Here is a 72,089-nt window from a genome sequence, read left to right on the forward strand (position 1 = left end):
TTCATTGCGTCCATACAATACCAATTCACAAAAAGTTTCATTCATTTAGCAATACTTAAGACTACAGCGATTTTTGGCCAGCTTTTTTCGATTTCAGCCCACTGTGCGCTGGGAGAGGAGATAAAGTATTTTCTTCGATCGCTTCTCAGAACGACTTCAATCGCGTTTTGGTAATCTATTGAAGTAAATACAACAGGCTACATACACTGCTACCGGGAAAACCCACAACAGCCTTCCCTTTTATTTCAATTCGAAGGGGCAAGAGACCCGTTACCCGAACACGTGTCGGACTTCAGAGAAGTGGGAATGGGTCTTCAGTCGGGACATTTTGCCATCTTTTGTCATTTTGCTATTTTGCCACTTGGCGCACCACCCAACTTGAGTTTCTTGCTTTCCTAGGGGCGGTCTGACCTGTAAGTGAAGCTGCACGTGTTAATAGATGAGGTCTTTACCCTCCACCCGCTTCCTTTAAGATGGGTTTTATTGCAGGTCCGCCGCTAGCATGCATTTTCGCACAAAATCCAAACATTTCACATTTTTTTACGGGGTCCAACCCTACCCCAACAAGTTATCCAGGGGAATACCCACATTTCCATGGGTGAAGATTACTCCTCTTTTCAACCCCATCCAAATTTCGGTCGAAACATTTTGGTACCCTTCAGTTTCAACTTTTCTGTCGATGTGAAAACATACCCATCACTAATTGCGAAGTCCTGTTTTGGCTACAGTTTTTGTGACTTACAGTGATCTTAGAAGAAGATTAGAAGAAGGAAGTTATAGTGTTGTGATAACTAAAAAAATTGTGATTAAGTGATTTATTAGTTCCTGACAACCACATAAATAAGGATTATTGAGCATGTATACTATGTTTCATTTATTTCCGTTTCTTGTTTCAGTTTTTTTAAATTGGTCTGAGACGAGGCACCGCTCTAATGTTTCATATTTTACCTTCTATTTTATATTTAAACTTTTTAGAAAGAAAGCTGTAGGGTAGCTTTTTGCAGCCCTGTGTTTTATATTGTTAACTGTCAACAATGTCATGGGCATTTACGCGGCGAAAACTGCACGAAAAAATGCTGAAGAAAAAAGAGAAAACCATGGATGCTCGAAAAAGGAATTTGAATGCATTATATCTAGAGGGTTGTTTCAGATTACTCGGAGATGAGGTGGCAAAACTTGAGCTTAATAATTTTTTAAACATGAAATTTTTTTATTCCTACGAGAGAGGATGGCGAGCTAGTTCGCGATCAAATTCTTCTTTTTTGAAGAGGAATTGCACTTGGTTGGACAAAATTGTCGATTTCCCGGATGTTGTTTTTCGCAACCTTCAAAGCACCTCAGGTTCGTATTTTCCTTGTATTCTAATGGTGTTACGGGATCCCCTGTGATATTGTTCTAGTAGTCTTATTTTTTTATAGGTACCCCCGTTATAAGAAAGGGTAGGCCAAGTAAACAATTCACTGACGTCACTACGCGCTCCAAAATGAGGAACAGCTTCGGGAAAGCCATTCCACTGCAGAGTTATCTTTTGCCACAGCAATGAAGCTAAGAGAGGAAGGACATGGTGCAGAAGCGTCTCTTGTTAAAGAAGCCACAATGGCTACCCCTACTCGGGCAAGACGAGTACTTATACTAACATAAGTGGAAGATAGGAGAGAAGCCCATCACGGCAATGTCACCTGACGAGACTTTAGCGCTAGTGGTTAATTCTAGTTTGACATAAAAAAGTACTTGAACATGAGAAATGCTGCTAGACATCATGGGCATGAGTTATTTCCAAAGTATCATTCCATTCTGAGCGCCAAAAAGAATGTTTACCCTGATGGCATTGAATTCTCGGAGCAGAAATGTGAAATTAAACTTCAAAATTTATTGCACCACCCATGCTCGAGGCTATTTCGTTTTTTACCGATATTTTCAGGTATGATTGGAAATAGTTTTAGTTTTTAAATAGACTTAAAATTTTGTTTTTGAATTTTATCGTTATTTTTATTAGATGAATACTCTGTCATTTGTAAATGGGGATTTGATGGCACTTCTGGTCATTCAGCATACAAGCAAAAGTGGGAAAAAGTGATATGGATGACCAAAACCCTATTGTCACATCGTTAGTTCCCCTACGTCTAATGCGGAAAGGGGTGAGAGAACCGTAGCTTGGAAGAACATGCGTCCTTCTTCAGTTCGGTTCTGCCGCCCCATAAGGCTACAATGGGTGCATGAGTCAACTGAAAATCAAGAGAAGAAGATTATGCTAACTCCCAAATTGAAGCATTACAGCCATACACTCAGGATTTCTTTAATGTTGAGTTCGTTATGCTGTTGACAATGATCGATGGAAAGGTTAGTTAACCTTAAGATCCTTGAAATTAATTTTATTAGATTCTATGGATTTTAATAAGTATTACTATCTCAGGTATGTTCAGCATTAACAAAACCATCCGGAATGGTGTGCCATATATGCAAAATATCCGAGATGAATAATCTGAGTGAAATCGGAAAAAAAACCAGTGGAACCAAATACATATCGCTTTGGGTTCTCTGCCCCCCATTGCTATATTATTTAAAAAAATGTGTTCTGCATATAGCATACCGCTTACCATTTAAAATATGGAGGGTAAGTTTAAGTAATTTGATGAAAAATATTCGATTGCAGATTGATAATTAGTCCTGCCTCCTCATTAATTTTCGTATTATATTTTCAGGTTTTAATGAAACTGACAAAATAATTGTAGCGGAAAGGAAACAAAATATTCCAAAGGAATTTAAAAAGAGAATGGGCCTTTTAGTTGATGTGCCGAAGCCAAAATGTGGTACATCCATTGATGGAAACACAGCTATAAGTTCACAAATATATTCATTATTAAGCATTTACATATTTCTACAGAACAAAACATGGAAGCTACCCAATAAAACTTCAATATTATTTATCACTTATAAAGTTTTATTAGTTGAAAAAATTTTCAAGTGTATTTGCTACGTGTATAAGTACGCGATGGTTATTAAGTATCTTATAGGACATCCTTTTTGAAATTAAACCGGGCCGGGTTCCGGTAAATGGCCAGCATTTCTTTCACGATTAATTCCAGTGAAGCTCTCACCCTCAGATGGCGTGGTGTCTTCAGTGTTAGCTTCATATTCAGAATGCCTAGTTTGAAACCCTAGAGATTTTTTCTGATCCCTGCTTTATTGCTACATGGGTGGCAATACGAGCAGGGCTTGCTCGGATAGGATCGTAATTTATGGTCTCCTACGGGCCTTCTACTCACAGCTGAGTAGCTCTTGCGCCAGATTTCGCTTCACTCATTTTTCTTTCCCCTAATGGCACAAATAGTCTCGGCTCTCGGACATCTTCAATTAACAATGCCATTTCTTCAATGAGCACCCTTTCCTTGAGCACCTCAGAGCCTGCTAGTAAAGGATACTTGCAATTAGGTTCCTAGTTTTCTTTTTATTAAATCGGAGTCTCTGGGAAACATATCACTCGTTCTTCGGCGTGCTTTCTCATAAACACTGAAGTGAGGTGCATCCATGAGTTTCCTCTACTATCATCATATCCAATGAAGCTGAATGGACTCTCTCATTCGACTCCAATGAACCTGAGGAATCTCGTTGGAACTCGAGCGAAATGCTTTCTAGGGAAAATACATGCGAGAAGAGAAATAATTGGGAACTCCACCCCATCCGCTAGCCTTCATGACTTTACACTTTCTTCACTCGCTGCAGGGAGTGTAGAAAGTGGGAAGATGACGCAATTTGCGCTGTCTTCGCTGATTGCAATTATTCGCTCAGCAACTCGCTCGTCGTCTTCGGGCGCCCTTACCGCGTCTCTCCCCTGCATCCTAACTCCCCCTCCCCAGCAACCTGCTGCTGCTGTCCATCTCCCACCCCCTCCCAATCCCCCAACACACCTCCCGCTGTCCTCCTCTCATTATATAGTCGAGAGTGGAAAGCCTTTCGTCTCTTCGTTTTGATTTTCAAATACTCGTTTCCCTTCTCTTTTGTTTTTTAGCAGCTGCAAGTTGCTTTATTCCGCTCTCCCCTTCCCCCTCCTCCTCCTCTCTCACCGTCATTTCGTCGTTGGTCTCATGGTCGATTATCCAAGACGCTCTCTGGCCTCTCTCTCTCTATCTCTCTCTCTCTCAGCATCCCGCTCCATTTTTCTGAGTCAATGATTCATCTCTTATCTCCTCTCTTCTCTCCCCCCAAGTCCCGATGAGAATATAAGTCATTACTCATTTCCTTTAACTATTAACAATGCGGACAATTAAGCGGCTAAGGCAAGTTTTTTTTTCCATTTTCCACCAGTTTTTCTCTGTCTTGAGTACCGCCTTTGCTCTCAAAGTTAAATTTGTATTGTAACATCACCATACTGAGTTTATATTATTTTTCCTTTTTTTGCTAATGGATGTCCATATGAATTTGTCCTTACTCTTCTGCCTTGGCAAAGTAATTCATTAATTTAAATAAAATTATCGTAGTGTGTAATTTGAATGTATCTAACTTCTTTTGTGGTCATGTTCATGTGAAAGATGGTTCCTTTACATGGCTCTAGTGAGGGATTTATGAGAGGACAATTTTAATCACTTTAAGTTACATTTATTTTCGATTTTTATATTTCAGTTTTTTTATTAGATATTTTGATTGATTTGACTGTATGGTGGTAAAATGGTACACGTATGCCACGTAATCACTTATTGTAAAAAAAAATTTCGTTCTTTTTTCAAGCGTTCATCTCCCTCGTTGTTTTGTGAAATCTATGTGCTTCGGGTGTGTGTATCGTTCTGTCTATGATCATGGAATGTCACTCATGGTCTAATTACTGAGATGGAATACCTTAACCTTTTTTTTGGCATACGTATGCATGAATCGACTCAATGCATCCTCCTCTACCAGTTTCTTTTTTGCGAGCAGCTACTTCTCTCGAGAGCTTTTTTAGTGTCGCCCTGTATCGGCGTTCTCTCTCAAATTACATTTTTTTCTGTCTTCTGGCTAGATAACACTCTTTCAGTCTCGTCGGATCCTCTGCATGATCTTAAATATTTGTGAGCCTTTTAAAAATGTCCTTTTCGTGAGATTCCCTTCGAAGTGGCTCTAACTGGGGTATCAGCCTTTAGGGACTGTGTCTCTCTGCTCTCATGGCTGAGAATTGTGTGCGCAGTCCTTGCCTTTTTTTATTGTGTGAACGTAAATCATGCGGAGGGCGCTTTTCACCGTTGAGGGAAAGGAAAGGGGAGTGGGAGAGGAGGTTGAGTTGGAAATCTTTGTTTTCCTACTCACACTAATTACTTATTGGAATTGCAAAATTGTTAGCATGCAAATAAAGTTTGCTCCCTCCCATTTATTCCCCAAAAGATTGTAAAAGATCTTAGCAGTTACAACAGATCTGCTTAAGAGAACTTGAAGGTATCAAATTTTTATACTGTGACATACGGCTTGGATGCAAAAACAGAATAATAGTTGTGATTATGAAGAGATGCACTTTAAGCCTTTTAAGACTTCTCCACAAACAATTGACGGAAATGCGATTTTGAAAACCATAGCCTTTTTATTCACCGAGTATGGGTGAGGTGAACTGGTAGAGAGAGGAGGATATTGAGTTGGAAATCTAAGTTGACGGTGTTCGATCCTTCGAGTGCGTGTGAGGGCTCGACGTATGTTCGCAATAGTCGATAACTCTGGTCAGCATTGGTGCTACGTGACGTTGAAATAATACTGGCATATTATAATGGATGATGAGAAAAGTTAGCAAATCATGAATTCCTTAACTTTTCGTCCATGCAGAAAAATTAGGTTTTTTACATGGACGAAAATTTTCCCATTTATTTTGAAATCGATCGGGTATTCAACGCAGCAATGCCTCCATTTAGGTTTATATTCTACTGTGTTGGAATTTGGGTCATGTTAGAGGAAGTATGGATGTAAACCATTCTTTTCTATTGTGAATGTGACAAAATTCATCAAAATTGAATCTGTAACTATTGCTTCTATTTTATAAATTAAATTTATTATGGTTGATTAACCCATGAGGGTGTTGGTATACAGGGCTGGACGGCTCTTTCTTAGACTTAACGTTATCTCTCTCAGTTCTGGCAGTACTGATACCCTTGAGGAACCTAAATAGCTCCAGGCGACACTTCAATCTATGCAATATCTTGACATTGAATCGCTTTCTCGCCGCTTGTGATTACAGCACATTTCAATTTTTATGTGTAGAATGACCAAACCAGAATTGGCTTGGGTGCATTGCGAATTATTTTTTAAAAATCAATTGTGCTATTGTTTTAAATGTATAGCAGTTGTAAAGTAAAACAGTCGTTGCTTGATTTTATTACCAAAATATTTTCCCTTTACTTATTGCTTTTTCTGGGTTAGTGACTAAGCAATTGGTACCTCATATTCACCCTAAATTATTTCACCTGAACGTTCCTCCCTCCCTTCATGCCATCTCTCCCTCTTCTCGAAAAACCTCAACTCCCTTCATAATCCGGTCTGTGGGAGATATTAAGTTAGGACACATCGTACAATCGCCTATTTCCACGCTGAAGAAAATAATCCTAGATAGAGCACGCATCGGCAAATGAAACGTACGGTTTCTCCCTGTTTATTTTAAGGGTACTTTTATCCCACGCGCAAATGAAAGAGAATCTTGCATCAAACGTATTATAATTAATTTGCTCTTGCGCTGATACATAAATCAATAATGGCTCCAATTATTCAGAGAAAACCTGATTAACTTGTTCCTGAATTATTAAAATATCGAGGCAAAAGTATTCCTTGAGAATATTTTTTTTTAACCGACCATTTTGCATAAGGCTCAATATTACGTGAAAAGCTGATAAATATTTTTAAATAAGATTTTGTGAAAAGTAATGGGTACAATTTTAGTCGCTAACTGAAGAATTTTGAAAATAGTAACGTAATTTAACGTTTGCATTGCTGGAATGTACTTAGGAAATGAAACCAGCTACACCGTAAGATAAAAAATTAGGGGAATGAATATTTCAGTCTTTCCATGCATGCAAAGTGATCATCCAATTTTCATCACGGAATTTTTTTTTTGCATGAATGTAAAACTATGTGTCCTCTATGGCGGCAAATTCCTTGTTTTATTCAAAATTCTTTGTAACTCCTTTTCTTCTCCTTCCTCGAGATATTTCTTTGCCATCAGGGAGTGTGCTTTGTCATCACCACGCGTCGCTTGCCTGTCCACTACCTGATCTTGGGCGGGAAATCCCATCCAATGCCATCCCTTCTCACTTCTTCATCGCCGCGACACAAATCTAATCACTCACGCATCCCTCCAACACGCCCTCCTCCGTCCCCGTTCTCACCCTCCTCTTTCTCACAGCACAACCCCGGAGAATTTCTTGTATTTCAGCTCTCTTACCTCGGGAATCAACGCTGCTTTAATCCTGAAATACGTACATCCAATTTTAATAACTTCCATCACATCGTGCCAAATATCACGCAAGATGGCAGTATAATGCATGCATGGCATTCGAGGCTGAACTTTAAACTTGGCTGCACATGATGCACTTGAAAATTTTGTTCTAACAAGGAAACGCCATACCATATGGGAAGATAGAGGGTAGGATAAGAGGGGTAGTGAGGATATGTGTAATTCTCACCCTTTCCCTCTTGCTCCTTCGCTTGCTTCCTCTATTCTCAATCCAAACTCGAAGATTAAAGGATGAACATGCAGAAGAAGAAAACATTAGAGGAAGTGTTGGAGAAAGGGATGGAGAGAAAGGAGTGCAGTACACGTAAATGGCTTGGAAAAGGACGGAAGAGGTCGAGGCTCAAAGAGAAAACGGAAAGAGACTGTTCGTCGGCCCAGAATCCTCTTCGCGTATCCAAGCAAGGTGTGGACGTCCATTTGAACGGTTTCGAGGCAAGGAAGAGGAAAGGTATGGCTCACCCCTACGTGGAAAGGAGAGAGAAAAGTATACAAAGGAACAGGTTGGAAAAGAATGCAACTCATGTTTAACTTTTTTAAACATGAGTCGTCATCATCATGTAGAAACCAGAATTTGCAACGAAATACTATTTAAAATGAAAGGTAAGCGCAAATATATCTTATTGTTTCCTAAAATGTGCTGAAAGCTGACGAATATCATAAGGGAAGAGAAACAGTGGGAATACGGAAGTAGTGAGGATGGAGTAGTGCATGTTCTCACTCACACCCCTGTAAATCAGCATTCACTGAACTTCTAAGGTGTACTAAGGATTTCGCGATCTGTGTGAGGAAAAATATAGAATATTTGTGTGCGCGCACAGCTTCCCCCTCCAACAACGCTTCCTTCCCTACTTCCAGTCTTGAGAGAACTACTTGTCACTGATTCCCACGGTACCCTTTGCAAAAAAATCAAACAAGAGAGATGTGTAACTATACTCAGACATTGTAATATGATATTTTTTCTCGATTAATGAATTGGGGCATCGACTACCCACAAACACCTGCGGGTATATCGAGTTTCGCTACGGATCTGGTGTCTTTGGGAAGAGCGGACTAGGGGAAAAAAATGGAATGTCACATGATCCGTAGTTGCCCCCAAAATATACTGACATATGCACTTGAGTTTGCCGCCGTGGTCTCATCTCACGAGGGAGATTCACACGTATTCGTCGTCGTATTTGGACTAAGCGTGGGACAGGAGAGGGAGAAGAGACGCAATCTGCGCCCAACGTCTCGCAAGCAGAATAGGCAGCAGTTTTCAACATAGTACAGTTGAAGAGAGAAGTTGATTTTTAAGACAAAATTCGTCAATTTGCTGGTTTAGAACGAAATATCATTGAAACATCGAAAAAAATCTGAAGGCTATCTACTATCTAGAAGGATAATCACTATGATTATTTTATTGGAATGAAATGAAATAATCTTCCAAAAGCAGAGTAATTAGTAGCTTGGCCGCAAATTGAGGGATCTTAGTTCAAATCCCGGTCAGGGCGAATGATTTTCATCTCAAAAATTTTGCTCAAATGTGCTAATAGATTTTTCTAGAAGTTTCTGGCTCCTTTTAGAATGGACTGCATGCTGCTGAAATAAGATTTCCCTCCGCTAACTGGTGTTTGTGGAGAAAATATGATGAATGGAGTTAGAATGAATGGCAGATGAATGAATGCCGATCGAATGATTAAGAATTGACTGTTTGATTAAATGGAATTTTGGCTAGCAAAATAAGCCAAAGGAAAGTCAGTTGTATTTATACTTCTTAATAGTAACATCCTCAACACAATTTAGCGACATTATGCAACATATCATCTCTAAACTCGGAAGATATATCATATAGGAAGAGGTACATAGTTATTTCAACTATTATCCGCCTTTCTGCCGAGGTAATGTGCTCTGCGCAATTCGAAATGGGCCATCATTTTCCCCTAGCAAGCAAACTATAAGAAGAATTGCAAGTGCCGCTCAGCGATGCTTTACACCTATGCGAGTATTATCCAAGATATTTTTGTCGTAGGAGTAAGCACTGAAAGTTTCCTTTTTAGAAAATAATTCAATATCTGCAGGATAAATTTTTCAAGGTTATTATCGCGGGAAACAAGGAAAAGTAGTCAGCCATTAGCACTCCCTAACAGGGCTCAGAAGTCCCGCTCATGCATATTCAGAAATTGATCTTTCTGCAAAAATTCTTTTACATAGTTAAATAATTTATCGAAAAGTTATTGCTAAATTATATTTCAAATTAAATGCTAAATGGAAACGTTCCTTTCCCTTGGGCTACAACCTTGTCGCGGTGGTAAGGCTTGCGCGTTCCTATGACCCATAGAGCTGCACTAGCACCACCACTGCAGCATCAAGCAGACGCCAGATTATAATGCCGCCAGCCGTAGCGGTGATGTCAACTCCATAGATACGTCGCTCTGCGCATGCTCGGACGGCGTCCCATGTGGTCCCATGACTTCCACACTGCGCAAGCTTACACGCGTCAATGCTCCAGCAGCCCTCGCCACTACCACTCTTCATGTAACTGCATTTTAATATGCATTAGGACGTCCTGGCCAGCGCCCCGCGACTACGAATGCGAACTTCTCGCGCTATTTTTGCGTGTTTTTCCCACATTTTCGATGTATACGATTGAAAAAACACTTTGGTTTAATAGATGCATAATTATAATTGAATATGTGTTTATTTTATTTTCCTTTTGCAAACCTTTGGGAGGGGCGGTGTCCGAGAATCCTTATGGGCAGGCCGCCACTGCGATAGAGAGGAGGGCGAGGCAGTCGAGGAAAGTAAACAAGCCGATAACAAGTGGTGTCACATTTCGGGGGAAGAGAGATGTTCCGTGCTGCGAAGAGGTGTTTTTTCCTCAGACCGCCTTTCTTTCCTCGGTCTTTTCCGACCCACACGACATGCCAGAAAATGAAAAGTGGTGTGAACCGTGTGTACTCCATGAACGATGCTGCATATTCCTTGGAAGTTGACACGGTATTATCTATTGGAACAGCGATTTTTTTTTCGTCTTTTGATGGCTTAAATTCACGATTATTGGGCGAAGTACCGGAGCAAATATTGCCAGCACAATTAAATCGTTCTTAGTTTGTTTATTTATTCTCATAGTGGAGAATCTTATACAGTCATCGATCGACATACATGCCGCTAGATCGAAATAAAACACTGAAAATAATACGAGGTATGCCCAGTCTATTGAGGGCGAATGCCACACACTGAAAGCCTAAATACCAAAGAAAGTTTGCCCGCGGCATATTTTCATTACCCGAGGTCCTTAAAAGCCCCAAATTTTATTTTCAAAGTCAAATACATGGTAACACGTACATATAGTTTGGAAATATCTTCTATTTTCAGAAATAAATTTTTCCTCGAAAGGCGACATCAACACATGTCATTGCCGGGCACAATATTGGAAGCATAGATTAGGACTCGAGACAGAAGTCATAATGTAGACCCTTGAATGCAAACAGCATATTCATGGTTTTTTAGGTTATTTTTTCGTGTTACTGACTGAAATATACAAACTTAAGCACACTGAAACGAGGGTAAAAAAATGTGGGTATTTTGAAAAAAAACTGCCGAAACTTAAGAATTTATGCTGCATAGAAATATCGACCGTTTAAATTTATTCCTTTTCGCTTCCGTTCTTTCTATGACAGTTTCTTTCTTCTTTCTTCTTTCACTGGGGATGTTTTATATTCCAGGAACGGTCCCCGAATTTCACTGATTCCCTCCTGTTTATTTTTCTATCATTTGCCCTCAGGGTTTATTCCGGCCGCCGAACGGGCCGCTATTTTTTCATTCTTATTCAACGCGGAACGAATTCAAAGTGTTTTAGCTGTAGTAGGACTGAATCATCGCTGTGGAGAACACGAACTGGAATAACCATCGTGAAAGATTTGGATTCGACGACGGTCAACATTCGGCCTTGACCTCTAATCAGTTCCCCGCTATAACAGTTCCCCGCGGCGGGAAAGACTCAGGAAAGGGATTTTGTTTGGCGTGACAAAAGTCGATGTACACGTTGGTGTAATTTACATGAGAGAATTGGCGGGGTCATTCATTTATATATGCATGAGAAAGTTCTCTCCGGCGAATGAAATTGATTCATCGAAATTTGACCTTGTATATCAAAATCACCTTTTGGGGCAAAATGCTTATAAGTACCATTATAATTGATGGCCAACATTTTCGGCAGAGATGGTTATGATTCACACCTTTGACCGGTAGTATTAAATGTCGCCCATGAAAAATCATGTCACATTTGAACGTATCACCATATCCCGGTTTTTAAATATGTATATTCTATTTTAAATTTAAGAGGTATATTTAGTTCTTAAATCTTACGAGTCCTTCTGATTGTTTTTATTATTTCTCATCAGCTAATAGACCTGAAGTTATTTTGATACTCTTGGTGTCCATAATACAGACACCATATCTTAATACGAGTATGCCCTCCTTCCATCTGAAAGAAAAGACAGTAGTCATATGTGTGGAGTTGATATTCATATTTAATACTTAAATCACTCCTCGAAGCAGACTGAAGTAAAGGCTTTTAGAAGGCGGATGAAAATCCTTGTGTGGCTAATGCATCCTTCTGGCAAACTCTAATCAATTAATTTGGAAATACTGATACCGCATTCAGAATCTGACTAGATCTAACGTTATTTATATAACTACATATTAAACTCGGTGAATTATCGTAGGTCACCATTTTTTAAGTGAGATAACTTTGATTATAACTTAAGTAGTTTATTATGCAGTCTTTTCAATTTCAGCTGCAATTTTAACCAAGGGAGATGAACTTATGAGAATGATATCATAAAAGTTCATAACATTCAATCGCAAAAAGGTTATCTATTTCTTCATTATTTTTTTTACTTGTCTTTAAAAAATAACGAGTGAGACTCACTCCGCATTCGTTTGTCAGTTTTAGAAATGTGCTTCATGAGGAAGTTGTTAATCCGGCAAAAACATCAATCCCACTTCATTTCGCCGTCCGAAATTTTGAACCCTCAAGAGGTTTATTGATTTGAAGGTAGTGTTTCATGGTTGAAATTTTTATCAATGTTTTCCAGAGGAGAGTTTTTCTTCTTTGATAAATAAACTTTTCTTCAGGCTCTTTGGTGGAATAATAATGAATTCTCTTGCATGAATGTTGGAGTGGTCGTTTTGTGTGTTTTAATGCTGATCGGCCTTTATCAGTTTTAGAATTCACTTTGATAGAGCATGATAATGGGGAATTCAACCTGGAGCATTGATATACCGAGTGTTAACACGCAAAAAACACGAGTACTCGTCGATTTTGATCCTAAATTATAACTTCGGTGATTAGGATTCCGTCTAAAGCACAGGGGGACTCAAAGACAATAATCATATTTAATAACAGAGTTAGAACGCGTGCAAAGAAGAGCTGCCAGTTATGTGAAAGGTCGTTACGATAGTATTGTTAGTGTAACTGACCTCTTAGATAAACTCGGATGGGAATCTCTGTCGGACCGTAAATCGAAAAATAGACTAAACCTTTTAGCTAAATTCAAAAGCAGTATCTTTTCTGATGAAGTTGACTATATCTTACGGACGCCAACATACTACGGAAGATCTCATCATATAAATAAAATAAGAGTGATAGATTGTAGAACAGACAGATTCAGAAAGTCAATTTTTCCCCGATCGATAAGAGATTATAACGACAGCAATAGAACTCATAGATGGATTGCATGACTTGTGGTGTAGCCAACTAAGCTATGTAAAACTTAATGCATGTTTCTTAATTTCATTATTATTTCTAACAGCGTATAGTAGTATAATTTGCTAGTATGCGTGACGTTTTGTGGACCGTGTGGTGTGCATGTTGGAGTCCAATTGCATGCTGCATGCTGGTGATTGATCACCCCCTGCCAAACACCCTGGAAGTGGCTCGCAGGGTATTATGTACATGCAGATGCATGAATATACACTTTTCGCTATTCCATATGATCATATTTTTTCATGAGACCTTACATTTCCGTGACACTTGCGGTGTGCATGTGGCGAGGATGTGTGTGGTGGGACATATAATAATTTATAAACCGACAAGCCCTCCAAAATATGAGAATTGCATTTTTAAATTGTAGGCTATTGGGCCCCAGAGGTTCCCAAGGGTTGAAGAATGGAAAACTAGGAATTTCCCAGACGTCCAGTGGCGTGGGCTTCCCCGATCACGATCCCTTTCACTCAGTTCCCACCCCATCGCCCAACCGCACTGCGACCGTCAGAGACCTTCACCCGAACGAAGGAAGGGTCAACACCAGGGGCGCTTCTCTGCTTACAAAAAAGACCCGCCCCTATAGCCATGCACACCCCTTACCCCCCAAATGGGTACACTTTCCATTTATTTGCATTCTCGGAAAATGGTAGACGACGTCCCATGGGGGCAGTAAACAAAAACGCCCTCTCGTATTCTTCATTCTGCATTTCTTAGAAGATTAAGAGGGATAAGCAGACATAATTTTTAACGCCATCAGCGGTTTATCCCAAACTGTAACAACAGTATTGATGTGGAGGGGGGAGTCGCAAAAATATTTCCCAATACTTGAAGGAATTCGCATTCCCACGTTCTGAGAATAAGAGTAAAGTGCGTTCATCAAAATCCGTTGCAATGAAAGTTCCCAACGCTCACTAAAAATAATCACTACTAAAGTACTCCATTCAATTCCATATAATAATATGTGTACAACAATTTCCATGGATATAGGAACAGCTCAAAATGTCCTATAAGCGAAGTGGTGTGATTAAAGTAATGGTATGTACCCTACCTTCAAAACATGGTATGTTTTCACATTGAAATTCCCCTTGTGATATTCGAACTTTCAACTTAATAATACATAACCGAAGATATCATAATCGTACTTATGTTCATATACAACTATATCATTCTTCTTATGCACTTACGTTGTCGTTTTTTTATTTTCATCCCTCGGTTGAACATGTTTTCTTCCTAAATAATGCGTTATCACAGCTGTAAGTCGGGCTCAGTCTTCGGGAAAAAATATTTTCCAATAGGGTGGTTTCCTATTATTTTTTATTGCCTAAATCGAAAGATTATTACTCCTGGGGTACTTATTTCACGCTTTTAGATTTTTTAATGACGATATCTATTTTTCGCGATTAAATGAAAAGTGAAAATTTTCAAGCGCGCGAAAACGCGACGCGTAAGTAAGAATGATGGGAAAAAGTCCGTATGACGCATTTCTGGTTCCCCCTCCCGCCTTGTGAGGTGACCATGGGCGAGGCTCTGAGCGCAGATACGACGCAGAATGCTAGTGGGTGTCTGAGTACCATGCTAGCTGGTAGCGCTTGGCTTAAAAAAGGATTATTAATACCTTATCAAATGAAGAAAACTTTCCAACCTTAGCCAGTTTTAATAAGTGATTATTAAGACTTGTTTCCCTGAGCTCTGTGCCTCATGCATGCATTGGTAACCTCAGACGATGTATAACTCTATCCTCTCGTGTAGAAACTAGGTCCTTGTGACGTCACGTGGAGTGGCATCGTATGGGCGCCAATCTGGCCTTTTTCAAATGAGGATAAAATTTGACCCTTGCCAGTCGTCTAAACAGGTATTTGTAAAACCAAATAATTTGTATATTACGAATACACTAATGGTGGGTAACGAATCGCAATCAATGCCTTTCGTTTTCTCCGATGAAGGAAACTACCCTATTCATGTCACTTCCCTGCCGTGCGGGTGATTTGGGGAGGGCGACCTAGTATTTGACGGCTCGTGGTATCCCTATGTAATGTAAAGCGGTATGGGCTATGGGTGTTACATAATGTTTGATATCTTACCTCGTATTGTAAATGAGTTTCGATGTGAAATTCACAAAGAGTACTTTGAACATGACAAATTTAAATATTCACTTCGGTTTTTTTGAGTGTCAGTTATTTCCCGGTTGGTTCGTATATGTTTCAGTTAAATTTTAAAGTGTTTATTTCTTTTATGACTGTAGAAAATTTCTTTTAATCAATATTGAAAATAAAGAATTAAAAAAAAAATTCACTTTTCCGGAATGCAGTTGGTTTCCGCAGTCTGTGGGTCGGGCCATCCCAGGCCTTGGTTACAAATAGAAATAGTAAATAGATGACGTTTTTACTCTTTCATCCCTTGGTTGAACATGTTTTTCTACAATCAAGGTGTTATCCAGCTGAAGACCCGGCACAGTCTTCGGAAAAAATATTTTCCCATTCATGTCACTTACCTTCCGTCGGGGTGGTTTGGGGTGGGTGACCTAGTATTTGTCGACTCGTGGTATCCCTATGTAATGTAAATCGGTATGGGCTATGGGTGTACGTAATCTTTGATGTGTTACCTCGTAATGTAGATTAGTTTCGTTGTGAAATTCTAATAGAGTATCTTGATAATGACACATTTAAAACTCTACTTTGTTTTTTATTGTCTTTAAATTATTTTTCTTCCGTGTCGCGCATGAGTTAAATCTAATTTTAAAAATTGCGGTCCTTTTCTTCATTATTAATAAGTTTGTGGAAAATTTTAAATGGAATTCTATACTCATTTTTAGATGTTTTTTTCTAATTGTGGTCTAATATGCGCTTACTTTGGTCACGTAATGATGATAGCGCCTTAGTTTTTGAATTACCGTGGTTTTTGTTATGTTTATTTCTGGGTTTGGGAATGATACGTTAACATAATTTTGCTCTATCGTCTTTTATTTAAAAATTCTAGTTGTGGATATGTCGCATAGGTTGAACCATAAATGACCCAGTGACATATACGCTGCAGTCCCTTATCACGATTCTCCTATATCTCGATTGCGCCTAAGTATTTCATCATAGAAGGTTCATCAACGGATACATTTAAGTCCTTTATTGATGTCCTATTTAGTGATACAACGTTTATTATTAATTTAAGGATGGATTCAGTTGGTTCTGTGCTTTAAAGGCTCCCAGATCACTTCTTTAGTACTCCATGCAAACCTACATTAATCGGTAGAATACTCTAATAATAATAGTGTCGAGAATTGCTTTTACTTGCGCTCTCCACGGGACTGATATCAGGATAGCGCCCTAGCATTGAACATGTTTTTTATGCATATTTATCCTTTTTGCAGGTTTAAATGTTCTGTTACATAAATTTTGTTTATTTATCTATACTTTTAAGCTCATTTGTTAGCCATGTTTGGTTTTTTGTCTTATTAAATGACCGAGTGAAACATTGCCTGCATTTATATGTTAGAGGGTTTTTCGTGCATATTTGTAATAAAAATGAATAACTTTCTTACTTAAAAGAAGAAATTAACCGATTTTAAGGTGAAATACTAAGTTTCATTAACAAAGCCGTTTGTATACCAGTATAATAAAGCATTATGTATTAGCATAATTTTGTCGTTATTCCCTGGGGCGTGGGATGACCTTACATGGGTCAGGATAATGCACCTACTCCTTTCCACTTATCAATTCTTATATTTCGCTCCATCCTGCTTCTTCTGCTCAACTTTCTGATTCTCGTTCCACTTCACGTAAAGAGGAGGGATATCCAACACAATGGCAGGAAAGTTCGGATGTTTTTTCTTTCTTTCTGAGCGATTGGCACGTCTATATTTTAATCCACACGTGTGATCGGGAAATGATTGGCAAAGCTGAGGTGTTCATATGCATTAAGGTGCACTGTTTATTTTTCTCGACTTTTTTTCACTTTTCCAAATATTTCGCTCCGCTTATCTCCTTTATGTGTACTTACACTGGGGAATTATCAGTTTATATCCAGTTTTAAGAGTCTTTTCTTACCAACACTTGCTTTAAACCCGATATTTTATCTCTCACTCTCTCAGACTAAAATCGCTGGTACAGCAATGGCTTTTTTCTGGTTTCGCTAGGATGTTAGGACTAGGGATGAGTCGATTCCACTTTTTTTCGATTCCGATTCCAATTCCGATTCCTTCAAATCGATTCCCGATTCTCGATTCCGATTCCATCGTTTCTTATTCCTTCTAACAGGTGGGATTTTAATTTATCTGTAGCATTGCTATCATTAAAATTTAAGAATTGAATGGAATAAAATAACTATAGTTTAATACCTATAGGGATGGACGGATCAAGGATTTTTGGAGCCAGATCTTTCGAATCGGATATTTTTGAATCCAAAGGCATTTTCAAATTCCTGTCATTAAACAAAGTCATTATTCAAGTTAATTCTGGATACATACAATCAATGGAATGATTTTTAGATTTTCATACACATTTTAATATTTTTATAAATTAAAAATAATTTTATGGGCTTTCAAGTTGTTTTTTTAAAACATCTTTACATACTCAGGGCCTAAACTGTTACGCTTGGGTTTGGAAATGAATATAGGAAAAATCTTAGGAGGAACCACTGACCAGTGGCGTAGCAAGAGGACCCCCCAAAATATAAAAACACAATTGCTTTCCTTCATAAAAGGAAACAAAATATTTAAAAATCATGTATTTACAAAAATGAAAAATGAAAGAAAAATGTATCTTTGCAAAATGATTTTTTTTTCTTTTATGAAGGGTGTTAAAATTAGTTTGAAACCCTCTCCTTTGTACCCTGTTGTTTAAAAATTTTCCCCCCTGGTTTTGGACCCCCCCTTAACAAAATTCCTGGCTACCCCCCTGCCATCGACTGAATTCAAATTTTTCCTCACGCACGTTTCCCCCGAATTTTACTTTCTCATCGCATACAGACTTGTGTGTCACCCGAAAATGCTTCAGTATGGTGATGTGGATTTCGCACATCTTCGCGATAATTTACGCCACAGTGCACACACACGCTTCGGTTCGGAGTCAGATCTTGCTTCAGTGACGTCGTTGCCTTCAAAGCGAAGCCGGGCGCACTACGTGATACATGTAGTTGGCGTTTCCAATCCGTCTCTAATTGTTTGAGGGGTTAATGTTGCGCATGTTTCTTTGAAAATTTGGCTGTTTGTACAATGTTGCATATCAGTAAAGTCTAATTGTAGATAGAAAACTGAGCGGCATTCAATTAGAGCTGAAAAATAAACAGAACTATCGTCAGGAATGCGTCTCGTTTGGTCTAATTCTTTTTTAAATCTCGTGCATGTCATCTTATTGTCGAAGCTATCAAGATATCTTCGGGCCCAGAAGTCACACTCCTAGCATTTTTCGTCTAGAAACGGAGAATTGAAGCAGGTAGGCCAAAAAAGGTCAGTTGGTGCGACGAGGTAGGGATGAAACACGCTTCAATTGTTTTCGTGTGATTTGATATTTTCCTTAGAAGACAATGATTTATGATCCGTTTGATTTCGGATACGAAAAAACAACAATAGAGGCACGGGCTGATGGACGGCCAAAGGTGGTTTTCTGAAATCCGCGACGTAGTTACTTTTGACGTGGTTATTACGTTATTATCCTACGGCGCTGAGATTCCCCCGATGATTGTTCAATCTCTTGGGAAGAGTCACACTATGTGCCAGTCGTATTGTGCCTTTTTTATTTTCTGGCTGAAAATCCTGGCCACGGCTGAAATTCTACTCGTAACCTCTGCGAGAGCTTTCAAACAAAACGGTTCATGAGTAGGACAAGAATCGCATGCGACGGCGCATTCGAAGAGGGAATCGGAACTCTATCCACCCTGATTGCATTCACTGAAGCTATTATTTAAAATTTCGGATCCAGATCCGATGCCTTCCGCGACTTTGGATCCGATGTATCCGATGAAGGGCAATATCCGCAGATATTTGGGTCCGAGGTATCCGATCCGACCATCCCTAAAAATAACAGTAGCCGCGGTGGCTAAACAATAATGTAGCGTTCATTGCGTCCATACATACCAGAGCAGCCTGGTGGGTGCGCGGTGGCGGCCGAACGCAACCTGTCGAGTCCGCCCGGAGGCCGCGGCGGCTTATGCCAAGAAAGTATCAACTTTCTCAAGGGTTGCATTGATGAAACTGGGCTATACAAACGCGAATGTGTCTAAATTTTTTATTATTGACGCAGGCGCGTGTTAGTCTAAAAAAAGTTACATATATAAAAAACCCGCTCTCAGCGCGTATTTATAAGAAACTTTTTTCACAGGAGAACTCGCTGTCTGCACGTTTTTATTTTCATCAGACTTCCAATACCATTAAAAAAAAAAAACATTTCGATCTATTATACTTTAAAATTGGTGGTCCAGATGAATTCTCCGAATGTGATTCATAATGCCACTCTTGCCGACATTTTCATGTTTCCGAGGCCTCTTAGGCATGTTCGTCGCAGCACCCGCGTGCCGGGCGTATCCTCCGCGCGGGAAGGCTGACACCGCGACCGCTTAGGTGTGTGGCAGCCTTTATGCCCCACACTTATAGTCTATGCTCAAAACATTTATCTTCCTGGAATCGATGGAATCGGAATCGACTTTAGGCGATCGATTTTCGATTCCGATTCCGTTCTCGAGAATCGGTGGAATCGAGAATCGACATTTGGAATCGACTCATCCCTAGTTAGGACCATTGAGGAGGAACCTCTATGGTTAGGACCCGCCCGCCATTGCGACGGTGGGGGATCCCATCTCTTCCTTCCCTATCCTTTCCCTGGAGGTGTCATCGGGTTCCTATCGCGGCGCCGCCTCCTTCCTTTCTCCTTCCTTGTCCTCCTCCCCCTTCTGCGGTGTAGAGGTGAAAAGCTAGTAGTGGCGCTTTTCTACTTCCTATGCCGATGATCAACTGTTCTGTTTTCCCGAATACGTGGTCAATTCTAGCAAAATGAATATCTGTATTCCCGAATGAGTGGTAGCCACCTATGGTAATTTGGTATATCAGTCGTGTATCTAGCTATATCAGGCAGTTCAAGTGCACTATGGCTTTCCGCAAGTGAGATGTAAAATTAAATTTGAGATGTGAAGAAAGTTTTTGACGATGCCAAAATAAAATATTTTGCTAACAACCAAATCGATCAGAGATTCCGTCATTAAGCAGTTGTGTACTGCCTGTAATGTATGAAATATCATCAATTATTTGAATATCCTGCTTAAAAATCAGTGAGAGCCAGGGCAAGAAATCTTATGAATGGGCACATAACATTACGTGGCATAGCATAAATCTATCTTGAAAATTGAATTTAGGCGCGGTTTCAGACGAAAAATCAGTTATTTCAATTGAATTTTTGTGCATATCTGTGCAACATGCTCAAAAATTCAAAAAGAGCAAAATTATTTAATATGCATGTTAATATGTAGCCCCCTATGACTTTGATGAAACCCTGAAGGATTATCAAAGAAAGTCAAATAAACATTTAGCTATCTCCTTTTAAGTAATTGCAGGTATTCAAAATCGTCATCTATGTAATAATATAGCTGTAGCGGTCAATAACTTTCATCGGGGATGAATTTATTTTCACCGGCTAGCACTCCCAGCGTCTGCTAAGAGACTTGCAGTTTTTTTTATTTTTGAAGTTTTCATTATTTAAAAAAAATATTTTATACTAAGTCATACTGAAAGCATATGTATCTTAAAAGTTCCAATTTATGCCCAGTTCAATACTAATAAATAGTAGATCTGTGGTACACCAATTTAGGCAGCGCTATGAGGGTAAAAGTAGTGATTCTCGTGAAAATTAGAAAATTGAAGAATTATTTCTTTGGTCCGATAGTTGCCGAAATTATTTATAACTTTCCATAAATTATGTATTTTTAATAGCATATTGTCGTGTTCTCTCGTGGACGGCTCTACCAGGGGCGACTCAGACTCGGGATCTTGACTGACGCTGAGGGCTTCCGGACTGCGAAGGTAGTGGACCTCTCGGAGGGACAGTTAAAGGAGAGAAATGAAAGGTATGGAGTTTGCCGAACAAGAGTGATCTCCTGCCTCGAATACTCCCGGTCAATCGTAGAGCTTCAGGGAACCTCAAGAGGACCATAAAGAGCAATTCTTTGTGGTCCTCTTTTGAGGTTCCCGTTGGTCCTTTTTACCACCATCTCCACTTTTCTCAACGAATTAGGTCAGTTCAATTCTCTCATCAAAATATTTAGCTTAAATCACGGTATCACCATAAAAAGCATGCCTAAAAATCGATTTGTCTTTCTCACCTCACTTTATTTTTGCCAAAAATCGCAAAATGTGAAGTTTGTGTTCATATCCCTCGATAATGCTGAAGCCCCTAAATTGTAGACCCTTGAAGTGAATTGGAGACCCCTGCTCTGAACCATTCCTGAGAATATACTTGTTCGTTTTTCTTTATGTGAATAGCCGGGGGTTCCTTTTCACAACCACGGAAATTGCGTCAATGCGGGGAACATTGCGGAGCAATGCTTTCCAATGTGATAATTGCTTGAAGTACTTCACCGGACCCTTAGCCGAATGGATTGTCAATAATATGTGTTGGCGGTCGCGATAAGAAATTTTCTACTAAAATTAAGGTATGAGGAGTCACGAGCAAGCCCCGAAGGCTTGAGAAGGCTGAAGGCAGGAGCTCCAAAGCGGCAGTAATAAGAGTGAGGGAAACTATAGGAAATCCGGAATGGGGTGGGGGAAAATATATTAATTCAACTATTATTTCTAACAGCATATAGTAGTATAGTTTGATAGTATACGGTACGATAGCCCCGTATACTATCAAACTATACTACTATTTAATACAGCTGTTACCCACGGTGCATGTTCGTCTGATTTTGGGGAAGGACAATATTTTCTGATTTGTCAGCACTTGAAATTCACCAGACCCATCCTCAATTTCTTAACGTAGTGTTGTTTTCATGGCAGTTTACTCGGCATTGTATGCGAAATCTCTTTCGATCTTGTCTCCTAGCTGATATTTTACTTTCCTTAAGCTCAAATTTTTCCTTTGATGAGGAAGCCCTTTCGATTTAATGGCCATGAGGTTATTAGCAGTAGTTTCGGAAATGATTTACACTACGTAACTTTTAGATATTGAAGTTACATATCCGTAAAAATGTCTGGTGATAAGAATCGAAGCTTGACTTCTACAATTTTCTTCTACAATTTTCTCGTCAATACTTTTTTTTGTAGAGCGTTGATAAGTAATGGTATGCATGGTTCCCGATGTAATTGTTGTTATTATGTCTTGCTAAACCATATTTCCTTGAATCACGATCATGTATATTTTTGACGGATAATTAGCCAAATAAAATCTTGTGATGAACGCAATAGCAATTAAACGTAATTATTATCGTAGCATTCAGTATCCTCTAATTCTTCTTTAGTCCATTTATCCTTTTTTATTTACTTTCATAATTGAATTTGGTTTAACAAATTCTGCTGTGAATATCAAATTTTATATACTTTGTGTTTCACATGAACTCATTAGTTATTTTTCAGCCTACAGCCGATAATTAGTTGCAACTGTGGCAAAGTGACTTTTTGTGCGTCATATTTTTAATTTGCCGCACCGTGGTTGAATCGTATATTTCATCCAAAATACACATTTTTCCGGTTTTATATTCAACAAATAATCTTCGCTCATCGGTGGGAAGGGCTTTTTCCGGCTGTCAGTAGGGAAAATATTGAGTTTCCTTTGACGAATTTCCCCTAAGGAGCCATGTATTTCTGCTACACAGGAATATGGCAGATGGGCTAAAGTGCCACGCCCCTTCGGCTTCACTTTTCTACCGTGGGAGGGGTATCTAACGCCCTCCCCAGAAGATCTATGGTATAAGCAAACGTCTTCAACAATAGGCATGGGCAAAAAATACCGGTATTCGGTAGTACCGAGTACTATTTTTTTTTCTACTTCGGTAGTACCGGCCAGTATTTTTTTAGCGGTACCAACGGGGTACCGGTACTAGAAATAGCGGTACTTCGACGGCGCTGCCAACTTTTGTGTTATCAATCAACTACCTACCCAGCTACTTAAACAATTGAATGTTGATAATATATCAAGCTTGTATTTAAGCGCACTAAAAATAATACCATCTATTTATTTTAATTTGAACTGATAATGTAAGCAGTAATACAGTTGGTCAACGTAGGAAGAGACTGAAGAATAGCGATGTTCTAATGATATAGGCATTTCTATCAAGCTTAAGCTTCATAACACTGTTTATCAACTTTTTTAATATATTAGCAATGTTCATCCGTTTCTCGTTTTAGTACATACAACCAGTCAAGTGAACCACCAAAAGAGGGCCAAATTAATTTTGCCTCTTAATTATTAACACTTCTTCCTTAGTTTATTTCTTGTTTTCTTATAATTTAACGGTACTTCTACAAAAACTGAGTTCGACACTAATGTTATAATTATTGATATAGACGATATTTATTTACTCTAATAAGGCAAGAAAAGTCAAAGTTATGGAAGTCCACACATGTATTTCTTCCTTGACATAAATGGAACAGCGACCTACACGTCAAATTTTATTCGATCGCAGTATTTTAGCCATAACTAACACCGATTATTGTCGTGTTAAGTCATAAAATTAAATGTTTTAACATTAGAGGAGCTTTTTCTAGGTAATCTCAGGCTGCAAACGTAAGCTCTGTGAATAAGAAGACTTTTCAACATAAGTTCTCGGCAGAAGACGTTTCTAATGTTGGTCTTGAGTCCGAAAAAAAAACCGGTGGCTTTAGGAAAACAAGTCATCTGATAGAGTTCCCGAGAGAACGTCACACTTCATGTACGCAAGGAAAACACCAAATTTAATGGTATGCATCAAAATCATCACCATTAAAAACTTCATCGCTATCACCCTTCTCTCTATTAGAGATCTAGCCTCCATGTATTTTTTTCGACAAATTTTCGTAAAAAACCCAGTTAATGATTTTTTTCGGTGTATTCTTCCTGTAAGAAGACGAGAGAAGATTGGAGGCGTTCGAGATGTGGGTATGGAGAAGAATGGAGAAGGTGAAATGGACGGAGAGGAAAAGGAACGACGAAGTATTGGATATGGTTGGCGAGGAGAGAAAGCTTTTAGATGAGATACGCAGAAGACAGAAGGTTTGGATGGAGTTAGTGCTTAGCGGTGAGGGGATGTTGAAAATGGTGTTGGAGGGTAGAATGTTGGGGAAACGAGGGAGGGGAAGGAGAAGAATAGGATTTTTAGATAGATTGAAAGAGAGTAGGCCTTACAATGAATTAAATAAGTCAGTGCTGGAAGGAAAGGGAGGCTCACAGATCACCTCTTTAGTACTCCATGGAAACCTACCTTAATCGGTAGAATACTATAATAATAATAATTCTTCCTGTATGTTACGCTAATTTGCCGAAGTACCGGACAATTAGGGTAAATCAAACGTTAAATCTCAACTTATTTACATATTTTATCAATTATGAAAGTACCGGTATACCGGTATGTTTTCGCCGGTACTACGGGGACAGTACTATTATTGCTTTTTAAAACTCATCACAAAAATACGGGTACTTTTTCCTGCCTATTCAACAAGGGTAGAGGCCAGCGGTGGGGACCGGAGGGGATGAGGGTGCTTTCCTCCTCACGGGTGGTAGTGTTGTGGTATAGGGCGGGCAGCGCGGGGGGCGGGAACGAATTGGGCGGCTGAGGGGACGGGGAAGCACGTGAGGGGGTCGGGGCAAAGGGCGGGGAGGGGTGGGTTTTTCGCCGCGTGGTGACGCAGGTGCAGGGGGGGGAATAGGGAGGTAGGAGGAGCACTCGGAGGGAAAGGGCGAGGAGGGGGGCGGATAAGCGCGGGAGGGGAGAGCGGAGGAAGAGATTCTCGGAGGAGGTGGCTTTGACTGCGGAGGGAAGGGGAGAATCTATCTCATGGGGGAAGGCTTCGCAAACGCCTCAGTCTGCGTGACGAACGAGCATGCGAAGTCCGCGGTCGTCGCATGCTTGTTCGTCACGTGCCGTGGTGTTGATGATGTTTTTGTTCTCGCGGCGTGGTTCTTTTTTTTTCGTTCGGTCCGCGTGTCGGGCACGGAAGTGTTGCCGGCTACTGTGCCGATTGGGAGGAGAGCACCACTACGATGTGTTTCGAGTGCTGTTGTGTTATTCAGTGACAAGGACTACCTTGTTGTGACTGTCCCTCGGCCCTCTGAACCTAGGCGTGGCCGCTTTGTGACTCAGCCTTATTCCTGTGACACCTCTTTGTGTTTGGTGAAATTCAAGCTCTCGTAGACGTCAAGAACGGGATAAACCATATCTATGTAACCCCTGCGTGTGAATCCACCCTAAGATTGAAGACTCCTGCTCACGGAGGCTTCCCTCCCGCCAGAAAGTTCCCGATCGCCCGTTGCGCCTAGGGGCGCGCATACTCCAGGGTTCAACTTCTAAATTCAGGTAAATTCATCATGTAGTCATTTCATCACCATCACAAGTTTAGATAAAGTATTTCTAATTTTAAGATTGTGCACATTGAATTCTTTAAAAATTTAACCATGTATCTTTTTTGCGTATAGATATTACCTTTGTATTTTTCATAAATTTATCTTGGAATTAAATAATGACGACAGGACTCGTACTATGCAGTGTGCGCATACAGTCTGACAAATTTTCTACGGAACGAGTAATTTTATGACGTACTTTTTATCTAAATTTCCGCATTTTCATATTTTTAAATGTGGTAAGTGACGAAATCTTTAGATGGCGTGTTTTGACATTTGGTACTTAGGTCCTCTTTCATAAACCGTAACACAATGTTTTTTTAAAATCAATATTACCAAATATTTTATAACAGCATGACTTGTCTTATTTTGTGCCTATTTTATACAAAGTAAATCAGATTGCACCAGTGTGATAGAAAGGTCGTTTATTATCGGAAGCCTTACAATAGATTTCTTCTCTAGCACAATGCTAGATAATCGTAGGTGGATATTTTCTAAACGCTTCCGGTCTAAATTCTTTCTGCTCGACTGTTTTTTTTCAATTCTCACTCTCCGTCACTCGCCAGAAACCCCTTCGGGTACACCCGGTTGTATTATCTTTCAAGTGATCGTGCCTCGGAGACCTTCTTGAGGGGAGAGACAAAACGTTCCCTTAATCGAAGCCGCTTTCTCATTCATTAATTAACGCGCCGAAGGCGCTGTCTCGCTGTCCCGGTGAATTCCTTCACCCTAACCAGCCAGATTACAGGAGATTTCAATTTTTTTGCGCAATTGTCTATGTTGTGTGGGTAGTGTTTTGTTTGTGTGAGCAGAAGCTTATAACTAATATGGAATTTGACATTTACATATTGAAATTAAATGAGTACATTGATACATTATTAAACCTTTAAATAACAGGTTTTCTTTACCTTGGTAATTTGGGGTATTTACCTTTAAATTTGGATGATGAGTGAGGAGTTACTTTACTCTCTTTTTATAATGAGTTTATTATTTATTTATATATTTTTATTTATTATTTTTAGTTCTTTTTCTTTTGATTTTTTTTCTTTCGCGAGAGGGCGTTTTTTTATTTTCCCCGCGAGAATTGCGTCATAATATGATCTTTTGGTGGCTGACGGTGGAGTCGGACGACGTGAGGTGGAGGTCTGGTTTAGGCGCGGGATTTGAGGCACCCGCTGAGCATGATGGGCCACGGGGGCTGAATCGGGAATGAGGAGGCGGCGGCGGGTTTCGCCTCGGGGATGCTGCCAACACCTCTCTCTCCCAACCGTATTCTCGAGGGTGCGGTCCAATGAATGCTACTTTCGCTACCAGACGCTACTGACGGAAGTGCTCCGGAGCTCCGGTCCATAGGCGCTACGTTCGCTACGAGAATTTCTTTTCGGACCGGTTAGGAGCGAAGCGAAATCAAAATGGCGGATATAAATGAGGGCGGGCTAGCTGCACTTAATAACATCGAGGAAATGGTGATAATTGCGGCTGTAAGGCGAGTATGGCCCCTGCTCCTTATTTGGAAGACGACGAAGAAGATAGAGTGCTGGAGTTCCTGGCGGAAGAAATCCGGGAAGAGCGGAACAAGATTCCTCGAATTGAAGGGTTTGTGGAGAGGACTATCCCTTCATTTTCATCCGCCGAGTTCCAGTCGCACTTCAGGTTAGCTTTTATGTTATTTCGATGGCCCCATTAATCTTTTTAATCCCGTTCCGTTTCGTGTGAGGTCGGTAATTATTGATGCCATGGAACTGCATTTCTCACTCTAAAATAATATTCACTTTGTACGTTCCACACTAATAATTTGTTACTGACAATGGTTTCGACAGAGGACATGTCATTGTAACCATGTCTAATAATAAGCCATAGTCGGTAATAAGTTATTACTGCGGAATGTAAAAAGGGAATTTTACTTTCCAATACCGTGATTCCTCTTAACGAAGCCAGAAATTTGGAACGGCATTTCTAACTCCCCCCCGGCATGGTCGGTTATATGTTATTAGTGCGGAACAGTGGCGTAACTACGGGGAGGGGGGTGAGGGGGAAACACCCCCCCCCCCCCCAAGCCTCAGAGAAATAAAACTAATATTTTATACTATTGTCCAGCTTTGACTTATCATTATTGCCTTTATTCAAAGTGAAATTTTAAGTGCCTAAATGACGTAAAATTTAGTTCCTGGCATGTTGTTTTTCAAAAATCCCCCTGTACCCTGGATCCCCTTCTGGATCCCTCACCCCTAGACTCTCCCATCCCCCCCCCCAAGCATATTCCTATAGCTACGCCACTGGTGCGGAACGAACAAATGAGTTTTATTTTCCATTATCATGGTTCCAAAAAGCAAAGCCGGAAACTTAGGACTTTTTCATTCCTACCCCATCTAAATGTAACCCATTTCCATAAAAAAATTAAGTACTCATGGGTAGGTAAGTTACAGTTTACTCACTTGTAACATATTCACATATTATGGCTAACGACTATTGCTATTATTCATCCATTTCTATTATTTTTGTATCCTACTTATCTTCAGAATGTTATTAATTGCATAAATTATGTGTCAAAAGAAGTTCATATAATTGTTTCTCATGCGTACTACATGCCCCTTTTCATTATTTTTTGTATCTTTCTGAACTTTAAGGCTGCTTCCGGAGACTTTTGAATTCCTTTTGGGAGAGATTGGAGAAAGTCTGCGGAGAGACAGTGCTTGGGGAAGGGTCCCAATTGCTGAAGAGAAGCAGATCCTCATTTCATTGTGGCGTCTAGCCACGCCTGATTCCTATCGGTAAGTGCTTGTCAAGGTAAATTCCGATAATGTAACACGTACATGATTTTATAATTCTACCTTGTGGATATTAATCTGATGAAGTTTTACTTGTTGAGTGGTTCGAATGGGAACAAGTTTACTGTGTCACTCTTTTCCCTACCCCAACTGGCTCTATACTTTTCCACCCTGCTCATAATGATAATAATATTTCTTCTAATGCTAACAGGATATCCCCTTTTACTAGCATTGTAATATAGTCGTAAAGGACTTAAGAACATCCATGGCGTGGATAGGTAAATTAATATTCTTGCAGGATTCAGCAGAGTTTTCAAGTGATCTGAAAACCACTGGTGAAATTTTGAGTAGGGAGGGGTCTCTAATGGTAGTTGTAATGTGTTGAAGCAATGATTGATGTTTTGAAATAGAACCCACAGAAATGATAAGCTTACATTCCAGTTGTAATAGCAATTAGTTTGTACCATTATACCTTATGATGTTGTGAGTTTTGCTTTACTAAATTGAATTGATTGATTTGGTGTAGGTAAAGCCACGGCAGTGAGAACTGTGAGGAGAGTGACTCTCGCTCTCACAACATTAGCCAAGAAGTATATAGTGTGGCCAACCGGGGAAGCAGCTGTGGGTGTCATAGATGGATTCGCACGATCAAGTGGTTTCCCCGGTGTGATCGGTGCCATCGATGGCACTCATATTGAGATACCGGCACCAAATGAAAGTGCTGCTGCGTATGTAAATAGGAAGGGATACCACTCTATCCACTTACAGGTGTGTATGAACTTATTAATTGCATTGATTGCTAAGAAAGAGACTTGGTGAAATATTTTGCATTTTGTATTGGAATCCACCAGGGTTGATTGATTTAAATCACTTTGATTTAATTCATGATTTAAATCATAATGTGATCTATATGTTTGATTTTTAAAGAGTCGAGGAAAGGAAGCTGTAAGTTCATAATTTTGATTCTTATTTATTAATTAATACAATAAATCGACAGTTATCAGCATAATGGTGGCTCTTAAATAGAAATGATACTGTAGGAATGCATGAGACCTGAAAATTTGAAAAAATGTCTTTGGTTAGAATACTAGTGTATCCGTTGAAAAAAAATTTTTTCTGATTTAACTTCTAAGCGTAGGCACCATACAAAGTTGCAATTACAGAATTTTTCTAAACTTCATATGCTTTAGAACCGCATAATATAGTACATTTGATACATCCAATGGCAATTTTATATTATGCTGGTGTAATTTTTAATTTGATACAATTGGCATTTCCTTAGTTCTCTCCCCTGATTGACTAAATGTTGTATTGAGTTTAGAGTATGTTGCCTCTTATTGTCTCTGCAAACGATCATTCTCCAATATGCTGCCCAAATAGTTAGTTTTGCAAATAACTGAATTTTTTATGAATGATGAATCGTAAAATCTCATTTAAATTAATAAAATCCGATTAAAATCAATAAAATCCGATTTAAATAAAAAAAATCGACAAAAATGATTTTTTTGAAAAAAAATTAAGATTTTTATCAACCCTGGAATCCACACTAACTCTGTTTTTATGGATAATGAAATGGTCTTTATGACATCTTTAAAATTGCTTTTCCGTCTGACCTTTGCCTGTTGCCTTTTAAACGATGTTTGTGTCATCTGTAATTATATAACTGGGGTAGTTTGTGGGAGAGATTCAGGTTGATAGTCTGTCCTATTGGCACCAAAATTATTATGATTATCTGGTTCATTTTCTGCTGGTTTGTGTCATCAACTCTTCATTTATTCATCTTTTTAGGCCGTCTGTGACAGTGAGGCTGTATTCACCCACTGTTATGCGGGCAATGTGGGCTCTGTCCATGATGCCAGAGTCTTTCGGCTTTCAGCCGTTCATAATTTCCTTAATGATGAAACGAAATTCCCCAATGACAGCCATATCATTGGGGATGCTGCCTATGGGTTACATCCCCAGCTCCTGACCCCGTATGCTGACAATGGCCATCTGTCACAAAGGCAGAAGAATTTTAATTTCACTCATGCTTCAGCCAGAATGGCCATCGAGAGAGCCTTTGGCCTCCTGAAAGGCCGGTGGAGGTCATTACTCCACACCCTGGCTATGCAGGACTTATTGTTAGAGCAGGTGCCAATAGTAATTTTATCTTGCTGCGTGTTGCACAATATCTGTTCAATACGGAGAGATAGGCTGCTGGCCGGCCTGCACAACAATGTCAACCTGGGCAGGAAGAAAGAGGCCGAGATGCAGGGAGGTTGAAAAGGGACTTAATTTGTGCGCGTCTGGCTGTGAGGGACGTTTGATTAAGGTGTCTTTTGTAAGTGTATATAATAATGTAAATGTCTCTGATGCTGATACTTCTATCTTGTGTTGTTTTTTGGTTTAACCCTTTCAGTCCCACCTATCTTTAATTTCAAGTTATTTCGCTGAAATTCGTTATATGTGACTTCTTACACTTCGTAACACCGATAGTATTCAAGGATCTCATTTTATTTATTCACATACTTTTTTACATAATTTTTTAAATAATGGACAGAAATGTACCGCTGGGACTTTGGAGCCCTTTTTCTCTCTCGTCTAATATTCCCAAAAAAAGATAAGCCAGTGATTTTTCTTTATTAAACTCTTTATTTTAAGAGTTTTTACTTATAAATCTACATGGAACTCACTTTTATGATTTTAGCAATTTTTCCTTCATCATAAAATATCGTGATAAACAATAATTTTCTGTTTTTTCTAGAAGTATCATATAAAGTTGAGTGAAATTTACAATTATTAGCTGTAGTTAGGTATGGTAATGTTGAAAACAATTTCTTGTGGCATTAAGATACCAGTATACAGCACAGTGAGAACACTATATATACGGCTAAGAACGCCACGAACCATGCTAATTAGAAGCTAACAGCACACATTTAGTGTCCTTAGACTTATACACTCCTAAACCTGTGGAAGTGTGTGAAAAATCAAATTCCCCCCTTTTTTTAACTCTTCGTCTCCCTTTAGGCAAGGTAAGCCTTTTCTGTGGACTCTCACAGTTCCACATGCTAATGTCTTTTCAGACGTAAGCTGTTCAAGAAGATGCAGCGATGTATGAAAAAATTTATACATATCTTTTTCCCCAAATATTTTGTGTGAGATGGAGAACAACGCATTCTCCTAGGCCATATTTATTAAATTGTTTTTCAATTCCTCATCTTTCCCTTGATGTATCCTAAAGTTTTTGTGTATCCAATCATATCACTGATTGCCCAAATTTTGTATCCCCTTTGATTGGTTTCTTAGGGTTGTACTGTTTCATTGAAATGCGACCTTTGAAAAGGTCCACACTTTCATCCACACTCCACTCTCTCGTCCCTCTATAAACTGAACAAAATGTAGCATTGAGTGAGTCTGTAAGGAGGCGTAATTTGAAGCATTTATCTTTACATTGTAGTGTTATCTTTGAATTGTCATTTATGTGTAAATATCTCAAAATTTTCTTGAAATCTGATTCTTGACATTGTCCGTTTTACAACAGAGACGCCCAAATCAGGCTGAATAGACCAAAAATGTTTTATACTCAGTAGTTGGTGATAGCCCATGAGGAAATAAGCTCCTCTCGTTTCAGTTTCAATGCATGCCCTTTTTTGCACAGCGTATAAATATCCTGCTGCTTAGATTTTTCCAACCTCGGATACTTTCAGTACATAGAAAGGGCATCCCATCTGGTTCCTCGTCATAAGGTGCATTTTCAATAGTTTCCTCATCCAGATCCTGAATCGCGGAATATTGTGATGCCTCAGGAGTTGTTAATTCATCATTATCTGCAAAATTACACCCATTAGTATGAGGAACCTCGTCTCAGCACGCAAAATATAATAAAACGACCAAAAATTTTTGAAACAAATATTTACCTATATTGGTGTCTTCCCCTATATCAGAAGGTAATTCTTCGAGTAAAATATGCTCAACTTCCTTGTTTCTTAAGACTTAAGAATACTGTATCCACCGTAATATTTTGAAAATAAAGTGCTTGTGAGCCAAAATTTTTAAAATAAGTTCGGTAAGTTTTCGTAATTTTTTTCACGTAGCGCACTCTTTTGGGGAGAACTTTAACCGGGCGGCTAGTAATAAGTATCAGAAATGTATCCCTGAAATCCAATTTGATGTACAAATGAAGGTCTTGGGTTCACGGGAAAAATAACGAGTGGTACATATATGTACCTCTGGTACTGAAAGGGTTAAGCTGATGAATATGTGATTTATATATGAAATAAAAAATAAATTGAAAATAAAACCCCTTACTTATTTTTTGAAACTACTCTTTTAATAGTTGTTACCACCTACAGGTTTGCATGAACTTGATGATTCCATTGATCACTGTTACCTGATGGTTGTGTCATCTGCAAATATAATTGGAATAGTTAGTGTAATACATTCCGGCAGCTTGTTAATGAAGGCTAGAAATGGCAGGTATAGGTTCTAGAAAGTTCATTATGGTTTCCCACATTGCAAAGGAAGGGGCCTGCAGATGACAGTATAAATTAGCTTTCTCTCTTGTAAATAAGATTGAATCCATTGGCTAGCCTGCCTTGGTAGGAGAGTTATATAATTTACTCTGCTAAAAGATTTATTTGAGATCAATAAATGAGGTGAGGATTCTAAACAGTCTTTGGACTCCAAGATATTGTCATGGAAGGTGAATTATGCCGTATTGATTTATTTATTATTCCTTAAGCTGAATTGATGCTTACATGCTGTAATATTTTTCAGTTAAGGAAGGTATTCTGTAATACATTGATTTTTCAAGAACCTTTGCGAAGGAAGATCTAAAATTCCATATACTGTTATCATCTCGATTTGTAAATAGAGAAATAGTTAAGTAATTTAATTAAATTGTGTGAATTTCTATTTGACGAAAGATTGATAATAAATATCTGGGAATGGAATTAGAATTAACTTGCCAGAGCTTTTAATACAATATGAATTTTAACACATCATCAATCTTAAAATTATTAGGAATGGCATTTCGGTTGGTTAATTAATCTACATTATACAAAATTTTCCTAGGATCTGTCATGATTTCTCATTACATAGCAGCATATTTAATAATTTTTTTTAGTATTGTCCATCTAAGGAGAAATTATCGCCATGTTTACTTAGTCATGTGATAATCTTCCATCCTTGCCTCTAATTATTGATTTAACATCCTCTTTAGCCTGCAGATATTGCCTTGACATGCAGCAAGCATGATTCTCCATGCTCTTCAAATATATCCTTTACAAGTTAATTATTACTCTACCTTTCCACCAAACCTGTTCTGCCTGGGATTTTTAATCATTCAGATTTCCTCACATCATAGTCACCTCTGCCATTAGTTACTCCAACCTTCTCATACTCTTCCTGCATGTCTATTCTTTCCTGTAAACTATTCTTCTAAAGTTTATGGTATTCCCTTCCATACTCAATCAGATCTTCCACATTCGTTGCATTAATAAGATTGAAACAAAAAGTTTGCAGTGGATAACAGTTGCATCAAACACAATGCTATTTACCCCAATTCTTTATCATTCCTAGGCTGCAGTGTTCCTGCCACTACCCGAGGTTTCCATTATTAATTCAATGAGCTCCGAACCCTCTACCCTGTGATTGCTATAATTCATGTGCAACTGAACCACCACTATGTTTGTGGTACATACCTCATTCTTACCACTATTGTCACAACCTATTGTATGACAGCTTCCTTCTTAATCCAAGGAGGACAAGAGTTTGCCCTCAATATCTTTCTTACACACCACCAGAACTGTGCCCCCTATTCCTTGTTTGAAATTTTAACCACATAATGTGGTTAAGCTCGTTCTACATGATATATTGAACCACTCAGTTGCATTCACTGCCAATGTTTTGACTTCCATTTTAGCTTTATTAATTTACCACATGAGCTTAGCTTGAGGCATAACTATGAAATGAGGCCACCTAAGGAAAATCAGTTGTAGTCCCTGCCTCTTAACGAAGGGAAAGGAATAACATACTCTGTGAGAGTATAAGTAACAATAAATCTTTTCAAAAACAACAATGTATTAAAAATATCACAATCAAATACATACAATATCAGAATACACACTAAAATATCTTACACAATTAATTCCAAAAATAATGCAAGCCTTCGCTCATCAAGTACAATTATTCAGGCTTCACTGCTTCTTCAGGCCAGACAGGAAATTAAACAGGCGGTCCTGTTTTGCCATGGCCTCGGCATGCATGGCCGCCCGCTGCTCCCTGCTGGCCTGCAAAGATTGCAGTACTGAATCCGCACTTGGTCTGCCTGAAAAGAGAGGAACAAAAATTGAAAAGAGCCGCTTTAAATTTTGCTACATTAGCTACAATTTTGATTGATGTAATACAATTACAAATAGAAAAAAGTGATCTAAATTCACAGCTCATAACAATGCTGAATACATCTTGCTTGGTGAACTATACAAAAGCTTATAAGTTGATGTTCCAATGTGATTTGGAGAATTTTCTGAAGGACGAAGAAGCTTCAGCTCAAAAGTGATCATAAAAAAAGCACTGCGTAGACTGATTAAGTCATATTTGTAAAAACATCACAGATGTTGCAGTCAAAACCAATAGAACTCATTCGATCAGTTGGCAGAGACTTACGTCTTCTTCCACTGCTACTTCCACTTCCACTGCTACTTCCACTTCCACTGCTACTTCCACTGCTAGGTGATGATGAAAACTCTATGTGTGCGGTATCTACCGCTCGCACTGGAGCCATCCATGGCTCCTTCTCAAAGAAGGAGTCCATTAGCTGAAAGGATAAGTCACACTAATAAAAAAAAACTGGCAAAACTAAATAACATTTATCAGGGTGGCATGAAAAGTGTAATACCTCCAAATAAACCCAATTTCTTCTGGAGTTCCCACTCCTATTGTTGTGGTCCTTGATGGACCTGTAGGTCTTTTTCAGGCCATTTATTTTGCTTTTGCACTGAGGACCAGTGACAGCAACGCCATTGGCCCTCAGTGCATCAGCTAGTCTCTCCCACACCTTCTTCGCCGACGTCTTCCCAGAGCTCAACATTGGCTCCTCCTCCTTGAACGTCTGCACAAGGAGGAGGATAGCCTCATGGGTCCAACGAAAGGTATCTGCAAAACACATTCTACAATTAATGACCAGTCTTATTGTTAGAGGTTACACAGAACATTAACTTGCATACTTTAGTTTGTCCTTCTGAATTCACGAAGGGTTTTGCATGCATTGTAAGGTAAAATTGAGGATAATCACATAAGATCTTTGCTTAGGTCTGACCACACGAGGCAACTAAAATATATTCCACAGTGCGCAAGTAATGTGTTCCAAAATGGGTTTTTTATCCCTCTGCATGATATAAAAAGAGGAAAATGATGGAGCACATGATGAGGACCCCACACAAAAGTCTCCTTACTTAACCAATATTGAATGCCCAGAACTTTAACAATGCGCTTAAGGTGTCTTAAGTAAAAAAATTTCTAGGATACACATGAAAATGTGAACGTGCAAAGGAGGCGAGAAATCAGTACCAGTATCTGAGCTATGAAAAAACACTTCATAGTTATTATAAGTTATAGTAATATAAATGTTATATAAGTTATAATAAATATAAATGTAATATAATGAAATGCCATACCATCCCCAGCACTCCTGCTGCTCTCTCCAGCTGCGAATAACATAGCCGATATTAAATCCAAAAGCAATCAGAATCATACTGAGGTTAAAATGAACTTACATCTACTAAGTATACCCAATGCAAGAAGAATACGTGATAGCCACTACACAAAACACCAACGGCATTTATGTATTCCCGGCATTTTAAGAAATTCATTATATTAAAACAGTACTGTCACAATATCAGAAAAATCACAGACGTAGTATTAAAAAAATACACAGCAACATACACTAACGTATTTGTGGCCAAGTAATAACATCGTCAACTTAACAGCCTAAGCCTTACCGTCAAAGGAGATCTCCCCTCGTGCTTGGTTGGCCAAGGGAGGCTCATCGTCTAAGTCTTCTAGAACAAAATAGTAAAAAATGCTCATTAGCGCAACAGGATGATTTGCAAACAGGCTGTAATTGTGAAAAGCTTTGCGGGATATCTTAGCGTCAACGCCTGATACAACGCGTGCAGCCGGCTGTGTAGCGGTTGTGGCCATGCTGCCATCTCCACCTGTAAATATCAGAAATCAATATCTCAGAGTTGCAGCGAAACTGTAGTAGTATATAATAAATAAATAACTGTATTTAATGCACGGGAAAACGTAGCTAATTGATAGTAAAACAATGCAGTGATATCTACACGCACATGTTCATAGCATAGAAGAGCGGCACGATACTTACGTCCCATTTTCGAGAAATATTCACAGAAAAATATATACGCAGTAACAAAGATAACATTGTAATACACGAGTTTATAATAATGAAACGCGTAGGCATTGACTTACGCTCTAGCGGCGGCCGGTGGTCCGGGCCACGTTTTTCACAAACAGGATCTTCTAAAATGAAAAAAAATAACACGGAAATAAGAAATACATGCCCAAAGAGAGAAATAGTTTCATTAAAACATTTCATAAAGACGTAGTAACATACCTTGTGCCCTCACGGACTTCATTAGGTTTGTGGCGAACACCATGTCTGAAAGAGGTAAAATTCGCATTTGTAATCGAGCTCTTCCACTATATATAATTTTTAAAACACAATTACAATTATATAAATGTACGATATCTTACCCATGTGCGCCTTCTCCGCTACCGCTGGAGTGACTTTTAGCGAAAAGACGCGTCCTGACTCCGCGTCCAGCAGTTGCAGGGTTACCATGCCTTCCATTACTTGTAATCTACTCCCTTCAAATTTCCGCCACAAAATGACTTGCTCCTCCTCGAACCCTAGTTTTCACAGAAGCGTCTGGAGCGAGGCGGGAAACGGGTGTGTGACGTTTTCCGTGACGTCACACCTTAACCTGTAGCGCTCCGTAGCGAATAACGGACCGCTTGGGAGCTCGTCGGTGGCGCTACGAAGCATTAGTAGCGTTCAACGGACCGCACCCCGAGTCTGCTCGCGCTCCCGGCAAGGAGGCACGCGGGCTGTTCAATTCATAGATCTTTCATATAGGTAGATGGCGCATGACGTCACGCAAGCGTGGTCAACATAAGCGTGGTCGTGTATCACGTGACTCGGGTCAGCGTTATGGTGAATACGCGTAGTGCCTTCGGTTGCGATGAGAGATTCCTGAAAGGAATTTGTGTTTCTTTTCACTGCAAAGTTTGTCCCTGTTAAAATTAAAGCCGTGTTAGCCATGGATATATTTATTACTGAGTAAAGATACGTGTAATGCAATGCATGCGCTATTTAATAAGAAAATAAAAGCATTTACTGTCTATAAAAAAAGCAAGATACTCGAGTTTGAGGAGCTCTAGCGTCTAAACGAAGCAATCGATTTCAATGCAACAAAAAGCATACGAAAGAGAATTTAGTTCTACGTTATATCATGTACTTTAAAAATTCTTCGGCTAAGTAGTATTTCCTGTACTTAATTTTTTCTCAAAAAAGTACCCGTTTTTTGCGCGTAAAATCAAGTTGCCCAACTTTGAGCGCTTGGCATTCCCGTAGTTTTCGTTCCTATAACTTGCAATTTTGATATAAAGAAGCAACATCTATTACTAGCAGTTTGCCGAAAACAAATTGTTTATACCACAAAAATTAACGGAGTTGTTGTAAACAACGCAAACCTCTGCTAACTTCGAAACCAGTGAGTCAATTGAAAATTGATTGGTACTGTTGTCTTCCGTAGAATGTTAGTAATGTATATACGTAGATAATACACGTTAAATGTCAGCAGTATATTCAATATCTTTTTATATTTATTTTGGTTTTTAGCTCTTGTTGTCGTCTTCTCCCTGCCTGACGAGGATGCCCTAAACAAAGCACCAGAAAAGAGAAAGTCTATCGAAGTCATACGTGCGTACGCGCATAGAAACGTCTAGATAAATAATAAGTGATATCGACGTTATTATTGATATTTAATATACATTTCATATGTGCTTGCATTACTAACATTCTACGGAAGACAACAGTACCAATCAATTTTCAATTGACTCACTGATTTCGAAGTTAGCAGAGGTTTGCGTTGTTTACAACAACTCCGTTAATTTTTGTGGTATAAACAATTTGTTTTCGGCAAACTGCTAGTAATAGATGTGGCTTCTTTATATCAAAATTGCAAGTTATAGGAACAAAAACTACGGGAATGCCAAGCGCTCAAAGTTGGGCAACTTGATTTTACGCGCAAAAAACGGGTACTTTTTTGAGAAAAAATTAAGTACAGGAAATACTACTTAGCCGAAGAATTTTTAAAGTACATGATATAACGTAGAACTAAATTCTCTTTCGTATGCTTTTTGTTGCATTGAAATCGATTGCTTCGTTTAGACGCTAGAGCTCTTCAAACTCGAGTATCTTGCTTTTTTTACAGACAGTAGGGTAGCTCAGGCATCCGGCAAGTTACGGAACAAGTATATTTTCCTTGTATTGACGATGGAAGTATTCACAGCTATTACTTCCCTATTTCTACATTTAAGGGACCATATTCTGGAGCAAGATTTTGAAGAAAATCAGACAAATAACTTAGTTCGTGAAATAATATTCGAACACCTAATTAATCAATCAAGATTGAGAGCAAGTAAGATTTATTTTCAATGTATTTCCAACTCACTCGGCTACCTGAACAAAATGTATTTTACGGAATCAGTATGGCTTCCAATTCCATGCATGTAACTGTAAAGACTATTTTTAGGCTACATTATTTGAGTGTGAGCTGAGGCTGGGCCCTCAATCATTTCTTCAGGTTCCTCTTTTTTCTATTGCCCTATGCTAACTGAATCTCGTTTAGACTGTATGGTTTCTAATTACTATTATGTTATTTCTAAACCCTTTTTTTCTTGTAGATTCTGTTTGATGGATGCTCTCTATCCTCATTTTGGAATTCTATGAAATTGTTACATGGGGGAACACGGGGCGGAACGAGGTAAGCGGTTTTTTTTAACGCGAAAAAAGGTGCTGCGCAAGCGGGAATAACTATATCTAGCCCAGATTGGTGTTGCTTATATTTTAAAAACAACAATTTTGACTAGTTATATTTACTCCTGCTTTATTTCGCAATTAAAAATCGCTTACCCCGTTCCGCCCCGCCACCCTGTTGCGCACCGGGTTCCCCTATGTTCTACCAAATATGTGGACATACACACTGTGGTCATTTAAAATGTAAAATTTATAGTCTTCTTTGATGGAGTGAAAATTGAGCTTCACTTTTGTATTCAAACCTTGTTTTCCATTGTCGGCAAAACATCTTTATTATCTGCGATGTTTTCATCACACCTCCAGCGGACGTATATTGCTAAAGGTTTCTTTAATAAACAAGGATTTATTACTAGCACATGTTGAAGGATATTTAATCATTTTATGCGAACTGAATTACGTACGAGAGATGTTCACGTATAAAATTTCTTAAAATCAATGCTGGCTGCAACACTGACTATTGTGGGTACTTTTGTTAATTAACATTCTGAGGAATCTTAAATTATATTTTCATCAATTTGCCCCGTGCAACGAGAGATAATTACCAGATAGAAGGAATAATCAGCTGGTTAAAGCTCCTAATGTTCTTCTCTGGCTTTGAAAGTCATGCAACATTGGAAGTGTCTTTCCTTTAACGATGACGTTCTATTAATGGCGTATTATTGAAAAAAAGATAGTACCTATCATTTGTGAAAGATTACTTATTAATGTACTGGATTGGTGGTTGAAATTCATAGCCTATGGTTGTGTATACATTTTTCTCAAACCATGTAATCTACCTTTGTGTTATTGCTAACTTTATTTACGAAAAAAAACGGAGCCTTTGGATGCAGGTGTTCCTCTGTAAAGGACACAAACGAAACCAAACATGTGTTCCTGAAGGCTGCTTCAGTTGCGCATAATTGGGGAAACTATTTCAGTTTTACTATAGTTCTTCCTAAAACTGAATTAAAATGAACTCTATTTTGCTATAAGGTTCACATATAATACAGCAAAACGTAAATAAAAATAAATATCAAAATAGACACGTACTTCTTTAGCGCTGTAAGTAAAAGTAACATGTCTTTTACCCGAGCGGGAACGATATTCACAACAGAGAATTCAAACGCCGCCATTAATTTTGACCCGAACCACGTGACTCCGAGAACGAAAGGGGGGGCGGTATGTTGGCTACGCGCTCCGGCCGTAAGGGGCTAGGGGAAAGCGCCATCTACTGTATAAAAGATCTATGGTTCAATTCGGTGGGTGAGGGGGGCGCGTTTCTTCCCGAGGCTTGAGTGCTCCACCTCTTGGGGTGCGGTCCGTTGAACGCTACCAATGCTTCGGAGCGCCACCAAGTGGTACGTTATTCGCTACGGAGTGCTACAGGTTAGGCTGTGACGTCACGGCAAACGTCATACACCCGTTTCCCGCCTCGCTACAGACGCTCCCCTGAAAACTTGGCTCAGCGGAGGAGCGAGTCAATTTTTGGCGGAAATTCGAAGGGAATGCACTGAGACAATTGAGTTTACTCACGTTGCAGATGTTGGACGGCGAATGCGGACGCCTTTCTCCTATAAAAGTGACTACGATGTAACGGAGTAGACGCACTTAGTAAGTAGATGTAAATTTAATTGTGATTTAATTAAATATACAGGAAGAACTAACTATCCGCAAACATTCTCGTATCTCCCCCAAAATGAACTCAAATGTATCTGGAAGCAGCCTTTACATCCAAAAGGCTACAAAAAATTATTTAAAGGGGTATGTAATATAAAGAAAGGATTGTAAGAACATATATCGACAAATTAACTCATGCCATAAATTAAAATCTGAAGAAAAATAAGATATACATGAAATGGATTAATGTTTTTTAATAGTCGTTATCCATTATAACTGGGCAAACGGTAGAGTACCTACTTTTTCCTTTACTAGGGTAATGAGTTTCATTGAGAAGGGTAGGCGAGGGTTGGTGTGAGAAATACGGTCCAAAGTTTCTTCCTTTACTTTGTGGAACCTCGATATTGAAAAATAAAATTCATTTTAATAATATTCAAACATATTTATTAATATTCAATGACCATAATCACCTCAACTCGCAATTAAAACCACATCTTCGATTCCATAATCCCAGTTTGCCCATCCTCGTTCATTTCCGCCATCTTGACTTCGCTCCTGACCGGTCCGAAAAGAAATTCTCGTAGCGAACGTAGGGACTATGGACCGGAGCTCCGGAGCACCTCCGTCGGTAGCGTCTGGTAGCGAAAGTAGCATTCATTGGACCGCACCCGGACATGGTGGGGTGAACAGACGCGGTCCTTTTCAGTCTTTCGAACCTCGGCGACTGGCCATGAAAGTTTTCGGACTTCTCATGGAGATGCGCTTAGCCAGCATTAGGTTTAAGGGATTCAAATGCCTGTCAACGGGGATGGAATAGCTGTATTATTGTATTCTAATCGTTGTGATCTATTTAGAAAACTTAAGTTAAAACCGTGTTTAATTTATAAAATAACAATTCCTTTAATAGTAAGTAATATATTTCAAATTGTCTGTGCATTGCTGCAGGGATGGTATAATTTTCCCTGGTATATCTCGCAGAATTTCGAGATTTCATGGGGAACTGGTTGTCGAAAAGCACCTACACTTGAATAGAAGTTTGGAATGCAGCTCAGTAGGCCAGAAACTCCATTGAAATAACACATGAATTTGATATTTATAAGTACCGTAATCCTCTCGAGTGGATAGGTGAACGAATAGAATATCGAAGGAGGTCGTGCTAGACGTATAGGTTGAGGTTTGTAACGTGCTGAGGAAGATGAGGGGAGGGGGCAAAGGATGGAGCGTGTACTGAGGGGTGTGGGGATGGTGAAGGCGTGGACGCGTGGGGTGAAAGGGGGAGAAAGAGAGCAAGGGTGATGGCTGGAGTGAATGGAAGTAGCCCTTCCAGGGAGAAAGCTTTCCCTTTCGGACACCCCAATGAAAAATCCATGAAGTGCGAGGAGGACGAGGGGGAGGTCACCTACCCTGGATATGTATGTAATCACGCTTATGGCTTCGTTCGGGGCAAGCACTACCCTTACATATCCGTACTAACATTCGGGTGGAATCAGTGAGTGAAGGAGCCATGTGTAGTAATAATTGAGACAACTGTAGTATTTTTCCACGCCTATTTAATCTTACACAACCGGTTCCAATGCTTACGCATCATTCTCAAGAGGTGTCTCACAGCCATATAGATAAAAGTAAGCTACATAAATACCAATGGAGATTTACGGTGACAATAATATATATTATAGTCTCTTGTGTAGGGGGAAAGTTAAAAGACGTGTTGAAATAGCTGTCTGGGGGTCTAAGGAGAATACCTGAAGCTCCCCAGGCTCAGGCAACTGCCTTTTTCTTACCCTTCCCTGGGCTTGCACGAGGTGGAGAATGAATCTCTGCGGCCCAGGGCGGGAGGGAAGGGTAAGGGACTTCAGGGGGAGTGGGGGAAACGGGTGGGGGTTTGAGGCAAATTCTCTCTTTTCTGCGAGATACCGAGTTCTAGGTAACTCTTTGGTATGGAAGGATAACTATTCCCTGGACTCCCCTCCCCCTTCCACCCCTGGCTACATCCCTTTGTCACACCTGTTTCTCTCTTATCTCCTTTTCCTCTTTTATTCCCCACCCTCCGCCTTCTCTCCCCCCTCCTCCTTCCCTTTTTTCCGAATGGCGGCTCGCTGAGGCCAGTCAGTGGTTGCCACGGACACCCTTGTGGGTAGAGTGGGCGGTCCATTCAAGGTGACCAAAGGGGCCAACACCGACTCAAATCGCAGTCCAGCTTTTTCAAAAGGAACGCGGTGAAGACGATTTTGCGTTGGTGCGATTATCGCACGTCGTGGATTCAAACATATCAGTTTTCTCCGTAAGCGAGAGATAATCTGGATGTTACGAAATAATTTGTGAAACGATATTTTCCGATGCTATCCTCTTATGACCGTAAATATGTACGTTTTGATACTGATCTCAAATGGGAGTATGTTTGGATGGAAACCGTGTAACTAATCGTTGTCGCAGGCTGTAATCCTGTGATTTTTTCTTCCTTCGACTCGATAGTTTTCATCCTAGCTTTGTTATCTTCTCATTAGCCATCAACTCCTCATACGTTTCATTTACTTTTTTCCTTGGCAAAATTTTATCAGGTTTCGTTCCTTTGATGCAATCCAACCTCTCGATCCATTTCTGCATTCATGTACCGAAAACCCATTGAAGTCTACGTCTTTGAAGGTGATTTTCTGCGACGACTGACTTTATTCTTCATATTTTTTCTGAATTGTTTTTGCTCGTGAATGATTGTAATCCAGAGACAATCATTATTTGGGCATTTAACATAAAATGGCGTTTAAAACTTAAATATTCATACATTAGGTCATGATTATTTTAGCTGTCACCACTATTTCATACTTTACACACTGCTTAATTGACTACGAGGTATTGCACTGGAATGTACAAATTTTGTGGCAAGAGCCTAAAGGATCAAATTACAACCGACAAAGATACCACTAAATTTCCTAAGTTAAGTCGTTGAGATGGAGTTATTTCTTTGCGCATATATTTTCATAACTTTGACTTGCAAAAAATGCCATCTGATTTGATTGCATCGATTTTGAGGCATCCCAGTGGAGGAGGAAAATGCAGTGCAGAAGACATTGATGGAGTATCACTTGCGTTGGGAATTTTGGCCCTAAACATTTTTTTAACAAAGTGTACGTCCAAAAGATTGAAAATCCCCCCAGCGATTAAGTGATCAAGTGTATGCTTAGAAAGTGACTTGTTGTTTACAGTGTTTCGATTGGCATAGTGTTGATTAAAGTCGTAAGGATAGATAAAAGAATTGTAAGTGTGAAATTAAATAACTGGAATAAATCCGCGGTGAAAGGCAATAATCGATATCCGAGAAATGATCCGATAAATGATTCGAGGGTATCTAATACGTCTCCTTGACCTTCCAAAGGACGTACAGAAAAGAAGAGAACCTCCAGCTGAAATAGGCCGTCTTACGCCCGCGCACGCAGCTACTCCTGTGTACCTCTACCCGCCTCTCTTAGCATGAATCTCCTTCCCCTCGCTCTTTCTTCAAACGCATTTCAAACGAACGTTCTCCGCTTGCAGCCACTCCGACACCTTTCCGAGTTCAACTCCTCCCGGGCAGCGAATCCAGGGCACCACGTATAAGGAAGGGGTTTCGGGCCAGGCTACTTCAGATGTGGGAGGGACTCTCGTCACGTATTAATGCAAGCAGAGGAGCATTTAATATTAATGTAACCCGTCAAAGTGAGTCTGGGCTGACGTTGAGGTAAACTGGCGGTTGGAGCATCCTTTATGGAAGCGGGTGGAAAGATGAGGAAAAAAACACACACGCCCACCGTTCTCTCTCTTTCTCTCCGCCCACCGCGTGGGTGAGATAGAGGAGCGCCAAGTGTGTTTGTGTCCCTGAGTACGTTCTGCCAGCATCGGTAAAGGGAGTTGGGGTGGTGGGGAATTTTCTCTCTTCACGTAACCTCTATAGAGATCGCGAACAAAACCTTTTAGTAGTCACGTGTGGACGATCCTTATCTCCCTCTTCCTCCTACCCCTTACCCCACCCCTCTTTTCCAATGGTTAGGGGGAAGGGTTTTTTTTTTGGGGGGGAGGGAGGGGGGGTGATTCGGGGGGTGAGTGGATGGTGCCGGCTTTTACGGCGTCTTCTCCAGAGTCGTCACCTGAGTTAAACGGAAACCTGTCTTGTCCGGAAAATTTTGTTGGTCCTGGCGGTCACATTACGGTTTTACGTGCATTGGTGCCCTCTGTTAAACGGAAACTGTCAAACGCGGAAACGGAATCGATTCTCGGGCACGTGTTTCTTGGTTAAGCGGAATTTCAAAAAAAAATTCCATGGGCAATTTTTACCGTGAGGAAATAAAATCCTAAAATGTTTTGTAAAGCCCTCTCCATAGAAAATAATCCAACGGAACCAGCTAAATGTGTCGTACGTTCACTATGCTCTACGTCATTATTGACTGACATCAGGTCGCAGGAGGGACTCAGGACAATATTGCATCAACCTTGACCGAAACACTTTCTCGTCTCCCTAAATTTAGTGTTAATCCTCCTCCAGTGCCTCATGTCCATCGTCTCCCATCGCCATGTAAAGTGCAGTTTCGTTTCACGTACACTGTATCAAGTGCTCCACAAAAATCTCCACCCCTCTTCCCTCCCGCCCCCTCCTTTCTTAACCACTCCGCCAACCCATGCTTGCAAACTTACCCCCTCCAACTCGTAGAACCCTCTCACTACATGCACAATCATTTTGTGAATCCTTACTATCCACCGAGTAAGAAGGAATCATTCTCCTACGTGCTGCCGACAGCGTAAGAATACAACGCAGAACGCTAAGAATAAAGGGAACTGCTGATTGATTTTCGCCATGCCACGAAACGTATTAACGCTGAAAAATAAACTGGACTTGATTGAGTGCTTTGAACGAGAAAAGCTCTCAGTGAAGTAGATCCAAGAGAAGTTTAAGTGTGGAAAGACTCAAGTTTACGAAGCAATTAAGAAGAAGGACGAAATTAAGAAAGACTTTGAAAGAGGTAGGTTCTAAGAAACATATATCTTCTTTTCCCATGCCACAATAGTTTGCAAAACGACACACCATAAAATAATTGTAGTTTTCATCGATTATTTTAGGCCTTAGTTTACATTCAAAGAGGAAAACACCACTCTGCGAATATGAAGAAATAAACGAATTAGTTTGGGAATGGTTTGTGCGAGCAAGATCGAGGAATATTCCATTGTCAGGTCCAACAGTCCAAGAAAAGGCCAAGGAATTTGCAATTTCTTTGGGAAAATTGGATTTTAAGGCCTCCAATGGATGGCTAGACAGCTTCAGAGCAAGACGCAATGTTGTTTGGAGCAGTGTTGTTGGCGAGTCAAATGACGTTGACATGGAAACCGTAGAGTGGAAATGTATGTTTCAAGTAAAAATTAAAGACTATCAACCATGTGATATCTACAACGGGGATGAAACCGGAATGTATTTTAGGGCTCTGCTGTCTAAAACATTGTGCGTAAAAGGAGAAAACTACTAGGGTTTGTATGCATTTCCGGGTTCTACTTCTAGAAATTAGGGTAACAATTCAAACAATGATGTCATATTTACACTTATTCTTTATTATGTAGGAGGGAAGCACTCAAAGGAGCGTTTGACCATTTTCATTTGTGGGAATATGGCAGTGGAGCTCCTAAAGCCTCTTGTCATCGGGAAATCAGCTCGACCACGATGCTTGAAAAACGTTGAAATTGAGAAGCTACCGGCCAAATGGAGGCATAATAAAAAACATTGGACCCCGGTTTCAATCATGGAAGAGTGGCTTAAAAGTTACAATGCCGAAATGAAGAGGAAAAAATAGGAAAGTAATACTTTTCCTTGACAATGCAACCTGTCACCCTAAAATTCACCTTGCGAATGTAGAGCTAGCCTGGTTTCCGGTAAACACAACAAGCATCATTCAGCCAATGGATCAGGGAGTAATTAGATCGCTGAAGGCACAATATAGGAAGTGCATGATGCGATCATTATTAGCTGCTGCAGATACTGCGAATTAAGTATCGGAGGTGTTAAAAACATATTAGAGCTGGATGCCATTAATTGGATTAACTTTTGCAATGAAAGATATTACACAATGTTTCGCCAAAGCTGGAATTCTGCCAGAACTGATCCCCGAGGAAGGTGAGGAAAATAATTTGAATGTTAATGTATCACCAATTTAAATGTATATTTACGCATTTACAGGATTATATATATTGCTATTTTAGAGCCAATGGTGGATCTCAGCGAATTGCAGCAAGTAAAAGGCATTGACATGAATGCTGAGAATTTGTGGATTTCGACAATGATCTTCTCACGAGCGATGAAGATGGTTCCTTAACAGCCAATAATAAAGAAGACGAAAGCTGTGACACCGACGAAGAAGTGACCTTAATATGTGAAGAAAATAAAAAATCGTATAGAGAAATGTTGGTTTCATTAAAAAAATTAGAAGAATGCAATCTCAACAATGGTAAAACTGATTTGTATTACATCTTACATGGGGCCATAGGCAACGTAGAAAATTGTATTCTACAGGAAAAAAGGAAAGACAGACAAAAATGACTGATTATTTCAAATAAACAATTTAAAAATAATGCGATGCTGTTCTGTTCTTTCGCGGTCATTTTTGAATTGTCAGACGCTGAGTTAAGCGGAATACTGTCTTATCCGGAAAAAAGTGAAGGGCCCAAGAGATTCCGCTTAAGACAGGTTTCACTGTACTAAATTATATTTTCCTTTATTTACAGGTGAGTATCACTCCTATGGAATGATGAAAGCCCAAGGGGTCGAGTTGTGGTGGTTTGTAAATGTTTCGCCTTTTTATTCATTTTTTAAATCAACTTTCCGAATTCAAGTGCAATAAAATTTGCACTTCTGCATCGTCAAGAGACTAAAGTTAATTCGTTGATTGAAAGTTAATTCGTTTCAATAGCACTGTGTTGGTTGGCATATTGGTCCGCTGTCATCCTAGTTCAAGCAATAAATCTTATTTTCTCGAAAACTGCATTCTTACCTCTAGGTACATAGTGTAACCTTTAGCTCTTTATCACTTTTATTCAAATTATTTCATTTCACTGGAAAATTGTCATGGAACGGTCATTTTTAATAAAATAAATCAGTACCTTACTTATTATAGACAGAAGGTATGAATGGAGGGAGTACTTAGCGGGGAGGGGATGTTGAAAACGGTGTTAGAGGGTAGAATGTTAGGGAAACGAGGGAGGGGAAGGAAGAGAATAGGATTTTTAGATGGATTGAAAGGGAATAGGCCCAATAAATTGAAGAATGTATTGCTGGAAGGAAAGGGAGGCTCCCAGATCATTTCCTTAGTACTCCATGGAAACCTACCTTAATCAGTAGAATACCATAATAACAATAACTCATTATAATACCGTCTGTGGTATCTTGATATTGAATCGGTTAAATAGGTTAAACAAAGCGACAGAAATCCCGAGAGCGAATCGCCGTTCAAGGAATAGGAGGAGTGGAGTCAGCTGCGAGAGGAGACGTGGTTTTTTCACCGAATCGGGTTTAGCAGATACAGTAGTCGGGCGGATATTATTTCAGTGAAAGGAGATTTGGTGTTTTAAGCGATGATTGGTCCGGATTGGATGGTTGCGGCGTCGCCATGATTGCGAGGGAGTGGATTGGGGATGGGGTTATAAGCACGGCAGCGGGAGATTTGGATTCCGGCGAGGATCGACGGAAGTGGAAAGCATTTAAGAAAGATCCACTGGCATACTAATGTAGTTAGCGCGAAAAAATATGTCTTCCTTATCCTACGCACTGCCGTTTCTCTGTCCTCGTAAACATTTTCATTATGAATCAGGAAGGAGTAGGCCGGTGTGTGAACGTAAAAGGATCCCGTGGAAAACGAAGAATCCAGTAGTCAACCCATGCTGCTTGAAGGACCTCGGGCACCTGGGTTAATGAATACATTTCTCAAGTGACTCAGGCAGTCGTCTTCAAATCTTTTTTATTCCCATATATGAGTGGGTGGAGACTGAAGTCTCTTGAAGATTGTGGTGAGAGCTTGTGTATGTAAATACAGTGCACAGTTTAGTGAGCCTTCAGCATGTTGACATCTCTAGTATTATCTGTGACGATTCAAAGCACTGCATGAAACAAGTAACTTTGTACGCAGTCTCGCACACGAATGCAAAGTTATATACTCACTCCAAGGATGAAATTCGCCATGAGATTATTGTTACGACAAATCATTTGGCGAAGCCATACGATTATGGCGCTCTTGACTGCGTCTAAAGTTACTTGTTTCATGCAGTCCTTTGAAAAACGTCCTTCGCGGAATTGCGATAAAGTAGGTTTTATATCTCTATCAGTGGCTTAGTAAGCACGACCACTGTCTCCTGTGCCTTGAAACACTATGGGCTTGAAACGTCAGCACATTGTTCGGTGAAGGCCAGCATGAGTTTTGCCTCGGTAGAAGATAGCTTGGCGGTGTACCTGGTCGTGAACCGGGTACGAATCCTTGCTAGGCCAAATGATTTTTGCATGGCAAATTTCATCCTTGGTATTCATATAAGAAGATTGATCATGGGAAAAAGTATGTCCCATTCGTAGAGGTTTTTCAAAGAATTTAAAAATTATATCATCATAACTAGATCGTGGTAATTTTGGACCCATAAAATCGGGTACTTACTTTTCCATTTTACTCAAAGAGTGTTTAAATGTGAATGAATAAATGTTGCTGTTTTCAATGAATCATTTCGTCTTGACTTGCAATGTGGCTCTTCTACCTGTTTAATGTCTCAAAATCAATCTATTATTATCATTTACACGCCCAAGTGTCAGGAATGCCCCTGGAGGAAGTTTTTATTGTGGATTATGATCGGGGAAGAAAAAAATGCCAAGTGAACGGAAAAAATGGTGCAAGGCAACGTACTTTGGTATACATATGAATAATAGAATTTCAAGTATTTATCCTTTTAGATGTTTAAGGTTTACTCGAGGACATAAACAGTTAATCGATAGTTCTAGCTGTAGCTTGAGCTCATCATGTTTTGTGTTTATATCAAATGAAAATATCATTTCACTATTTTATTTTCAGAAGCTCATTGATTCGCATATAAATGTACTAAATGAAAAATGGGCTATTCGGCCATAAATGACGTCTTAAGCGCCATGTCATGGGAAACGAATAAATGCAGTTTGAATACGGGCTTCATAAAATAGAATCGATGGATAAGTTTTATACCTATCTGCGAAGACATTTAAAATGCATAGTCTAATTTATTAGAAAAATTGATTCTCTCACAATTTTTTCACGCATATTGGCTTAAATTCTGTATTTCGTCGGGTGCAAGATTGCGTGAATTATAATAAAAAGCAATTGTGTGCTGCTTCCTAACAAAATAGGTATCTTCACATTAAACTGCCAATTTTAAATTACTCTTCCCTCAAATTTATTTGTAGCATATTATTCTCGCCTTTAAGTCAGTGTTTGAGAAACTTCGATGTACTGCTGTGAGTGTGTTTAAAATACGCGTATTCCAAGGAATTTTTGCATCAAAAAGTTATGATTATAATTATAGACATCTTCATATCTGCATTTATTTAAAATTTTAATTTCATCCCTCAAGTCTCGAGGCATTACATCAATGAAAAAGATTCTTCTAACCACCGGAAAAAATGACAGATTTCACTGAAATGGTTGCGCACATTCCATTTGAAATCTCCCCATTGCCGGGGCTAATATCAAGATTGTCTTTTGTCTCGCTGCCGGGCAATTACGGGAGAGGACTCAGAAAAGAGCAATTGCAAAGGTAAAAGAAGAAAAGCATCAACGTGGAGCTTTACGTTTCTTTGACTGTAAACTGGAGATTGATGATGCTTTCAGTATGGTGCACCGAGACGCTTGAATGCATAGCGAAATGTTATGGGGAATTGATTTCCGACTAAACCGAACGGATGGGAGAGAGACAGAGGAGACGGAAGTGTTGGCGGTGGAGGATGGGGGCAGCACTGAGGAGACAATAGACGGATAATGAGCGCAGGGGCACAAAAATAAAAGACCGACCCGATTTGAACATCAAAAGAACCAGTCGAGAGGAGCGCCATCAAAGTGGTTGCGGCAGAAAAGGGAAACTAAAGGTACTTCAAATATCCGTCATAGTGACCATTATCGGGATCATAGAATTCATTTCTTTTTCGAGTCCCAAACGGGACAATTCCAGGTTTCGATCGATATTGTCCCTTTTTATCCCGTCGAGTGGCTGTTCAGTGGAGGGAGAAGAAAGGATTATTTTTGTGTGCTTGCATGTCGTTGGGGGAGGAGTTGATATTTTTTCATTTGCTTTATATTTACTTGTGCCTAAGAGAGACTCATAGAGCTGTCCCGTGATCAAAAGTTTCCTAATCGGTGACTAATGTATTGGCACTTGATTTTTTTTCGATGCTGAGCATCAGACAGCTCACTTGCATCTGATAATGACAAAAGTGCTTCACTGCGTTATACTATAAAAGGCAGGCCGACCTCTTTGCTATGTGACGTTTGGTGGCAGTGGTTGAAAGCGTCACATAAGTATGGCTGCCGGGAGATACACTCGTCCCAATTCTTTCCAATCATTAATATAATCTGGTTATAATTCCCACTCATGGCACCACATTCATTTCTTTCGTTTTTGTGGCAGGTGATGTTGCAGTCCGTTTCATCATGGTTAATAATTCCTTTATTAGAGAAGTGCGCACATTCCCTCTTCATGCGTGGTGACGATTAATCTTATATTCCGAGTAAGCCAGGCAGAGGTGCTTATAAATGCGGTTTTGAATTGGCTATGGTAGTAGGTCAGCATCGGTGACTGGAAAATGTAATAATTTTTAAAAATTGTATACTTTTTTTAGTCCTAATTTATACGGTCAATCTGTGGCGTTACAAATAGCATTGAATATGATTTCTTGAGGACTGGTCTTTTTCATTAGACATTATAGGTCTAGTGGCATAAACAATAACTAGATTAATTCCAAAACATAATTTTGGCTGGATATTATTAACCTATAACCATTGATCTCATTGGAATATTTTGAATTATTTTCCGGAATAGTTCTTTCTAAATTTTATTTTTTACGTGTAGTGCAGAACGAATCATATTCAATGATATTTGGGAAGGAGAAAAAAAAGATTTTTCTTATTTGTTGTTTGTTGAGATCAGAATAATAAAAACTGAGCTATTAGTCAAAATTATTTTCCGTCATAATTTAGCTTTGAGAGTGACCCGATGGGCCGAGCGAAGTCATTAACCTATTGTGTATTCAGCATGATTTGTTCAAATATCTTCCCAATCAACAGAATTTTTCTACTTCTGAGTCAGGATTTTGTTCACAATTTTTTTATTAAAAATTTGAATGAGATCCTATTTTAACGGTTGCTCAGAATAAAGGTCGAGTAAAAATCAAGAGTTGAAGGCATAAATTGGTGAGCTGGAGTCACGGGTATGTCGAGAAAATTAGTGCAATGAAATAAATATCACCTTATAGACAGCATTTTCGAATGGCATTTGTTTTCTTACATTTTAAATGAATGTACCGTTATATCCAAGTTGTTAGCCCTGATTCGGGAGAATTAAATTAATGATATATGTTAAATAGAAATAAGACTTTGATAATTGATTAATGTGTGATAGTGGTTGTTGTTTGTGAAATGTTGAGCGATTCAAATGAAGTATTTGAATGATTTCAAAGTGCAAGTGAAATGTTTCCGTCAAGAGTGGTGCAATGAATCTATCGGCATTTAAAAAAATGAAAGGATTTAATAAAAGAATTAACTTTAAAAGGAAGTGGTTGAGAACATTATGCAACAAATTTCAAGGTGAGAAACCTTTTTTAGTTATATTTAGGTTTTCATCATGTAATTTATCAAGAAATAATTCATAAAAAGCCAGTCGGAATTGATAGACCGTAGACTCCTCTGGTTGTGTGTATTTTAGATTTACGACTGTGGGTAGACGGAATTAAGAAATCATTACGCTTAGGAATCTCAATGGTCTTCCGGGAGTTACAGAAACATTAAGAATATTTAAGCTATTGGAAGGTAACTTAGTTTTCTATATCGGAACAACATTCTCTCAACGATTTTTTACTGCCTAACATGTTATAAATAGTGACGAAGTATATGATTTGCGACAAATCAGTGAGTTACAGGATGATTTGAGCATAATCTTCGAATGCAGGAGACAAATACGTTAAGAACAACTATCAATGCGACATTAGTTTTTTACTGTTTGCATTATGTAATTGAAGAATCAATAATGAGGAAATTTATATTATTTTAAGGAAAATGGTATACATGCTGCAAGAATGCCAATTTCAAGTGCACTTTTAACAATTGAAATGAAACAAAGGAGCTAATTAGATGGAAATCCAAACAGCAACAAAAAGACAAACCGATACAGTGGCCACATCTTCAGTATTTTGCAAATTGTTTGATTACTTTCCATGAAATAAGATGATGCCGAGTCGTGAAATTTTAATTGAACGAGAGAATGGATCGATCTCAGTCGAGAGAGAATTTATTAAGGTGTAAAGACGGAAGAAAAGAGAACGCTTAATTATTGGTAGTCTGGGGGGTATCTTTCTTTTTTATAATGGCTTAAATGCTTGTTACACCGCCCGCTAAATTTATTTTACAATAATTAGTTCTTTTAACCTTCCTGCTTCACATAGTATTACAAACGAAGAAAGAAATATATTAAAGGGTTTCAGTTAGGCTTTATAAGAGTTCTGAGGGGTAGACTATTCTCTTGAATCATTTTTTCTTCACCTTATATAATTTGTTTATATTTTTATTTAAGGACTTTGCCTTTATCAGTTACTTTGTTAGGTGTTATTTTAGGGCATACTGCTTAGTTTCTTATAACGAAAATTCATTAACAATAGATATAATTTTACTTAATATTTTTGCTGATAGTATAGTATTTATACCTTTTATTAGAACTCGCGGTTTAAGCCCTTTTTTCAAATTCAAAGCCCTAAATGCAGATACTAATTTAGTTGGTAGTAAGTTGGGAGTTGGAACGGGCGTTGCGGGAACGTACTCTAATGTCCATGAAGGAAACAATATCAAGACTGTTGGAGTGAGAATTAAAGACTTTGCAAATGAGTTTTATATTCAGATAGTAATTTATATAATATTTTCCTTGATCGTTAATTAGCAGCTTCTCTCATGTATGGAGCACCTTGTTTAGGGGGCTGACCTCGTCACTTCCCCTCGCTTATCGTGTGCACTCTATGAATTATATTTTTATTTCCCTTTATCACTTCGAACTCTTTCATCTCCATTATCCATCCTCCTCTTGTGCACCCCCAACCCTTTCGGAGCGTGTGAGGTAATAGGATACTCCCCACAGCCATCCCTCAACGTTTGGCCGTCCCAGAATGTCAGCCCTAATCACGCCCTTGATTTAGAAGCGATTCTGTTTTGTCTCTCCCATAAAGCGTGCGGGAGTCGTGAAAAACAAGACCGGGAGGCCGCCGGACTGAATCTCGGTTCGTTTGTTAACGAAAAGATCGGGGCAGTTGAAAAAGTTCTCAATTTTTTTTCCAACCCCACTCTCGCTGTGTACACTTCTCTTTTTTCTCTCTCTTCTCTCACATTTCCGTCCTTTCCTTGTTCATCATCTCCAGTTTTGTCGTCGTATAATGTGGGGAAAACGATCGCCTTTTTTTTTATTCCTCTTCCAGAGGCCACCCGAGGGAGACCGTATCCGTTGTAAGCGACCGCATCGCAGTAGCGTATGCTAATGGCATTATTTCCAGAGCGTTGAGTGAAGGATCCCTCCGACGGGTAATTAATATTATCTTTCGCAACGAAAGGCTGTTATTCTCGCCCTTTCCATGTTTATAGTTTACGAGGCGAAGGGGAATGGAAACATCACGAACTCGGTCACTTCGTAATATGGGCCTTTGCTTACATTATCGAATTTTTCTTCTCATCTCTCTCGTCCTTGTGCGTGTCTGACGTGAGGACGAAACCCTTCATTCGTCACTGTAATTTGACTTCTCGCGGCCCAGCCATTTCCTCGAATGGAGTGTGTTCACAGCGGCATTTCCTTATTTATAGTTCGTGATGATGAAGGGAAGTTTTTGTTAGGACTGGTGAGAAAACGATCACATGAAGGGAGAGCCTCACTAATATTGTTCCACTTTACCAAATTTTCTTGTTTTACCACATTTCATCACGTACCGATTAAACTAACTTCTTAAGCGTTGGTTTTGATACGTTTATTTTATTTAATCTTCCTTCTTTTTCATTCGTTTAGCGGTATTTTTACATGACGAAATTAGGAATGATGTCGTAAGTTTTAAATCTTTCTCTTTAAAGTGCACCATTTGGAGTGATTAATGCCATGCAAGCCTTATATTTATGAGGCAGTTGTTACATGGTCGACACTTGCGCTGAAGATGATTTTCTGAGATTTGGCCGAAGTATGAGCTCCATGAATCTTTAATCGCTCTTTTCCTGAAGGCAACGATCTGAATAAAATTATGGATCTATTTTTTCCTTATATTGACCGCGTTTAATTCATGTTCAAATATTTCTTGGAGTGTAGGTCAACGTATGTTATGCAAAAAAAAGTTATAGCCAACGTTAAACGTTTTCCGGGGGGGCACAATGGTCTGACAGACAAACGATCATATCATACTTGAGATTAAAAAATACCTTCAACAATTACTGTACGAAATATTCTCTTTATTTTAATATGAAAGCTATAACTTTTTTGTATAACATACGTTGACCTACACTCCAAGAAATATTTTAACATTATGGATCTAGATAATAGATGCTTTTTAATACCGAAAATGTGGTGCTCACCGAAGAATGTTAACTGAATCGATTCAGTTAACATAACAATAACTAAAGTAATCAGTAGATGCTAGGAAGAGAGGGAGTAAAGAGAAATCTTACAAAAACCATTAGGAGGAGACGGCCAGCTTGGTCGGCCACAGTGTGAGACATGATGGCTTGATGAAAGCAATAACAGTCGGACAAGTGTTCAGGCAAGAGTGCGAAGGGACGGCCTCGAATGAGTTAAATAGGACAAAGGGTTATAAAGGATGTAAAAGAGAAGAAATACGTCGCTATGAAAAAGTTAGCGGATAGGAGATGAGGAAGGAGCGGAGGAATGGAGAGCTGCGTCAAACCAATCTTAGGAATGTTAACTTATGATGATGATGGTATTATTCGCTTGTTTGCCCAAACTTCTTATTGTTCCATGTTTTTGTCACTCCTTTGTCGATTTAAATGCGTTAAAAGCAGTTTTACTGCCATGGCAAAAATAATCTGCACTTGGTTCTTCCATGTAAATTTATCCGTTTTTCTGTTAACCTGAATGTCTGATGAGAAAAAAATTCTCCTGCATAATTTTAAAATGTGTTTTCCACTCACATGAATTTTCCATGCCATTATTTATTCTTAATCAAATAAATTTTTTGTTTCTTTGCAGGTGAGTGTTAAGCCCATTTGTTTCTCTCGTGGCAATGTGTGTAAGTAGAAAGAATTCTTTTCCTTAATCCATTATTATTTAATATGTATATATAATGCCTTGAATATACGGTAAGAGGTGGTATTAAAATGAGAACACTTGAATGGCCTCAATTGTTCCAAAGGAATGGCTGTCAAGTATCTTTTACTGTCGGTAGTAAAATGAAGATGCATAAAGTAATCTTTTATGCGCTATGATAAAAAAATGTAGACAAGGCCTTTGGCCTCACCCTTATGAACTGCTGCATTTGATATCATAGTATCAACTAGAAAATGCTCTCCCTCAAATAGGTTGAAACGACGTCTTATTTAGCATGATGTCCAGGGTCTTTGTTCGAGAAAAGCCGCTGACTCAAAAGCTCAGAGGCGCGCATGTCATCGGAACGGCTGGCTGACCATTAAACCATTTTGACTTTGCTAAAACATTCTGTAATTGTAAAGTAATAAAGGCTGTGCTGTTATGCAGTTTGCGTGTCAATGGTACTCCATAAATGCGCTCATGAATCGCTCATACCCTCTTAAAACGTTACCTATGTGCAACTTTCATGTGAGCTAAATAATGCTATAGAAATAAAGCTTTGTTTTGGAGTCAAATGTTTCCAGAACAGGTTAATAAATTTTAATTCGCTTTATTTATCTCGGCATTAAGAGTCGCAATGGATCGCAAATATGCTTTTTTTAAACGAGGCTAGGAAGTGCAGCACACATTGGCTGAGCAGCCAGCTTTGTGCACTTTCGTTTCTCTCGAAATTCTCTGATTTTATTCTTGAGCAGTCACGCCGAGATTTGAGCGAAAGAAAACAATTGATGATGAGTTTGTATCCTCCGATACTATAAAGGCGAAAAATAAATTTTCTAGCAAGTAAGGATTTTTTTTTAATTTTAGGTGAAAAGGTATTGATATCGTACTGTTCCTTTCGTGGTAAAACAAACCGTTGCGTATCATTTTATGTAATATCGGAATGCCGTTATTTTTTCAATTTAAATATGTAACCAAAGGAAGGGTTTTCCTTTAGTTTGATATGCGGTACCACTGAGTCTTTTATGAATGATGTAGAGGTCCTCAATATTCTAATAGGGTGGTTTCCTATTATTTTTTTCTAGCCTAAATCGAAGGATCATCACTCGTGGAGTACGTATTTCACGCACATAGATTTTTAAATGACGATATCTATTTTTCGCGATGAAATGAAAAGTGAAAGTTTTCAAGCGCGCGAAAACGCGACGGCTAAGTATGAATGATGGGAAAATTCCGTGTGACGTCGTTCTGGTTCCCGCTGCCGCAAGTGAGGTGACCTTGGGACGAGGCTTTGAGCGCTGTTACGACGCAGGCTGCTAGCAGGTAGCAGAGTACCCTGCTAGCTGGTAGCGCTTGGCTTAAATAAGGATTATTAATACCTTATCAAACGAAGGAAACTTTCCGGCCTTAAGCAGTTTTAATAGGTGATTATTAAGACATGTTTCCCTGAGCTCTGTGCCGAATACATGCATTGGTAATCTCAGACCATGTAAAATTCCGATCTACTCGTATAGAAACTAGGTCCCTGTGACTTCACGTGGAGTAGAATCGCATGGGTGCCAATCTGACCTTTTTCCAATGAGGATAAAAATTGCCATTCGTCTAAACCGGTATCTCTAAAACCGAATAATTTGTATATTATGAATACACTAATGGTGGGTAAGGAATCGAAATCAATGTCTTTCATTGTCTTTGATGAAGGAAACTACCCAATTATTCATATTGAATTGAATTTTTTCTAGTTGTGGTCACAAATTACCTCATAATTCTAGCCAAACATTCTATTCGAAGGGAGGGAAGGGTGGAATTTGAGCTTGAGCACTTAAGGGAGATCCACTAGATTCATGCATGGAAATTTTTGAGGGTAAGGCCAGGGGGCCAGGGTTGGAGTAAGTAAGGGTAGGCCGTGGCTAAGTGGCTTTATGGACTAAATTTGCGGAAGTAATTCGCAGTATTCGAAAAGAAGGTCGAAGAGTTCCAGCATTGAAAGTCTAAACAGATGGCATTGGACGAATTGTTGAAATAATAGTTATTCCTCATACAACCTATTGACTCAGGTAATAATAAATTTAATTTCGTGTTCTCACTGGATTGTGGTAGTCCTAAGGGTTTACTGAAAATCTCAGGTTTTTTTCAGAAAACTCCAGATATTGGCTAAACGTCTGTTCCAGAATTTTATATTCATATTCTATTTATTTTATCTCTAACGATTTATCAGAATAAATTCGTGGATTCAACATGGTGGCAACAGGTTTTTCGTTTAACATCGTAACGAAAATATGTTCGACGCGTGATGTTGTAAAAAAGTAAAAGGTGTGGCTTTTGTCGCATGATTATATATTTGTCATGAAATATAGACAGGAAACAAATAACCCATAGCGGATTTACAAATTGGGATGGAATGGAAAATGGAATTACAGGTGGTTGAAATTCAGACTATGGGCAGCAACATAATGACGTGAGATTGAGGGAAACAGCAGGAATTTCAGGGCATTTATAATATAGGCAACATAGACGAATGACGAAAGGTGCGAGTAGTTTTCTTGTGCTTTTATGAAGGTAGAACTAGCGCACAATTGGATGGTGGCATAGATACGTATCGCACTGGACCCGTAATTTGCTTATACGCTTCCCACCACCCTCATTTCCTGCATCCTCTCGCTATTTTCATCAAACTTTACTCCACGTGACGTCACAGGGACCTAGTTTCTATACGAGTAGATCGGAATTTTACATGGTCTGAGATTACCAATGCATGTATTCGGCACAGAGCTCAGGGAAATATCTCTTAATAATCACCTATTAAAACTGCCTAAGGTAGGAAAGTTTCCTTCGGTTGATAAGGTATTAATAATCCTTATTTAAACCAAGCGCTACCAGCCAGCAGGGTACTCTGCTACCTGCAAGTATCCTGCATCGTATCAGCGCTCAAAGCCTCGCCCCAAGGTCACATCACACTCCGACAGCAGGAACCAGAATGACGTCACACGGAATTTACCCAGCATTCATACTTATCCGTCGCGTTTTCGCGCGCTTGAAAATTGTCACTTTTCATTTAATCGCAAAAAATTATTTCAGGCTTTCACCGCTCATGATCGTCAAGTTGCTATACAATGAAGTATCCAGTGGAAACCGGAAGTTGGTTCACTTAACGCTCTAGGCCTGTCATTTAGGCAATTTGTCCCCTAAGCATTTCCTTCCCTCCGGAGGTGTTCACGATTTTTTCGTTCGTCTTTTGTTTCCAATCGCGAGTGCATGCGGGGCCGCTCTTGACGCCCATCTTCTGATGCACTCCCCCTCTCCACGGTGACGTCACGCAAACACGTGCAGATCGCGCGGCGCTACGTGGGCCCGCTTATCGCCGCATGCTATCTAAGTGGCATATATCCCTGAGTCTCGCCACCCCGCGTCGCTTTTTACAACCTGTTATTTCGGAAAGGATCGTATAAAAAGGAGCGCCTCTTTCCTCTTCCTCCTCGTCTACAGTGCTTGAAAAAAAAGCGTGGAAGAGGGAATAGAAAGAAGGAGAGATTCACGGGGAAGCTAGTCGCTTCCAACTTCAAAAATCGTAACTGTCGCGGTGGAAAATGATCGGCCTCGCTTCACGGGGCCTCACCAGTCTGACTCAGTGAACGGTTGTGCGGATTAAAAAATAAAACACTCGCGTTCGAAGACCATATATTTTTTTTATTTTTGAGTGAGTGACATTCATAGAAACCAATTCGAGAGGACGTTAAAAAGTGGAAGGAACTTCGCTGTGAATGGGAAGTGCATAATTTACGACGTAATTTGCAATTTCTCGTACGCGTTGAGGTTTCATTGCTTGTCACACGGGCGATGCACAACCTCGGGAGTTTCGGCGTCTCGTGGTTATAGATATCGCTAAAGTGGTCACACGAAGAATGCATTTCAAAAGGCTATAATTCTTTCATATCGCTGCGACTCTCGCATATCCGAATTGCACGTCCGACTCACGATGTGCTGAACCAGGCGTCAGATATCTTTCCACGCATCCATTTGCTTCTTCATAAAATGCCGTACTATATTGCACTACCTATTGCGTAGGAAATGAGCAAATCCGTGATGTGTGCTTATTTGTTTATTATAGTTCACTTTATTGAGGCCCTTTCAGTGATTTCCCGTTTTGAAGTGATCTTCCTTCTTTTGGGTGTATCCGAGGCTTGGTCGATAGTTCGCAATACAGTAAGGAATGTACGCACGAAGTTTCCTCGTATTGTAATATTTTTCTAAGGGTAGCTATTTTAATGATAATCATTTTTTGAAGGCGTGTTTTCTCACATCATATGTGATTTCATGAAATAAATGAATCGAAGTAGGTACATGCCTTTAAAATCTTGCTGATCACATAATACCGCTATTATCTTACTGAGTTTGTTGTCTTCCACCTTTTGTCTATGCATTCACTACTGTGAAAACTTTCTTGATATCTAGAATTCATATCCTCAAGGATATCTAATTCATATCCTCTTGGTAATTAATCCTTTTACTCATTATTGATTAATATTTTGGAAAAGGAAACCCTTAGTTACCCTTTAAGGTTGATAATATGATCCTATTTCCCTGAACCATGGACCAACTATATACTTGGCTCCTTGATATATCCCTTATTTCTCTAATGACTGTCATCGTGACCAGGGTTTATCACTTTTGCGAAATAATAAGATAAATATGAATGGTGCAATGTTTTTCCAGGTTAATAAACATTGCCACTGCACCCCTTAAAAAATTAATTTAATCATCCAATGATTGAAGAAATTATTTCCGTAAGGTGTTATTATATTTGAAGCTCGTTGGTGGATTCAATTTTTAACTTGAACTGGTGAAATTATCAAAATAGAAACATTAACAAGTCTTAAGATAAACTTGATTGTTTCTGGCTTTACTTTGTGAAAATCCATTCTTAATAATAAAACTAAAACAAATAAACTTAATAATTCTTAACTTAATAATTAATAACTTAATTAATTAAACTAAATAATTCTTAATAACGGTTTCTGTACCTGATGATGTCGCCTCTGCGACGAAACCGGTCGTATTAATTAAATCGTGTGGAAAAGTACAATAACGTTTTATTATTAAGTCTTAAGATTTTTATTTGGTGATAACCACCGCATATAAGCGAACGTGGAAACTTACAATCAATACTGGATAGTTGGCTACGTTAGTGGCATGACGTTTAGGTCATAGACCCTTCTCAGAAAGCGCTGTATCGCATGCTTATGATAACCTGACCGAGATGTTATGTTGCTATGCTGAAGAAGTGATAATTGTATTAATATAGCGTGTTGTCGGTGCGAACCAGTGCGACCCGAATATTGAAATAACCGAGTGAATATTGGTGTTAGTGTTAAATTCATTAGTGTTTCTGGAAGTATCATGTTGGAAAATGGTATGAAGACCTAATTTTACGCTTCAAAAGCTGTATTTTACGTGTCCGATGCCATTAATTTTGAAAGAACGGTTATATACATATACAGTATGTGAATAATTAAAAATAACTTTTGAACTTCAAGAAATGTTCGTCAACGGAAGATGTTTTATAAAATCCATTTAATGTGTTCAGTTTTTCCTGACTTATATGACGACATTATTCTTTTGGAAGATAATGTGCTTGGTATTATTAACAATATGAAGGCAAATATTATTAAATTCTATAGACGCGCCAATGTAATAGAAAATCTTTTTAACGAAAGATTTATTCCTATACTATATTTTTTAATAATTAGGTACCCATTTAATATTATTCGTAATTTAGCAGTTTTATTATAATTTTAATAATGAGCCTTCTTAATGCTCCAAATTATCCATTCCTTTCGTTAAGGCTTGTGCTTGCCTCTTTAGGTTAATGGGGAAACCAATATTGTTCAAGGATGTAGGTGGCCTCGTGCCGCATTTGCTGCTTGCCCTCCTTCTGCGTCAAATCTAAACCTATTTATTGAACTATTAATCTGATCCGACTAACGGTCAAGTTCTTTTTTTCGACTTATTCTTTTTCGGAATCGATGCCATTATTCTTTCGTTGTGTTGGAGACATTTCTCCTCACATTGTGAAGCAAATGTTTCGCAACGTGCTCGCGAGTGCTGTTGAGAGATTTCCGGAACGCCTTATAAACGCTCTTCCGTATGCATCGTCATCCGCGTCACTCTGTGCAGCCATGCTCTCCGATTTCTTCTTCTTCTCCGATTGCAGCGTCGATGCATTTTCTCCAATTTAAACCCTCCCTCACGACGGAGTCGGTGCTCATAATCAATAGAGATATTCCGACCCGACTGCCCTACTTAATCTAGCGCCACTTCTTCATCCAGCGTAGTTACCAGGGGAGGCGAATATTGATCCGTTGCCTAGCAACCGACTGTTTTCTCCTCCGTATCCATGGGCGTCTTTCCACGAGTCAACTGCGAAAACTGAAGATGCAATTTACTCAAGATTCCGATTAATGCTTCGAGTTCTACTGGAGAATCTTTACGAGCAGTACATGGAAATACTAAGGCTTGAAAATCATGAAGCACTTAAATTAAAAAATAATTATGTCTTCGTTAACATAAAAATGCAAAAAATTCAGGCACTAAATAAGAGGAATCTGTAGTTCACCGCTAAGTCGTAAAGGGCTTATCGGCAGGTGACATCATTCAAATATATAATTTTATGCAAAATTTTCTATTTTTTACATCAAATGCTCATTTTACAGTAAAATATAGAACTTCAATACTCCATATACAATTATATATACAGAACGAAAAATATTTTGGAATTAGCGATAGTAATTTATGTAATTGAACATTTTTTGTACCTAATATGTGACCTCTAATGTCTGTCTTTCCAATGCCTGATAAAAGCGGACATTTAGTATTCTGTGAATATAATTTTGGAGCCTTTGTGTTTCAGTACGCTTGGTTCTTTCAGCATTGTATTTAAGCACTTATTGTTTGTAATTTAATGGCAGTTTATTCTTGTGATAGTTTTTTAAAAATTATTTCACAGATTACACAATGGGCCACCCGCTTGATTCACGGCATGTGCTAATACGAAATTTCAAATCGATAGCCAGCAGCAAAAATCCGTTTCCTATCTTCCATTTTACCCATTTAGATTTTTTAGTTCAATCGGTGAAACTTAGGACCAACCGCATGGGAGTGAAAACCGAGGATTTTGTCTTTAATACTACGATTATTTTGACAAAGGGAGACCTAAACATCATGTGTGCACCACTATGACTAATACTACGTTTTGGGAAACCAAATTTTCATGTGTGCACCAAATGTCTTGTTTTATCGTCCCCAGGGTAAAATAAATATTTCCAAGAAACTTTTTGGAATATTATAAAGATTTAATCGTGAGACTTAACCGGAATAGACATTCGACTATCAGTGAGTTCTGATCATAGCTGTAGAGTTTCCATACTCCAGTTGAAAAATTAGGTGAACGGGCAAGATTTGTCGTATTAAAATCAGAAAAAAAACCGTTGACTGTATTTAGGAGTACGTCAACGGTTTTTTTCTGGTTTTAATACCACAAATCCTGCCCGTCCACCTAATTTTTCAACTGGAGTATGTCATATATTCTAGCAGCGTTCTTCGAGATTTAGCAAAACATTAATTACCATGGAGGCAGGGTTTGGAAATGTATTTCGAGGTTTAAATTATTTCCTCACGGCTTTATCTTATCTTCAGACCGCTGTTTCATTTCGGTCCTTGAGTACGGAAAACTTCTTTAAGCCATGCCTTGAAGATGATGGACAACTCGCCCATCGAAACGTCAACCGAGATGGAGTTGGAGAACCTGACCCGATGGAAATCCCGACCTTCCACAATGGGGAACATGCACAATTTTTTAAAAGTACTGGAATAAGAAGGCCTCAACCTCAAATGTGCTCGTCGAAAATTTCGCGTATAAATAATGCTTTTTAGCTGAGTTATGAGTCTTAATCTCTTAAACGGATTTAATGAAGAAAAAAATACATACGTTGGTCTGCCATTCGATACGGATATTAATACCATATATTAATGAATTATTTTGCAGTTCGCACACGGGCCGGCTGTATTCCGTCGAAATCATTTTCCTGCAGTGTTGCCAACGGTCCACGCATTGTGAACATAAAGTTTTAAGATCTCCTGAACACGGTGTTTGGTTTTTAAGGTTGTGGTGACTGGCGGCCACCGGTCCAGAGACGGAAGAATGTGTAGAGGGAGAGAGTGTGTTCCTCGCTCAGAGACGCGGCGAGCGATGTAGTGGGGGGGGGGGGGGGAAATTTGTCAACAAACAAATGGTCAAATTCCTACTTCACCCACTCTTCAACCAACTCCAACCTCAACAGGGTTTTCCCGACCGCCTACCCTCTCTCCGTATTGTGTTGACCATTTTCTTCCGCCTGCAATCCCTTCCCGGAACCCCTGCTATATAATTCTCACTCATTCTCAGCTACCCTAAAGGGACTCCTCTCCCCCGCCTCTTTCTGCTTCGCTACTTACTCCGCCTCTCCATTTCTGACGACTCGCGGCCTCTCTTTTTACCCCCCTTTTTACTCTTCTCCACCCTTACCATTTTCTGTGGTTCTTCCCACGTGTTGTTATTCGACAGTTATGTCTAGAGTCCTCTTTCCACTCCTGGGTTTCCCGAATAGTTGTATATTTCTCACTTTCTTGTTTCTTCCCACTGCCCGTACGTTTCCCGCCCCTTCCTCAAACTTGTCAAATCCTCCCCCACCTCTTCCTCAAATGTATAAATGTGATTTTCTCATGAATAACAATGCCCTGTACTAGATTATGGTTGCGTGAGCCGAAACGCGTCGTACACATTGAAAGTAATTGACGCAAAGATGAACTACCTTTTTTCTCAATATTTCTTACCCCTAAAACGCTTTCTGGAGTAAAGGTATTTTTGAGCAAGGTGTACTCACTACAATACGCGTTGTACGGCTAAAATTTAGAGCAAAATTCGCAAAGGGGTCATAAGTCGCATCAAGAACTGAAAGCCTAGACGAATAATGAATTAAAAGCGAATTGAAAATGCTTAGGGCTGAACAATGCCAAAAGAAATAGTCAAGTGTGAAAAAGAAAGATTTAAAATTGGCTGTGATCATGAATTAGTTATTTTTTCATTGAAAAGATACGCTGATAGCTATCAAAGATTATTTCATTCATTGAAAACTTTACAAAGAAGCTGTGTGGACAACTGAAGTCTTCCTTATTTACACTTACCTAAAGTTTGAGTCAGTCAAAAAATAATATTTCAGCATTGTAATTTGCACTTTCAATTTGACACGATCATAAAAGATTTTAAGGCCAAAATACTCAATTTCGTAGTTTACACATACATTAAAGATTAGCAATGGAAAAAATTCCCAAGTTCTCCAACTGAATTACCACCAGTGCATATGAAATTCACCCCTGCCATTCCACCCCTCAAGTAAATATGGTGTGTGCCTAGAAGAATCGACAAATACACCTCCCTCACTCCTTCCCCCATTCAAAGTGTTAAAACATCCCGCTATACGTACGCCTGCACGTATACTGTGAACCCAGCAACCCAGCCCCCCCTTCCGCCCTCAGAAGAACCCTTCGGTTCAGGATGCCCGCTAATCCGACCGGCTGCCTCCCCCCTCAGAAGACACTCGCCCGCCGCCGCCATTCATGCATGGACTCCCTCCCGAAACAACACCCCCGAATTCCACCAGAAAGGAAGACCGCCACGTGGATGTTGGAATGTTTGTGTGAAAAATTTTGTTAACCCCAAAAAAACCAGCATTTCCCATGTCTCCTCCCTTACCAACTCCCACCACCACTTTCTCTGGTTTTCCAATATCTTACCCTGCTCTCTATTCCGTTCACTTTCCTCTTCAGGTTTCTCCATCTCCTCTCCCTCCTCTCTCCCCTTACTTCCCCAACTCCAATAAAAACATTGTGTAAATTAAATGCACGACACACCATTTGTACCTTGAAGATTATGCTATAACACTGAAGCCGAGGTCGCCACGAAGTCTTTGATGATCGTGTAAAATTGCAAGAGTTAATTTCAATGCTAAAAAACTCCACTCCATCACTCTTGAATCTTCGAATTTTATTTGAAAAATTAAAATATAACTTTTTAAGTAGTGCGTATGAAAAACCATTCACCTTTCTATCAAATGAATTTGTCGGGCATGGAACAGCAACTAAATATAATCTTCCGCACAGTGGCCGTTAATTTATGAAGTTGGATATTCCATCGCCAAATGCAAAATGTTTACTCTCACTCATGCAAAGAACTCCACCAAAAAGTAACTTTTGTACACAGACACGCGCGCGTGTGCATATTTAAGTACACCAAGGATGACATTCAACATGCAAAAATCATTTAGCATAGCCGGTATTCGAAGATTTGGAAGAATTAGAGATTAGAAATTGAAAAAAATCCCAAGTCCCCCTACTAAATGACCACCAGTGCATATGAAATTCACTCCCACTATCCCTCAAGTAAATATAGTGTGTGCCTAGAAGAATCGAAAAATCCACCTCCCTCCCCAATGCTTCCCCCTTACATATGCTACCAATTTTATCACCAAGCCATCCTTGTACTTGAATATGAGGTCCTATCTTTCCTTTTGTCTGAGATTCGGCTTGGAAGTAAATTACTTTGTGGAGTAAAGTATATCTGACCAGCAATAAGGGAGATCCGGGTTCGAATACCGGCAAATCCAAAATATTTTTCATGGTGAATGTCATCCGTGGTATATACTCTCACTCATGTTTAATAATCATGCAATTTAAGAATTTGCATGCAAAAATGCAATTTAACTTCCCTTCAAAATTATGATAATAGGAATACTGGCGAATAATGAGAAGAGAATTATATGACTACATACTCAGTACAAGACGTGACTTCAGAGCAGGTTGCCATTTCGGAAGGGTCATCCAGTGTCCCGAGGGGTTGAGAAGAATTGATCGGATAATGCTCCTGGGAAGTTGTAGGCTCTTCCCAATGACTACACTCGGGCTGTGGAGATGTCGATGTAGTTCTAAATTGAAGAATTTTTAAAGACATTTTATTGAATTGTCATAGATTTCTTGTAGAATGATTATGCCAAAGATTATTATTATTATTATTAATAACCGAAGATTAATGATTATGATTATTTCAGCTGTTAAATTTAATGCGTCTACCTGATACTGCACACCAGCATGGTACATGGGTTTTCACACGTTTATATCGCAATTTACTCTTCACGAAATCGTAATTTTAGTCAAAAATTGTGTATAAATGGGTAAAACATGTGCTACCGAAAAAAACAAACTTCCTCTTTCAGCCATTATCACAAACAGTAGACTTGAAAAATCGCGGACGTTTGCGCCTACTTTTGAGAAAAGTTGCATTCGTAATTTGAGTCCATTACCTCCTGCAGTGAGAACCATTTATTGAGAAAAACGATAAACAGCACGCAAATTAGGTTGTTGGCAAAGGAGATAACAATACGCTTGTTTGCATAACTTTATTCGAGTGAAATGAATATCCCATATAGCTCCTTTCGACTTTTATCCTAATTATTTTTTGCTGTTTACTCGTCACTCCTGCTACGTATGTAGAATTTGAGTCTTATATTTGGAAGACTGGTTTTCAGGTTTATTGGATCTCGTGTGTCATTTTTTGCATACCCCAAGCTAATTTACACAAATAGGAGACAGACATCGATTAAATTTGGTAATCTAGAAATTATCGCTGTATTATATCGGCCAAACATAAACCCCCTCTCAGTAATACGGTGGTTCCCGTCCAAATTCAGTATATTTGGTGACTCACGTATCTGAATTTCAGATTTATAAAATAACCTGATACTTTTTACGTCGTGTTTTGATGAAATGGTTACTTTTGAAAGTATTACACACGAAATGAAGATATGCGCATTATGTTATCTACTCAGTTACAAATTTATTCTTGGTAAGCGTTAGTAAGAACTTAAAAGACAATGTTGCAACCTAGGGCCGAACTCATATGTGCAGTATATTCACTTGAATCATCATCATTATTTTCCAAGACTTGGTCACAAAATATTAATATATTATAATCACTGCCAATAAATTATCGAGAGATACTTACTGTACTGCAGTTTCTCCTTCCACATTGGAAATAACATCTCTTGTTGCAGGTTTGGAGTGACTAAAATGGTTAAAATAATTTGATAGTCTTTTTCTTAGCTGCACCACGTTTTTACAGATGTTACGATGAAAATACGTTTCTTAAGATATCCAAACTTTTAACAATGTAACACATTTAAAAAGGATTTAAATACTCACCATTCTTCCAAGGAAAAGCTCTTTCTTCTCTTTGATTTCCTTTCACTTTCCATGCCTAAGAATAAAAATTGAAAACTCGCGCTTTCTAACACACCGCTTGCCAACTCCGAAAACACACCGTTTCAAACACACCGCTCGCAACACTAGGGGTGCGTTCCGAATCACGCATCATGCGCATCAACGCATGACCTTGATGCAGCCGTTCCGAAATTGCATCAAGGCATTGATGCGCTTATGCTGATGCGTGATTCGGAACGGCTTGATGCTATTTGAGCGGGAAGTATTCCGCCGTTCAAAATACCCGCAGGCATCAGTGCTGGAAGATAGTTCGGGTTAAGCGATAATACAATGATTGATATGCCGAAATTTAATATGCATAGTACTTCAGATGACGAAAAACGTTTATTGATGCGTATATTAAAACATAATTATATTGATTACGGTCGTTCGAAAGTTCCAAGCCGTAACTTGCAACTCATATTTACTTAAAATAGTGATAGACTGAGCGAATTGACGGTATTTTGTGCAGCTAACTAGAAAAACGGTCTATAAGGAAGCGTAGTGTATAGTATATCTCAGCCATCAGTGAGTTTTACGGGTCAAATTGTTTTGAAGAGACGATTTTTACGATCAATAGTACGTAGATTTTGCTGCTAGACATCAATTTATGGCTTTCCGATAAGATATACGACTCGGAAACAAATTATTTTCATAAAAATCGGGAACAAATACTATATTAAAACCTCAATAAAATTTTCACAAACGCTTTTTCATACTGCATATATAATGCTTAAAAATAAACTCCAAGACATTTTTATTGAAGTATTCTACCGCTTGGTATTAAGGTAGGTTTGCATGGAGCATTCCATAAGTCCCCCATGCCCTCATGGACTTCCCTCCTGAATTCACAACTTCGCCCTTTTCATGCTATCTAAAAATCCTATTCTCTCATTTGTTTACCCAACATTCTATCCTCTAGTAGTGTTTTCAACATCCATTCCCAGCTCAGTACTCGCCTAATCCATACCTTCTGTCTCCTTTGAATTCTATCCAGTAGCTGCCTCTCCTCACTCAACATGTCTCGCACTTTGACCTTCTTTCTTCTCTCAGTCCACTTCACTTTCTCCTTACCCACATCTCGAACACCTCCAGTCTCTCCCACTCTCCTCCATGCCCATGTTCCCACACTGTAAAGTGCTATACTCCAGATCAAAATGTTACAAATTTATCAACCAATGTACTGTCTGTAAGCAAGCTAGTTAAAAAGACACAGCTGTCTTGTTTAATGAATCTGGGTACAGCTTATTTGATGCCAGATCTTTGGAAGTAAAAGGAGTGATCTAGCCACCAGTTTTGAAGAAAATGGCATGTTGTCAAGATTTGAAACAATTCAGAAAGTAAAAGTAATGCAACTTGTTACGTAGGATTGACTGTCAAAGTAGTAGAGGACTGTTTACTAAGTCTGTGGCACAAGAGTAGCAGACTTGTGACAGAGTAACATGCAGGTTATAATGTGGTTGTCAGTGGTGTGGATTGTCCCCCTAATAATTAATTTCAGCCTTGTATAGCATATGTTGATAGCAAGTTAGCAAGGAATGATTCGAGAGAAGTGCTAGAATGGAAGCTGTATGTAATAAATTAAGTCTGATCCTCTCAGAATTCTGTGGTCTGATGGTATTACAGGTGAAAATATATGTTTACTATTTATGTAAAATATATGCTCACCTTCACTGATGACTGCACAAGAAAGGTTTTTGTTTTATTTATTAAAAGTAAGGAGTCTCATTTAGTCCTACAATGCTATACAATTTTTAAGGCAAGCATGGAGAATGAGACAGGGAACAATATGAAATGCCTGCATACAGATTATGGAGGTGAATATATATGGGTCAGGCATAACAGGGGAGGTTAAGGGCATGAGCGATAAAAGGTTAAACTACAAAATCTTATAATCTTCAAGCAGAAATGATTAGCTGAGCAAATAGAAAGCTGGGTACAAACTCTCTGGCACCAATTTAATAAAATATTATTGGGTTTAAGCTTGTTGAGCAGCTGTATATCTCGAAACAGTACCATCCAAAGCAGGAGGGAATGCATTACCTGAGGAGAGATGGTCTGAACGAAAATTTAATCGAAGACATCTAAAAGTATTTGGATGTATTTTTTATGCTTATGTGGCTAAAGAGCAATGAAAGATGCTGGATGCCAAATCCAAAAAGTATTGGCAATTGTAAGGAGTGAGGAGTGGTATTTTTTGGCTGACCCTGATATAGCGGAAAGATTCATCGAAGCATGTGATGCAGTATTCTTTGTAAATATATTTAGGGAGCTCAAACCTGTCCAAATATCTCTTGGTAACTCTTTTATTCTACCTAGGCTCTTAGGGGGATAAGGGATAATTAGTTACTGACCTGACCTGACAGTGGAGAGAATGGCAGTGCTGAAAAGGTACCAAAGAAGTGAGGGGAATATCAGAATATCAAGTAATGAAGACTCTATCCCTGAATCAAGTTGTGAGGGTAATGACAAAGTTCCAACTAATGTAAACACTAGTTTTGAGAGTAATCAAGAAAATGAGTCAGTGTTTGGAAGCGAGGGAGGAGAAACAGAAGAGACGTTTTCTTTAAAAAATGGAGTGGCTCGAAAATTACCAGATCACATAATCTCCTTGTCATCTACTAACTTAACCTGCAATCAACCTTTGTCTCATAGAAGCAGGTTTGAATGTATAGCTCCTGCAGTGACCCAAAAACTTTTCCTGATGTTCCATTTCTAGTTTTGATTGGTTGTCTTATGTATGCAATGATTTGTACAAGGCCAGATCTCGTCTTTGCAGTGTCAAAGTTAAGAAGGTTTATTGATGATTCTACAATGCAATACTGGGCATATGCAAAGAGTATATTAAGATATTTGATGGGAACTATAAATTATCTTATTTCTTATTCTTAGTCAGGAACGTTTCTGGAGGGATACACAAATGCTGACTTTACCATTGACAAAATAGATTGAGTATCCTGTACTGGATACATGACAAGTTAGTTAATGGAGCAGTAGCTTGGGAAAACAAAAAGCAGTGCTGTGCAGTGGCTATGTATACAATAGAAGGCGAGTATGTAAG

At 39.1% G+C, this 72,089-nt stretch overlaps 3 protein-coding genes across 3 annotated transcripts; 2 read left to right on the top strand and 1 right to left on the bottom strand.

The window, feature by feature from the left end:
- The first annotated feature begins 27,206 nt into the window (after positions 1–27,206).
- On the top strand, positions 27,207–28,489 carry LOC124172770. Its single transcript, XM_046552260.1, has 2 exons — positions 27,207–27,367; positions 28,342–28,489. The coding sequence occupies exons 1-2, from the start codon at positions 27,207–27,209 to the stop codon at positions 28,487–28,489; spliced, it is 309 nt and encodes a 102-aa protein (XP_046408216.1).
- Positions 28,490–28,747: 258 nt separating this feature from the next.
- Positions 28,748–30,744, top strand: LOC124172771 (putative nuclease HARBI1). The gene is made up of 3 exons (XM_046552261.1): positions 28,748–28,760; positions 29,009–29,250; positions 30,271–30,744. Exons 1-3 carry the CDS (start codon positions 28,748–28,750, stop codon positions 30,742–30,744), a joined length of 729 nt encoding a protein of 242 aa, XP_046408217.1.
- Positions 30,745–34,615: 3,871 nt separating this feature from the next.
- On the bottom strand, positions 34,616–36,549 carry LOC124172772. Its single transcript, XM_046552262.1, has 4 exons — positions 36,462–36,549; positions 35,360–35,616; positions 35,128–35,278; positions 34,616–34,789 (listed from the first exon to the last, which is right to left on the bottom strand). Exons 1-4 carry the CDS (start codon positions 36,547–36,549, stop codon positions 34,659–34,661), a joined length of 627 nt encoding a protein of 208 aa, XP_046408218.1. The 3' UTR covers positions 34,616–34,658.
- Between the last annotated feature and the right edge of the window lie 35,540 nt (positions 36,550–72,089).

Source organism: Ischnura elegans (genome assembly GCF_921293095.1).
Source record: "Ischnura elegans chromosome 13 unlocalized genomic scaffold, ioIscEleg1.1 SUPER_13_unloc_2, whole genome shotgun sequence".
NCBI classification, from domain to species: domain Eukaryota; kingdom Metazoa; phylum Arthropoda; class Insecta; order Odonata; family Coenagrionidae; genus Ischnura; species Ischnura elegans.

Bases quoted from the DNA above. Each gene is read 5' to 3' on its own strand.
- LOC124172770 (XM_046552260.1), top strand. From the start codon at position 27,207: ATGGCCCCTGCTCCTTATTTGGAAGACGACGAAGAAGATAGAGTGCTG. The intron at 27,368-28,341 runs GTTAGCTTTTAT...CTGAACTTTAAG, and splicing joins GAGTTCCAGTCGCACTTCAG to GCTGCTTCCGGAGACTTTTG.
- LOC124172771 (XM_046552261.1), top strand. The intron at 29,251-30,270 runs GTGTGTATGAAC...TCATCTTTTTAG, and splicing joins ACCACTCTATCCACTTACAG to GCCGTCTGTGACAGTGAGGC.
- LOC124172772 (XM_046552262.1), bottom strand. From the start codon at position 36,549: ATGAGCATTTTTTACTATTTTGTTCTAGAAGACTTAGACGATGAGCCT. The intron at 35,617-36,461 runs GTAAGGCTTAGG...TGTGTTTTGCAG, and splicing joins AGGGGAGATCTCCTTTGACG to ATACCTTTCGTTGGACCCAT. The intron at 35,279-35,359 runs GTATTACACTTT...TTATCCTTTCAG, and splicing joins GAAATTGGGTTTATTTGGAG to CTAATGGACTCCTTCTTTGA.